Below are 67,075 nucleotides of genomic sequence, written 5' to 3'. Positions count from 1 at the left end.
ATGGATGTAGGAAACTGTAGCTTTTGTGAAAGTGAACCAGAAGATTTAGATCATCTTTTTTGTTTGAGTTTGTTTGTCCAAAGGTTTTGGCTGGACCTGAATTCAGATTATCAATCTAACAATTAATGATATAAAATAGGGTATTTTTCGCAATAATCATAATGTTTTTGGTCTTAACAACATAATTCTCTTAAAGAGGGGGTATTCTGCTTTTTTCAGTCACATAGCACCAGTCTATATCACACTACAATGATGACCAAACCTTCTGTTGGTCTGTAAATGCAGTAAATTAGAATAACTGCCTTGTATAAAATTGCTCTCTCAAAATGGCTGTAGTGAATGTCTTGAAATAGGCCTCTGTCTCTTTAAGAACCTCTGACCCTTTCCGACACGGCTGTGTGAATGGTAATGTGAATGCCATTTATACAATCTATAACATGCCCCATGTTCTTTTTATTTATTTTCTCTGAGATGTGCATTGCACTTAGTGAGGTCTTTACACGGTACCTTTTTCATTCGTATTTGAATGAATACAGAAAATAATAAAAGTTAAAAACAAATAAAAATAAAAATGAATAATCGAATGACGGCACAGACTCATGTATGTATTTGAATATTTATCCAAAACATACATGGAGGATTGTCCCGGAGTGTGCACGTGCGCACTGCCTAATGTGGGACACCTAAGCTCAGAGCCAACTCTATCAGAAAGTCATGACACTTCATAAACCAATGTTTGATAGTATTTAAAGCATTTAAACAATTGTTTGTGACTTTTTCCATGATATTTGAGGGATGTTGTTATTTACAAAAAATTGTGCAATATTTGGTAAAAAATATGCTGTATCTTTATTTATTTATTTATTTAGGGGAGTCCTGGCCCCAGATGATAAGATAAGATAAGATAAGATAAGATAAGTTAAGATAAGATAAGATAAGATAAGATAAGATAAGATAAAATAAGATAAGATAAGATAAGACTTGATTGATCTCACAATGGAGGAATTTACTTGTTACATTCAGCTCTTAGAAACACTCAGGGTGTGCAAAAAGGCAGAAAAGTGTTTAAAGTGTTAAAGAACCTATTTTTGTGGTAGGTATGTTTTTAGTGGTGGGGAAACTGGAGTACATGCAAATAACTTAAGCAGGCTGAAGCGGTAGGAACGGACGACAGCGAGACCAACATTCAAATAGCAACATTGAGACTGTATGAAGGCCTAGTTACAAATTCATGAAAGCCCTTTACAGAGGTTGCCACACCTGCCCAGGGGCACACTATAGAGACATGGCTGCCATAATAACCGCCAATCACCTCCTACCTCCTACCAATCACAATCTAGGCAGTGCCACAATCACAGTTTACTTGACCTTATAATAGCCCTTATAACAAGCAGCCACAAACCTTTTTATAACCTTTCAACTGGATAGTTCAACTACTATCCACTGCTTTTCATTGTTCCAGGAGAGGGTGCAGTTTCTCCCATGATCTGCAGTCGGACTACAACATGGAGGTGCTCAGGGAGTTTGGCCTGGACGCACTGAGCAGGACTGAGCTGTGCCTGCTCCTGCTGCAGAGCAACAACACACTGCTGCCTCCCGTGAGTATGGCAGGAACACTATTTGTCCATTCCATCTTTGATGGTCAGCTTTAGTGACCTGTATCAACACTGTTGAATCCTGCTGGCCCAGAACAAGTAGTAGTAGTATGCTGAAGAACTTCTGGTATTATTACGCCTTACAATAGTTCCATTTTTTATCCACTTAGAAAATCCACATTGTTAAGTTTTCTGTAGCTATACTTGGATCATGTAACACTTCACGTAACCATAGAGGCTAAATGCTGACACCGTCTGTGCTGTGTCTGAGTTCACACGTGAAGACGAGACAGCTACAAATGAACTCGTCTAAGCTAAGATAAGAACATATCTCAGTATGTAAAAACGGCCTATTCCTTTAATGAACATACATGGGTCTCATGCATGTAAACACGCCACACCGGATTATAGCCTTGGGCTAATTTCCATCTGCCGTCCCCCCATTCGTGGGAATCGAACCCGGAACCTTCTAGCTGTGAAGCACGAGGGCAAACCACTGCGCTACCGTACCGCATTAACATGAATGCAATAAAATAATGTTACCCTATTTTTCCACTACAAATTAACCTATTAAGGCGAGACACGGCAGGTGAAAGTATTGATTTTTCACGCAGTGGTCGAAGTGGAGATTTTTATCTATTTTCCTCCCTTTACATCTTAGTTTTCATGTCAGATATAAAAATGACAAAACTCACCCGCATGATGTTTATTTTATGATGTTTTGTCTGCGAGGTGGGGGCAACCCGGAAGTAGCTGCTGCGCCGCGTAGAAACGCCGTCTTTCAAGCGGGTTTTCATTCATAAATATTGACAGATTTTACATCCACGTGTCCTGCTAAGGGGCCCCGTGATGACGCTTTCACCCAAATATGGTGTTTTTCCTCCTACGAGACGCTGGTGCGGAAGAGTCGAAGAACGGGCCGAGCATGAGCACTCGCTACAAAACTTCAGGGCTGGTTTTCTCTGAATGAGAGAAGCCGCACTCGGGCAGAGCCTGAGCCCTTATAGAAGCTCCCACAGACTCCAAACTTTACAGTCTGAGACCTAACAATATTTTGAAGGTTTTTTCAGAGGGATTTTTTAATATCTAATTCCTAGCCTGATTTATTCAGCTTTGAAACCAAAAAAACAGGCGGAATTTGAGTTTTTACAGATTTTTTCCCTGATGATTAGTTTATTGAAAAACTAAACAAAATATCCAAAATCCCCTCTGAAAAAATCTTAGTTACTAATATGTCAATAAAATAAAACCATAACATTTAATCAGGCTCAATTCATTATTTTGATTTTGTTGCCCAAAATATAGGCAATTTTGGCCATTTTAATGCTCAAAATGCCTTATTTGAAATCATAAAATGACAGAAAAATGCAATACATTTTTTTCTCATATTTATATCTGTAATGTTCAGCAAAAGTTTCAAATTGATATCTCTACATTAATTTTTTTTCCCTATTCACCTGCAGTGTCTCGCCTTAAATCACTTAACAATGATGTAAATATGATGACCAAATACAAATACTGCACACATGAATTAAACTGAACTTGGCGCCCACATTTTGCTTTAGGTCGTGTTTGCAAGAGCAATGAAAAGTAGTTTTTTTGTTTAAAAATAGTGGGGCAAAGGCATGAGGAAGCGCATTATGGATTATCTCTGTTCTCATACTTAACCTTTCCCTTTCAACCCCTTTGTCTTCCTAAAGATCTGCTATAAGTACAACTCCCGCGGCGGCTGCCAGGACGAGTGCCCGCGCCTGCACATCTGCGAGCGCCACCTGTGCCACGACTGCAACTGCCCCAGGACGCACGACTTCTCCGCCCCACAGCCGCTCAAAGTGCTGCAGGACAAGCGCATCCCGGAGCATCTCATGAAGGCCTTAAAGTCCGTCTACGCCAACAAACGGGCGCTGCGGCAGGCCGACCGAGAGAAAGCGGCTTCGAATCCCGATAACAATGAGTCCGAGGCGGCGGCGGACGGGTGCGATTCAGACTCCAGCAGCTGCTCGAGACAAAGTGGCCGCGGGAAGAGCGGTCGTCGGGGCAGAGGAGGCCGGGGGCATAGAGGGGCCCACGGGGGCAAAACGGGCAGAACGCAGCACCGAGAAACCGAGGAAACATTACCCGATGATGATGATTCAGATTCAAGCAGCGTTAGTGCAGGCCATAGTAGAGGCATGAGAGGTGGCTACGGGCCGGAGAGGGGAGGATTCAGGGGTAATAGAAGAGGTAGGGGCAACTGGAGAGGGGGCAGAGGTAGTAGAGGGAACAGGGGTAGTGGTGCCAGTAAGGCTCAAAAAACACCCTCGGATTGTGACTTACAAGCTGCAGAAAACCTTGACGATATCGAAGCAGAAAGAAGCCAAGATCCTCCTGCCAGTAATGCGGGCGCTGCAGATTGGGGGAACAGTCAACCGCAAAGGAGGCAAAGGGGTAACGCTGAAGTCTGTACTGCATTGTTGAAAATACGTTTCAAAAATGTAGCGTAATTTGTATGTTTTTCTCCCTCTCATAGATAAAACTGAGATCTGCATGTTCTTTATCAAGGGGCACTGTATACATGAGGGTAAGTGAGAAGCGGACAAGTGTTTTTCAAGTCTTTTTTTTCACATTGTGTGTGGCTCCGAAATGACAGTTATTTATATTTCCAACCTACAAAAGAAGAAAGATAAACATTTCAATAATCAATAATTACATATCAATAAGTAACTAATTATAAGTTGTGTTTAAAAAAGAAGATACATCTTAAATTTTGACATTAAAACACCAATTGAGACCTAAAGATGACGATTTTCAGGCAGTTGAGTTCCATAAATGGGAAGCGTAGAAGACTAAGAGCTTTGCCATATTTAGTCCGTACTCTGGGAACTACCAGCAGACCAGACCCAGCTGGGAGCGTCAGCAATAAAGGAAATGTACTAGGGCTGGGTACGATACATTTTCTTTCCCGATACATGTACTTTTCCGATACTTGAGTTTCAATCAATCACTCAAAGTTTATTTATATAGCACTTTACAACACCACAAGGAAGCCCAAAGCGCTTCACTGAAAGATAAAACAATTTATCCATCCATTTTCTTCCACTTTTCCCTTTCCGGGTCGTGGGGGCAGCAATTGAAGCTGCCCAAGTCACACTGCACCAGCCCCTTATTGCTCCTCCAGCAGGTGGTGGGTCCACAGAAGGACGGCCTCACGATTCTAACCGGGCCTGTTGGTCTCTCATGAGGGGCTTCTGAACTGCTCTTCTTTGTCTGACCCGTCACCCAGGACCTGTTTGCCCTGGGAGGGTCTCCCATGGCACCAGGGTCCCAAAGTCCCCGACAACAGAGCCCCCAGGATCATTCGGGCACTCAAACCCCTCCACCACGTTAAGGTGGCGGGTTCGAGGAGGGGACAAAGGTGTTAAAAGCCAGTTTGAAGAGATGAGTCTTTAATCTGGTCTAAAAAGAGACTGATCAGTGAGAACACGCAGACTGAGGGCAGGCCGTTCCATAGTTTAGGCGCTGCAACCCTAAAGGTACAATCACCCCACTGTTTGTACCAGGACCTGGGCAAGTCCAGAACCATTTGATCGGCGGACCTGAGAAACTCTGCTGGGGCGATGTACGGTCAACATCCCAGTTAAATATAGCGAGTCCATGAAGGGTTTAAAAAAATGATGTTTTATGGAAAAAATGAACATCATTGTTCTGTTTTCGATACCGATACCTGAACAATACTATTTTACCTATACTAAAATGTTTGCCATGTAGAACAATTTCTTTTAAATTTGTATCATTTATTTTAGCTGCAAAATCCAAGTAACTTCCGCTAATACTGTCCTTGGACCCAACAGGAATCAAATCTTGGTCTCTAAAGACATTTAAAAAAAAATCGGTACCAGTAGTACCTAAACTTTTTTCCGATACCCTACTGGTATTGTACGGTACCCAGCCCTTGAAAGTACTGTATGATAGTTCTTCTGTTGCTGCGCTGGAGATGGGGCGGCTGAGTTTGGCTCGATTGGTAGTTAGTTGAGAGGCGGAGGCTGCAGGTGACTGGCCGATTGTCTGTGAGGAGTTACTGGGTTGTTTTGTCTGAATTTGTCATTGATTTTGCATTCCACAGATCGCTGTTTCAAAGCTCATGACAAGTTGCCGTACAGATGGGAGATCAAACAGAACGGCCAGTGGACTCCAATGGCTGACAATGAGAAGATCGAGAATGACTATTGCAACCCTGAAAACACTTACAGGTATCTTTGGTTTAGGGACCATACTCCATTTGAAATGCATTGGACAGTATGTACATCTCTTATAGCATGCATGTTTTGTCCGTTGCTTCAGGCTGACTTCGTAAAATAGGGATAATAATTCGACATTTCCTTTTGTCCTGCAGCACGACAAGTCCTCCAGTGCATTTTGACACTATGAAATGTAAAACAGATGAAGTGAGGCGTCTCTCTACTGTTAACTCTGTGTTAGAGCCTGACTTCATCCACACCACAGACTGGCTCTGGTATTGGGAGGACGAGTACGGCAAGTGGTACCAGTACGCAGCCATTGTAAGTAAAAACAAAGGAAAGAAGGAAAAAATTAAGGCGAGACACTGCAGGTGAATAGGGAAAAAATGTATATTAACAGATATCAATTTGAAACTTTTGCTGTCGATCACTGGCATAAATATGAGAAAAAAATACATTGCAAGTTTTCTGTTATTTTATCTTTTCATATAAGAACAAGGTGTTTTATGCCTAAAGATGCCCCAAATTTCCCATCTTTTCGGCGACGAGATCTGAATAATGGATGGAGCTACGTTCAAATTTATGGTTTCATTTTATTAATAAATGAGTTACCAAGACTTTTTCAGAGGGGATTTAGGATTTCTTGTTTAGTTTTAAAATAAGCTGTTTTTTAGTGGAAAAATTTGCAAAAAAAATAATTTTCGCCTCATTTTTTGACATTCAAAACTCAATAAATGGGGCTTAGGGATTAGATAATAAAAAAATCCCCCTGAAAAAATCTTCCAAATATTGTTCAGTCCAAGGCTGGAAAATTTGAAGTCTTTAGGTCCGACTGACGTGGACGTAGCGTCGCCACAATGACAGAAAGATGTGTTTTGAGAAAAAGGCCCTTGAAATTGCGTTCTCCCATATAAGTCTATGGGAGAACATTGAATCAGCGCAATATTTAAACACGTTATTGTGATGATTGGGCATATTTTCTGTTTCCGGGTGAAAGCTTATATGTTCAGAGACCAATTTGACCCAAAACCTGAAAACTGAAAAAATTGAGTTTTGCCTGTAGTGTCTCCCCTTAAGTTGTTCTTCCGTCCAGATACACGTTGACATCGAGAAAAAGGTTAATTTTCTGACATGACAAGCAACAGCGAATAGATTTGTTTTAAAAATCAGGATTCGGTTCATATCGTCCATTCTAAACAAGTCCAGTAGATTATTTGAAAGGTATCAAATAATCATGGTGTCAGCATGAAATTTACACGCTGATCTTAAAGAACACTGCTTGATAGCTTGATACATAAGAAGGTCACATAGGGCTGGGCAATTAATCCAAATCTAATCGAGATCGCAATCTCTACTTCGGTCAATCTCAATAATCGTCATAGGACTTTATAATCGACAGGTTTACAGACATTTCTTTGACACAAACAATATCTAGTTTTGGAGTTTGGATGAGACGATGGAAGACTTTTGTTAAATGAAACTGGAGGAAAGCCTTGTTTTTTGGTTGAGCTGAGGCTTGAATAAAAGATGTATCTAGTTTTATGAATCAGCAATGTAGGGCTGAACGATATAGACAACATTTTTTTTTTTTTTCACAAATATGTTTATTGAAATTTTCAATTTTAGCACACACATACACAAACACAAGAAAAGAAAAGATAATCCCTCCCCCCACCCTAAAACCCACCCTTCACTCAATTACAACAACATTATTTTCTACGGATCAAAGTCTTTTACAAGGCGTAGAAAGGGCCACCAAATGTCTTTAAAGTCCTCCAGTTTTCCTTTGGCCATGTATGTCAGTTTCTCCAGTGCTAAGTTACTGCTCATCAGTTTAATCCACTGTTTCACTCCAGGTCTTTCTGTGTCCTTCCATTTCAAAGCAATAACATATTTCACCTGCACCAAACAAAAATTGACAAGTTTCTTGTTTTTTGTATTGCATTTGAAACTATTTGGAAAGATTTGCAATATACAGAGTTTACCATCTAAGGGCATTCTACATTCAATTAAATCAGAAATGAGCGCACACATTTGCTTCCAAAATTTGAATTTCCTCACACTGCCACATATAATGATAAAGTGTCCCCTTGTCTTTACCACATTTGACACAATCATCAGGAATATTTAGGGTTGAAATCCAATATAGACAACATTTCATCCCTCGATATTTATGCCACATATCTCGACATCGATATGATACGATATAACTACAGCTTCTGTGAAAACCAAGCATTTTTCAGAAGATTAAAAACATAATACAAAAGAGTGCAGTTTTATTGATGAAAATCTATGTTGTTTATAGCTTGCTTTATCGATATTTATATTGTGAATGTTCATATCTCGATATCGATATGATAACGCTATATCTCTCAGCCCTAGCGAGATGTATTTAATTTATTATGAAAAAATAACATTGAATTGAAAATTGAGATTTTTTTTTCCAAAGTCGCCCAGCCCTAAGATCACGTAAAGTGAATATATTGAGTGTTTCTCAGAGAAAAGGCTGTTGAGGTTTGTTAATTGCAGCCATTCAAATTGAAAACGATCCCACAGCCTGACTAAGTATTCTTGACCAAGATACTAGAACAAGTTCTGAAAAACACCCTTTCCTATAGTAACCGCAGTGTCCTTTATGAAGCGTGCTGTTCTCATCTTTGCTTTGTATGTTGTGTTGCAGACAAGTGAGCATAGATTAGCCTCTATCACCAGTATAGACCTGGAGGAGCGGTATGTGAAAAATGACCAGGATGTGATGACGTTTTCTGCTGGTTCACATTCATATGAACTCAGCTTCCAAGGTTTACTATACATTCAATAAAATACCTTCAAAATGATATTTAGTTATAATGATAGTGATGATTATTATTATAAATTGTATTTTCTCAGATATGATACAAACAAATCTGAAATACAACACTAAGCGGCTGGTGAGGAGACGTCCTCGATTTGTCTCTGCAGCTGAGGTCCAAACCAAGAGGTACGGCTCATTCACTGAAGGCACTGCTTCAGCTGCACAATATTCCTATATTACAGCGATACTGAGGCGGACACAGTGGCTCTGTTTGTTTAGATAACACATCTAGACAATATTTTTTTGTTATTTTCTCATTTCCCGTGGCCTCTTGGATAAATGAAAGTGGAGTAAAATGAAAGTAAATGCATAGAAAAGTGTGATTAATTGAATAAACAAATAAGGAGAAAACAATTGCAAGGTCATGTGAAGGGACTGCATGAAGCTAAAATGTCAGAAATTAGTTGGCAGCAGTTGCCGTTTTAAAAGTAATTTTTTCTCCCTTAAAGGAATAGGCCACCGTTTTTACATACTGAGATATGTTCTTACCTTAGCTTTGACGAGTTCTTTAGGACCTGTCTGATCTTCCCCCGTGCCTTCAGTCACGTAAACACAGCGCAGACGGCGTTAGCATTTAGCCTCTCCCTCTCTCCTCTATAGCTCCAAAACAGGTCAAGATAGAAGCTACCAAGCTCTTCCACGCTTTCCCTCTTTAAATATGGTTATGTGAAGTGTTCCACTACAAAGTATAATTACACAAAATTAAACAATGTGGATTTTCTAAGCGGATAAAAGGGGGAACTATATTGTAAGCGTAATAATACCAGGAGTAGTTAGAAATCCGCGCAGTAATCTTCACCTTACTGCGCAATAATCTTCAATTTACTGTGCGGATGCCAAATTACTCCTGGTATTATTACGCCTTACAATATAGTTCCCCCTTTTATCCGCTTAGAAAATCCACATTGTTTAATTTTGTGTAATTATACTTTGTAGTGGAACACTTCACGTAACCATATTTAAATAGGGAAAACGTGGAAGAGCTTGGTAGCTTCTATCTTGACCAGTTTTGGAGCTATAGAGGAGAGAGGGAGAGGCTAAATGCTAACGCCGTCTGCGCTGTGTTTACGTGACTGAAGGCACGGGGGAAGATCAGACAGGTCCTAAAGAACTCGTCAAAGCTAAGGTAAGAACATATCTCAGTATGTAAAAACGGTGGCCTATTCCTTTAAGCTGCAAAATATTCCTATACCACAGCGATATTGAGTCGGACACAGTGGCTCTGTCTATATCTAGACAATATTTTTGTTGTTATTTTCTCATTTCCCATGGCCTCTTGGATAAATGAAAGTAAATGCATAGAAAAGTGTGATCGATTGATTAAATAAATAAATAAGGAGAAAACAATTGCAAGGTCATATGAAGGGACTGCATGAAGCTAAAATGTCAGAAATTAGTTGGCAGCAGTTGCCGTTTTAAAAGTAATTTTTTTCTCCTTTAATGTTCAATTGCATGAAAAATAAATCGTAAATGTGTATGTTGAAACTGCAATCGAAACGCAATAGCTGTCAGAAAAATTGCTCTTACTTTTCTTTTGGTCAAAACCGTGCAGCCCTGGCTCGGCTCATGTCACATATAAATCATTATCACTACGGTTTTCTTTTGTAGGAAACATCCAAAACGCTCCAATGCTGTACCGGACTACTGGGAGAAAACACAGATCCCTCTTGTTGGATATAAGGTATAAACGTGTGTTATAGTCAGAACTAGGATGAACAATCACCAAACAAGCTGATCGTTCCCCCAATTGTTCTGGTTCTGTATGTGTTGTGAACCAGATGAGACTCAAATACAATATTGACGCTTAGAAGGGTCTCCTGTTACAAAAATAAAAGCATATCCCCTTATTTGTGATCTATTTTGTTGTTCACTTGTTGGTTTCAAGACTGTAGCATTGCCGTCCTCCTCTGGGGAGTATAGAGAAATCCAAGATCTCTTTCGTCGGACCATGGCTGGTTTTGAAATCCTTAAAATCCAGAGGGTCCAGAACAAAGCACTCTGGGAGGCCTTTCAGCTGTGAGTATGTATTTGTAAGCTTAGTTTTTCAGTTCAGATGGGTGTGAAATAGACGGCGTTATTGTTTTATCACAGGTGCAAAACTCACATGAAAATGAAAAATGGAGGACAGCTCGTTTTGGAGAAGAAGCTTTTCCACGGGACGGACCCGAAATACGTGAATACTATTTGTGAGGCTAATTTTGACTGGAGAGTCTGTGGAGTCAACGGGACAGTTTATGGCCAAGGTGAGCAAGGTTCTGTTTGGTGTTTTCAATATGAACTAGTTAATATTTTGTGTTTTACATAGTGATGGGCAGGTGAAGCCTTGTAACACTTCGTGGCTTTCCTAGCAAAGAAAGTGTGGTATGCTTCGAAGTCTCTGAGCTGTTTCATTCAGTTTGAACACTGACCTCTTGTGGACAAACTTTATTATCGCGACTTCTCATAAACACGGCTGAAGCACCAACACAATCATGTGGACGAGAAGTTTCAAACAGACGTGTGGCAGTTTTATTATTTGCAGCCTGATATTGATGTTTGAATGATAAAATCAATCATAGGCCGATAAATAAGAGTCATTTTCTTTGTAAAGTGGGTCTGTGCTTCACGGAGCTCCAGTGGGCGGGGCCTCAGCCACCAGCTAATTTTGGCACTATTTGCCGTAGATGTCGTTCCTTACGTTTCCCTCACCTGATCAGCTCCACGCCTGCTTTTGTCCATCTATCCATCCATCTTCTTCCACTTTTCCGTTGCCGGGTCGTGGGGGCAGCAGTTGGAGCTGCCCAAATCACATGGCACCAGCCCCTTATGGCTCCTCCTGCAGGTGGTGGGTCCACAGAAGGACGGCCTCATGGTTCTAACCGGGCCTGTTGGTCTCTCATAAGGAGCTTCTGACCCGCTCTTTGTCTGACCCGTCACCTAGGACCTGTTTGCCATTAGAGACCCTACCAGGGGCACGAAGCCCCAACAACAGAGCCCCAGGATCATTCAGGTGTTCAAACCCCTCCACCACGTTAAGGTGGCGGTTCCAGGAGGGGGCCTGCTTTTGTATCTGTTCAAAAGCAGGACTTTGTAATGAATAAGAAAATACAAAATGTATTCTGGCTCACAGCCACTCTCGCCACACGAACGCAGTTAAATGGGAAATGGGGGAAATACAGCACATTTATTTATCTATGACTAATGATTAACATCATTATATGGACGAGGGAACATCCGTTGTTTAGCGCCTCGCCGCTAAAGGCAGCTCAGTGAGACGCTCTGAGCCGATGACACGCTTTGAGACACGATACGCAGCGCACAGAATGAAGCAGTTTTCGAGACAGTCACGTGACCAGGTGTTACTGAAAGAGGCTCCGACGCAGTGTTTTGAGTTTTTTATGCCATCACTAGTTTTACATCTTCTCACTTTTTTTGACTGAAAAGCCCAACTAGTTTTAATGTACTGTACAAGTTTCTTTTCTGCATTTGACTAATTCGTATTAAATGCCAGGAGCAATGGGTGACTGTAGTTGAGCTCCTGTGTACCAGATTTGAGTGTTGATCTTGGTCAGGAGTATCTAGATGAAAGCTTACTCTGCATAATTAACTTTCACACCCACATATTAGATCTAATCAAAGCATCCTATGTCTTTACTACAGGAAGTTACTTTGCACGTGACGCCAAGTACTCCCACGACTACACCGGCGACTTCGACCCGCGCTTTATGTTTGTGTCCCGGGTTTTGGTCGGAGAATTCGCCCAAGGCTCCACTGAGTACAGACGTCCTCCTTCTAAAGACGGAGGAGACGTGAACCTGTTCGACAGCTGTGTGAACGACGTCAACAACCCCTCCATCTTTGTGGTGTTTAACGCGCAGCAGATCTACCCCGAGTACCTGCTCCAGTACAGGCGGACGGGCCAAAGCAATGTCTATTCACAAAGTAGCTACGCTGCGCAAAGACCAACTACCCACCCTTTGTTTAGAAGCACCCCACAACCAACAGCCCCACCAACAAGGGCACCTGCACCTTCTTATACACCGTCACCATCAACATCATACTCAAGCAACACATCTGCAGCAGACGACAACCAAAGTTCATGTATCATTGCTTAAAATGTTGTGTTCTCAGTCTATCTAGATCAAGGGTGGGTAATTAATTTTCATAAGTGGCCACATAAGAAGCCTGAATTGAGTCGGAGGGCTGTTCCGACAATAACTCGAACTTATTCTGCAACTTTATCCTATTGTACATTACAATAAATTGTGTATTTTGAATATCTGATTCTGGTATTTAGTAGGACAATTATTTTCTGAAAATAGTTTGCCATATCAAGCCAAGGAAACGCATGTGTGTGCATCGTTATTTAGCTTATTCAACTTCTTATCCTCGTTAACTTCTATCATAGCACTGAATGCACCTCTGCTGCCTTCAGTTTCTGGGAAGTGAAGCGATAGCAGGGGTCTCCAAGTAAATTTCTCTGAGGGCCAAAACATACATGGGGAGTGTATTGCCGGGGTCCATTAAAGGGACTATACAGAGTTAAAAAATGTTAAAATGATGTATTTTCCTCCCCCTACATGTTCCAGCCATGTCCTAGGTGTAGAATGAGCCCAGACCTGTTCAACACAACTGCCTCTAAAATCCTGCACTCACTCCAAAAATTGTTACTTCGGGTCCGAAGTGCCGTCATGCACAAACTTAATATAGAAGCTGCAGTTACATGTATGACCTGAGGTAGCAGTAGTGAGTATACAATGGCCAACTTGAATCTAGCCCCTTTAACAAAAGCTCCAAAATAAAAAAAATGTATTGATTGGGAAAATACTATTGAGGAAACTTTTTTCAATAAATGAAAAATAATGAGCCTGACAGGACTGTAAGCCAATGTGTTTGTATCCTGATCTCTCGTCATGTGAGTGCCCTCTGCTGGACACGTGTGGAATTCTTTCCTTTTATTTTTTATTTAAGCAGCCCCCTAGTGGCTGGAGTGAGCATTCTGGTAATTTCTTTCAGTGTTAATTTCTTCTTCTCTTCTTCGACTAAAATGTTCAGTCTTAATTTTAGTCAAAGTGATATTTTAGTCGACAAAAATAAGACTAAATAAAAATGAAAAGGAGAGACTAAAATCATCCAAACTTCTATTAACAGTCTGAAAGAGAGATCATGTAAATCCTCTGCCAAAATCATGAATTTATGCCCTGCAAGTCGTGGGCCGGATTCAATCATCTCCGCCACAACCGTAGTTTGCCCAGGTCTGATCTAGATGGACAGTGAGCATTATTACTGAAGAACTATTGTTATCATTTTTGTTTTGCAGCGGTACATTACAATTGTTAAGGATGTGACATTTGAAAATGAATTGGTTTGAATCGGATGTAATTTTTTGGAAAGAACTGTATCGATCAGCAACCATATGTGAAAGGTTTTTACACAAAAGGTGACTTTGCAAGGCAGTCGTAGCCTCTTTTCGCCTGTCTTTTGAACGGCTCTTTTGTAATTAAACATGTCAGAGCTGGGAAAGCCATTTTATCCGTGTTGTTTGTTCCCAATCTGGTAAAAAGCTTATTGATTGTTTTGACCCGGACACCTGCAGCACAGTGGAGGCGTCAGAAGAGGCACTGGGGGGAAAAAAAGGGACAAAATATTATAGAGTTTAACAATCCCACCCATCTAACACGTTCTTATGTAATAACGTTACAATTACACAAAATTGTCCTTTTGTTTACTTGAGTTTTTGATACTCTGTGCAGACTTGGTCCTCCAGCCACTTCTTCTATGTTTTTGTTTTTTCTTCATGTGACCTTTGACCCCTGCCCCTTCCCTTAGCAAATCCGAATGTGACGTCATATCGCTAGGCAGGATTAGTAAAACTAATAATTACTAAACTAATGGAGATTTAAAAAATTAAAATACTGGTTAATGTTAGCATTAAAACACTTGGACACCACAGTGAGTTAGATGTATTTACCAGTTGTTCAACGGCTATTTTCTCCACTTTTAGCTAATGTTAGTCAATGGAAATGTATGCTAACAGCTGCAAAGATGGCGGATCTCCATGGTAACTGGAATTTCCCGAAGAAGTGAGTTATCCATTGTAATCCAATGTTTTAAGAGACCTTCTAACAAGGCCGTGGGAACCCAGGGTGCTGAGGGCGCTTGCAGCACCCCCTGGTGGATAGTTTGTGAACTGCAGGCAATATATAACCCCTTAACTCCCACCTGAACCGAGCACATTTTCTCCAGCTTTACCCCAATCCAAAAGCTTCTGGAAAAAAGGTGTGAAAATAGCAGCAAAACTGAGACGAAAACAAGGATGGAAATGTGAGGAAAGTGAGAAAACATTGACGAAAAAGTGACAAAAAATTTACAAAAATGGACAAAAATTTGACAAAAAAGTGAGAAAAAATTGGGGGGAAAAATGGACGAAAAAGTGATAAGAATTTGACAAAAACAATGTGAATAATTTGATGAAAAAGTGACGAAAAAAATTGAAAAAATGACAAAAAATTGACGAAAAATTGAGAAAAATTTGACGAAAAATTGATGTTATCACTTTTTCGTCCAATTCTTCATCAAAAATTTCATCAAATGCAAATAATTTGACGAAAAAGTGACAAAAAAGTCACGAAAATTTGACAAAAATGAGACGACTGCCCAACAAAAAAAGTGATGAACAAAAAATCTGATATGAGCAAAAAGATCAATTTAGTTTTGTTGGTCTTTCAAATGAGGCGTTACACTGGCCTACAGGATTTGGGTAAAGCTGAACTGGAGAAAATGCTCTCGGTTCAGGCGGGAGTTAAGAGGTTAATAAATAGGATTTATGCACAGAAAAAGTATTTTGGGGGTAAATTTTGTCCCTCAGCGCCCCCTAACTAAAATATCTTCCCACGGCTCTGCCTTCTAATAATATTTTGCCTTTATTTTCTTCTGTACACATATTTAAAACAAAAACATTAGACACTTCGAAAATGGATATACAAATGCCTAAAAACATCATCTTCAATGTTTTTTGAGAGAGTGAAAACATTACAGCAGCAATGAGAATGTAAAGCTTTAATGTTCAGTAAAAATATAAACTCACTAAAAAAAAAACTATAAATAAAGTCACAGTGCCCCCTAGTGTAACTACAGCAATCTCCCCTACTTTCAGAACATTTCAACTGATTTTTTTTATTGTTCTTTTTTCTTTCTTTTTTTTTCTATCCCTCACGGAAATGTCTCTTTGTTGGAAACGCACCCTTGTACTCTGACTGCACTGCCTTTTTTTTTTTTAATGACCATTAAATTCAGTTTCCGTTCGTCAGAAATGAAAGCCAGCCATGCATTCTCTTTCGCTGTGCTTCATATGAATCGAAAGTGATCGAAAGGCTTCCAGCGGAGCAGCGCTCACTGTGCCCGGGCCACGATGGAGACGGACATACTGAAGTTCCTTCTGAACAACCAGGGATCAGCCGACACCAAGGATCTCCTGTTTAACCTGTGTGACGCCTCGACCCTGTACGAACTCATCAGCAAAAATGACAAGTTCGCGTCGTGCTCGTTTAACGGGACGCCGAAGGTGGTGGCCCGGAGCCGGGTGAGGCTGTGTCGGTCCAGAGAGTGTCCGGGCACCTGCGGGGATCTGCACCTGTGCAAAAACTTCCTCCTGTCTGGAGACTGTCAGTTCACCCAGCTCAGGTAAATATATCTGTTTCTTACATTTTATTCAGTATAGTTCAGTATAGTGCAGAAAACTGAAGAAAAAGGTAGTTTAATCAGATACGCAAGGGAATTCATCCATAATAATATGAGTAAAGGGGGATATATATATAAACTACAGTGTTAATTTTGACAACATATTTTAATTTAGTTTTAGTCTTTTGACTAAAATGTAATGTAATTTTAGTCGAGATTTAGTCAAAAAAATCTTTTCAATTTTAGTCTAGTTTTAGTCGACTAAAATTGCATGTCAATTTAGTCGACTAAATTTAAGACTAATTTAGTCGACTTATATTTATAATATTCATTATAATCATATTTAATCTTGTTCCTCAGCTTCATGGAGCTGCTTCACATGAACAAAGCTCAGAGCTGATCCTTTGGCAGTGAATTTACATGATCTGAGGCTCTTGCAGACGGTCAATACAAGTTTGGATGATTTTAGTCTCTCCTTTTCATTTTTATTCAGTCTTATTTTAGTCGACTAAAATATCTGGACATTTTAGTCATTGTTTTAGTCTCATGAGAAAGTTTTTATTTAGTTTTAGTCCAATTTTAGTCGTCAAAAATATCACTTTGACTACAATTAAGACTAAATATTTTAGTCAACGAAATTAACACTGGTATGTAACATGAGTTTATGTGACATACTCCCTATTCATCCATCCATTTTCTTCCACTTGTCCGTTGCCGGGTCGTGGGGGCAGCCGCTGGAGCTGCCCAAATCACACTGCACCAGCCCCTTATGGCTCCTCCTGCAGGTGGTGGGTCCACAGAAGGACGGCCTCATGGTTCTAACCAGGCCTGTTGGTCTCTCATAAGGGGCTTCTGGTCTGCTCTTTGTCTGACCTGTCACCCAGGACCTGTTTGCCCTGGGAGACCCTAGGGGCACGAGGCCCCCGACAACAGAACTCCCAGGATCATTCGGGCGCTCAAACCCCTCCACCACATTAAGGTGGCGGTTCCTGGAGGGGACTCCCTATTCAAATAAACTTAAATAAATAAATAAAAACACCCACATGCAGGCAGTCATGCATGGGCAGGCACACACAGGCACACCCACAAAAAGAAGAGGATGTTGGATGTATTTGTGGTGAGCCCCATGCTGTATGGTGTATTCAAAAACGTGAGGTTTGTGTGGGCAGCTGTTGAGAGATGGGTGAACTCCCACAGCTACCCAGCACCTGCTTACCGACCCCCCCCCCCACCACCACCACCACCACCACCACCACACAACTTTTAATGGAATACATGTAACTACATAATGTGCAGAGGCGCATTATTAGCAACCATCTCTCCAGTGTTCATCCAGTGAGTGCATTGTTAGCTAATCATGTAAAAGGGTAATTGATGATGAGAAAGCCCTCGTGCAATTATGCTAGCACTGCTGAAAAGTGTTGTGCTGATTAGAGAAGCTATAGAAGTGGCCCCAAACTTCGGAACCGTAGTGTATATAAGTCATGTAAGCCATTTAATTTAGTTGGCACAAAGTTCACAGATCTCCGTCCATCCTTTTATTTTGAAGGATTAAAATATTTCCTTCATCGGCTTTGTTGTCTGAACTCTGAGTGGGGAGAGTGGCTTTTCAAGTAGAAGTCAAATGCAACCGAGTAGATGTGATCCCTTTCTATTTTTCTTGTTTAAAAGGTGTCAGTTTGGTCGATGCTTGAACTATCTTGTCCAAATGTTTTGTTGCAACTCTTTTACGTACCTCTCTTGGCTACTTTCTGTTTCCATCGTTTAAGTTTCCTGTTAGTTTCCTGTATTTTCTAGTGTTATATAAACTGTTGAGCTTTGCCCATTGCAGATAAGCTTTGTACAAGTGGAGAGTGTTAAGTAACCTCACCCAACCATTATCTACAACAAACTGGGATGGGCTCTTTCAATAGGAAGTGAACTCTTGCCACTTATTCAGTAATTACAGTGTTGATTGTTGCTAGTTTTCCCTCATTGGTTAATAAAAGTTTTCTTAGGGACCACAAGTTTTTATTCGGCAGGGAAACATTTTTAAAAAGGAAAAACTGCTACTTAAAGGGATATTTCAGTATTTTTTGCTGGTACCTGGAGATATTTTTTTTGTAATTCATGCAGTTCTTATGTTTGAAGAGTTTCGTGGCGCTAGGCTAGTGCAAGGCTAGCGCATTTCTATGGTATCAGCTAGCCTGCATTAAAAACAGTCTGACCCGCTCCACAGAGCACCTGAGGCAAATCACTTATAACACCAGACTGACCATATACTGTAAATGTCTGTGTCAATAGAATAATTTTACCCATTTTGCATTTAAAATAACTTATATTTGAGCAGCATCAGCTTCGTGTTTGTATAAGCTACGCAGTGGAGTGATCTGCGAGAAAATAGTCCCTTAAAAGATGCAATCATTCATGTGATGCAGGTCAGTTTTATTCCAAAAATTATTCTATCGACACAAACATTTATATGGTTAGTCTGGCGTTATAAATGATTTGCCTCAGGTGCTCTGTGGAGCGGGTCAGACTGTTTTTAATGCAGGCTAGCTGATACCATAGATGTGCACTAGCCTAGCGACTCTAGCTCTTCAAATACTATAAGGACTGCATGAATTACAAAAAACAAAATCTCCATGTACCAGCAACACTCTGGATAACTAGGAAATGAGGCCCTATGTCAAAAATCCTGAAATATCCCTTTAATATTTCAGTAGCTATATGAGTTGAAGCACATCTTGGACAGTTAGTTGCCAGTATACCACACACAGAGCAAACTAAATATTTTCCTCTTAATACTTTAATACTAAGTGTTTGTAGATTGTGTGCAGTGTGAATATTGGCTTAAAGCAGTAACTTGTAAGTGAAAAAAATTATCTCCATTGTGTAATTGTACAATATCCCTCACTCTGTCTTTTCTGTCGGCGTAATATTTACTCTCACGGACAATTAATAAGTAAAACAAACGTAACATGCTACGACACCTGCAGTGGCGCTTATGGCCTCTAGGGGCATGAGCTACTTAGTCCTGCTTTAACCCTGGAAAGCTTTTGTTTTACCGTTCGGATATGGTCTAACCGCACCTGTGCATGTTCTTGCAGGAGAGGATGCATATTTTCCCATGATCTGAATTCGGTCCACAACATGAAAGTGCTCGGGGAGTGTGGTTTGCAGACTCTGACCAGGCCTGAGCTGTGCCTATTGCTGCTACAGAGCGACTTCACGCTGCTGCCAGCTGTAAGTACTGCACAGCTATTAATCAGCATCATACATCGTAAAATTAAGAATGGACTTACAGTGGCCGACTTCTTCCTATGACCATAAGGAAATGACGGCTCTGGGAGTTCCTGGCTCCTATGGACTTTACATTGAAATGTTTCGGCCTCTCTTTAAAGGATCTGTATCCTGCTATTTTAGCCATCCCAAAGTAAAGTATAGGCATTCATATGATATATTGTACCTCTAACATTATGCAGCACTCATTTTTATGATAAATATAAGTGTTTTCTGGAAGTATTTTTCAAACCCAGAAGACACAACACTTCGATTCAGTTAACTCCGCCCCCTGTCTCCGCACATACAACTTTACCGTAATATAAATAAACAGCAATAAGTGAAGTTACTTCACGATGCAGTTATAAGGAGTTGACACCTGCAACACAGCTTCATAAATGGCTAACACACAAGCTAATATGCTAACCCGCGTTTGGATAAACTCACCGCTCTGGTCCATCGCTGTTTACATTATGGGACTCGCGTTGGTTATAAAAGTTAATCCACTTTGATTCAGGCGAAGGTTCACCAAACATCCATCAGAGACAGTCACAGAAAAACACTATTTTGGTGATAGTCGCTGAATCCCGGAAAGAAAAAACAACTTCTGACGAGTGGCCTCTTCTTTAGGAAGGTTGAATCCTTGTAGCCAAACGCGCTTGTTTTTCTCCGTGACATTATCGTTAGGTAAGAAAAAAGAACAGGTGTGTCCAGAATAAGTTACGAGTAACGAGCTCCATCTTCAGCTGCAGCGCAAACATGACTGATCTGTTCAGACGCGATGTGTTTGTTTTAGCCACAGCTGACCTGGAAGCACCTCGGGCACATCCTTTTTTTTCTTTCTTTTTTTTCCCCCTTTATTTATTTCTTACAACAGAAATAATGAAAAAGCTGTTTTACAAATTAAAATCAGGCCGTAAGCATAGAATTAAAACATTCACATTACAGACGTCGAGCACTTCCGTTCCGCTGTGACGACACAACTGAGCAGGTCAGTCGTTCACCAGCAGAGGGCGGCGCAGCTGCTCAGGGAGCAGGATTCAGGAGGATTACTGAGAATTGCGTGAATGAAGCCAAAAAACACTCTGGGGGTGTTTTTGATAAGGAAATAGCATAACAACATGGCTAAAAGCTCCAAAAAGTCGATTTTGCATGATATAGGACCTTTAAGTTTATTGAACACAGGCTTGTCATTCTGACCTCCACGTGCAAACTTTTTTTCCCGCTCTATTCTATATAGTGGAGGTGGCTCCAAAAACCCCTTCAAATTGCTAACACGGCTGAGCTTCGTTTGCCCATAATGAACACCCTCTGTCCATCGCTATTTAATTGTCTGACCAGCATTGTGTTTCCACTGTCATCTAGTGGTAAGTGACAAAATTGCAGCTCAGGTCTGCAATCTGCAGCAGAAATGGGGTTCAGCTTAACTCTCTGCCCTTTACATAACGCTTATATCTATTTTTTTTGTAGTTTTAGGGCAATTTTTTTTGTGTAGTTTTGTCCTGGAGAAATTCCTTTGTGCAGCCCATTAGTAATATCTCCTTTTTGTGGGCTGCACATTGTGTAACTGCTCAGTCTGGTGGATGAAGTGCACACAATTACTGAAAATACATTAGTTATTTTCAGTAGTACAATTAGTTTTACTGTTGTCCAAACACAAGAGATGGAAAGCGGGACCGGTGTTATTTGACTTTATTTTCCCGAATAATGACTTTACTGCAGCTTCTCTGTTTAGAAAATGTGTTCAAACAAAAAAGGTTTTTAATTTTACAAGCACCTACCTGCGTACAGTACTTTTACTTCTGTACTTTCCTTCAGAAACGTTATGGCATTCCAACTGAACCATTTTTTTCTTCTGTTTTGTAGATCTGCTTCGATTACAATAAGGGCCATGGCTTGAACGGCCAGTGCTCCGACAGCTGCCACAGACTCCACATTTGTGAGAAATATCTTACCTTTGACTGCACCTGCTTCAGGACACATGACTTTCTCGCCCCACAACCACTCAAAATCCTGAGAGAAAGACAAGTCCCGGAACCTTTGATTCCGACTTTAAGGTCTGTGTATGCAAACAAGGAGGCGCTGAGGAGAGCGGATAAGAAGGACGGTCGGTTCAATAGTGGGAACAGGGGAAATGCCAGCGGAAATTTAGCTAAAAGAACATTTTCCTGTGGAGACCTCCTGGGTGCGGTTGATACCGAAATGGATACAAATGGTTCAAGAAGATTTAACCAAAGACTAAGAGGTAAATTATATGTTTATTTTAAAGGATCTGTATCATGCTATTTAAACCATCCCAAAGTAAAGAATCAGTATTTATATGATATATTGTAACTGAAACCTCTATGAAGCACTATTTTTGGAGCACTAAGTATTTTCTGGGAGTATTTTGTAAGCCAGGAAGACACGACGCTTCGATTCAGTTAACTCCGCCCCCTCTCTCTGAGCTAATCTGCCCATCATGTAACATTGGCAGGAAAAGAAATATAAATATCACAGCAATAAGTGAAGTTACTTCACAATGCAGTTATATAAGGAGTTGACATTTGCAACACAGCTTCATAAATGGCTAACACACACGCTAACACACACGCTAACACACATGCTAACACACACGCTAACACACACGCTAACACACATGCTAACACACACGCTAACACACACGCTACACACACGCTAACACTAACAGTGCCATCTTCTGGCGAGTGTCCTCTTCTTTAGGACGGTTGAATAAAGTCCTGCACCTCTCGTAGCCAAACGCACATTTCTCCTTGACAGCATCGTTAGGTAAGAAAAAAAGAACAGGTGTCCAGAGTAGGTTAGAAAGAGCTCCTTCTTCACAGCTTTCGGTGCAAACATGACATCTGTTCAGACGCTCAAATTTCTTTCTTTCTTTCTTACAAAAGAAATGCAGTAAGGCATTACTACATTACAGACATCAGGTTCTTCCTGTTTGACACATTGACTTAAAATATGTCAGGGTGTCACAGGTCGCTTTCCAGGAGAGGGCGGAGCAGCTGCTCAGAGAGCCGGATTGGTTGCTTAGAACTGCGTGAATGAATAGGAAATAGAATAGAATTAGATTTTACATGATATCGGACGTTTAAGTGTAAAGGCTTTCCTTTTCAACAGAAAATGGTTGCCTGATTATGTTTTGGATTATGCTTTACCTAGTTTTACCTGGTTTATCGTGTGTGATGATCATTATTATTTAAATTCTTTATTTGAAATGGACAGCTAGATGTGAAATAACAAGAGGTAAACATTCATAAAGGCTGTGAGCAAGTTCCTGTTCTATCTTTGTAAAACATGATCGTCTCCCTCTTTCCAATTTATTACCCCCAATTTTTCTATTTATATGATTTACCACCTATCTCTTTGATGAGCTAATTATTAGGAAAACATGAAACCACTTTTTATCATTATTTAATTATTAAAAATAACTCTTCATCCTTAGATAAAACTGAGATCTGCATGTACTTCATCAAAGGGCACTGTAAACATGAAGGTGAGTCAAGCACACTCAAAACTGATTTAATTATTTATAAACTGTGCTCTATAATGTTATTTGGATATTAATTAACTGATATTTGTAACAGATCAATGTTTCAAAGCTCATGACAAGATGCCGTACCGATGGGAGATCAAACAGAGCAGGCAGTGGACTCCTATGGCTGACAATGAGAAGATCGAGGAAGACTATTGTGACCCGCAAAACACTTACAGGTACATGACACTGAAGATATGAGATGAGATATAAACATTTCTATAAACGCAGTAGACCCACCTCTCACGAATATTGTCACAGTGACGCAGCGGTTAGCACTGCTCGAGCTTCACAGCAGGTCCCGGGTTCGATCCCGGAGCCGGACGGGGCCTTTCTGTATGGAGTTTGTACGTTCTCTCGTTGTCTATGTAGATTCTGTCCGGGTACCACGGCTTCCCCTACCTTTAAAAACACGTACTATAGGCCTGGATGAATGAGAATGTGTTTTAGCGTTAGTAGGAAATTAAAACAAAAAAGCAAATCTGTTTACATCTGTGTTAGTGAGCACTTCTGCTTTGACAGAGATAATCCATCCCATCTCACAGATGTGGAATTCAAGATGCATGAATGTTGCACAGGTGGGCCTTAGGCTGGCCACCATAAAGACAAAGACAAAACAGCTATAGGGCCTTTAACATCTTTGTACTTTTGAAGAAGAGAATAGGATGATTCTCTTGAGTAGTTTCTCTTCAAAGTCACAGCACAGAGTCTAAAATTAGACACAACGTCATGATAAATGTGAAACTATAGATGAAATGTGAAGTGAGTCTGATCCTGCTGATCAACGTGACACAGTGAGGTGTTGGTCACGTGACTTTACTGACACGGCACGACACAGGAATTCATTAACTTCTTCTTGATATAGTATGTGCTCATGGCTCGTCTCGTTTATCTGTTGCTGGTGATGAGGCCTGTCCCTGTGCATGGGGAAAGCATACATTTAGTACTACTACTTACATTAGAATAATAATTTGAATGCATTATGTAACCGTTACAGCACCACCAGGCCTCCTGTGCATTTTGCCACCATGAAGTGTGGATCAGATGAAGTGAGGCGTCTCTCTACTGTTAACTCTGTGCTGGAGCCCGACTTTATCCACACGACCGACTGGCTTTGGTATTGGGAGGACGAGTGCAGCAAGTGGTGCCAGTATGCAGCCATTGTAAGTAACTATGTCAGTGATTTTATTACACTTTAAAATTTGTATTATATTAGTCTGATGGATCGATGTAACTGGACATTTCTGGATTCAGACAGCCAGACGTTTTGTAATCAACCAAATGAGTTTGTCATGAAACTGTCATGAAACTGTCGATCGTCTAAATCAAGAAACATCCAGCTGCACGATTCATCTGACTTTATGTGTGATGTGCTGGATGTGTGAAGTTCCCTTTTTTTTAATATATATATATATTACACTAGCTATTCAGGTTTTTAAATATTTTGGACAAATGCACTGTTTGTGTCTAGAAAACTCATCAGGTCTCCACTTTCAAATTTGTGAAATACCAAAAAATACCACCAGAGGGCGCACAGTCTCCACCTACTGGCTGAACTGTGATACTAAAATGTGCTCATGTACATAATGGAGCCAAAAGGAGCATTGAAATGGATGTAATAAAGTTGCATTGACAAACCTGGCAAGGACTGGTACAAGGGCAATGTTTAGAGCCCTTAAGACAAAAGACTGACTGATTTAGGATGACTGAAACATGCACTAATGAAATAAAATGTAACTCCAGACATGTTTTTTTTTTGAATGAGGACTGTGAGGACTTATGGGTATTACATAATAGTGTTGTGCCATATTTGATTCCAATAACTCTCCTCTTGTAGTTTGCTGTTGCATCTTTCCCCACTGTGGGACTAATTAAGGGGTTCTCTTCTTGTCTTTGGACTTAAATTCAGGAAGTAGTAATTTTTCTTGTTCCCCTTTTCAGACGAGTGAGCATCAATTGCCCAGCATCACCAGTAAACAGCTCGAGGAGATGTATCTCAAAAAGGATAACGATGTGGTGGAGTTCACTGCTGGCTCTCATAGATATTCCCTCAGCTTCCCAGGTGAACCTGCAGTGGTCATCAGTGCAGATTATTAAAGATAGATTAGAAAGCGCTTCACCCTGTCTTTTCCTTTATTCTCAGACATGATTCAAACCAACCTGAGGTACAGCACTAAGCGGCTGGTGAGGAGACGCCCCCAGTTTGTTTCTGCAGCTGAGGCCCAATCCAAGAGGTACAGCTCATTCATCGTACAGTGTAGAAAACTGTCACAATATAGCTCTATTCTACCTCCAAGGGCACTTGGAGCACTTCAAATCAAGTATCCATTCACTCACACACATCAGCATTCACTCAGTCGTGCTCAAGAGTGCACAGACAAGCGAGGAAAGGAGAATTGTTTTGCCTAAAGACACAGCAACAGTTTGGATGAGTCAGAATTAAACTTCATTCTCTCCCATATGATGGTTTTGTGTTTAATACCGCTAAGCTTACAGCAGTAAGACTTTTACATGTACAAACTGACTTGGCATAAATTTATCATTAATGTAATTTAAAAAAACCTTAAAAGTAATATTCTTAATAAAAGGTCAATCTTTTTGCTATAGCAGGAGTCCAGCTCCACCCCCTGAGCCACAGACTATGGTATTGCAAAGTTGGAAATTGTCCATGGGAAATTCTGCAAATTAATGGGAATAAAAAGGGAATTAACTTAACGGAAGAACAGATACAAGCTGTAACAGGAGAATCTGATTTAATAGTAATACATTTGAATATCTCTCGCTGGAAAAATGAGAAGTGTCCAAGTCTCAGAAGTGACTAAATCATCATGGCCATGTTTGACGATCAGGGTTCGAAGAGGACGGCGTTTTGCGTGTTTGGCACATTACATTTAGAAATAGACTTATTCCATGTCTGTTTTCTTAATGACTCGACCTGATGTAGAGTCATTAAGTGATGTTCTGTTTAATATGGCCCAGCCTAAGGCCGTCTTCCGTCCCCGTCTTCAACGTTTTGCCAGTTTGTGCAACCCTACCACAGACTGTTAATAATGTCCAGTAATTCCTGTTTACTCCTGTAGGAAACGTCCAACAAACTCCACTGCTGTACCAGACTTTTGGGACAAAATGCAGATCTCTCAAACTGGATACAAGGTATTAACTATGTAATCCCTAAGTTTTAATGTGGTTTGCACTCACAGAGACGGCTCCAGGTCCATTCCTGGTCTGTGTGTTCAGTATTACTGAAATATGGCTCAAATGCAGTAGATAAACTTCTTTAAAAACTTACTGCATTGAATATGGCTACAAAATAGTGGAGAAAATATACAAAACAATACAATCCTATGACATTGTTGTGCATTTATTGTATAAAGATATAAATCATATACTGTATGAAGTCTCGCTTTTTGATATTGATTGTTACATTTTTCTTCATAGAGAGTGAGCCTGCAGTCGTCCCCAGAGGAATATAAGGAGATCCAGCAGCTCTTCTGTCAGACCATGCCAAGTTTTGACATCATCCAAATCGAAAGGATTCAGAACAAAGCATTGTGGGAGGCCTTTCAGCTGTAAGTGTTTTATTGAACTGTTCATTTTTAATGAATGGCTTGTAAACTAAATAGTTTGTTATTGTGTCATGAGGCAAAAGATTCACATGAAGAACAACAATGGCAGAAAACCTGTATTGGAGAAGAAGCTTTTCCACGGGACTGACCCCAAATTTGTGGACACCATTTGTGCCACAAACTTTGACTGGAGAGTGTGTGGAGTCAACGGGACGGCTTATGGCCAGGGTGAGTTTGCACAAAATTCTCAATTTAAACTTTTCTGCTATTTTTTCTGTGCAAGAAGGGACCATGTTTTTGCACATTAGTGTTTACTGAGGCACCTTATTTGTACAGACCATCCAATCTTTGTTCGACTTTGAGTCCTGGTTGATCTGGTGAACGCTACCTGTGCAACAAAATTATACTTGATCTTAAAAGGATATTTCAGGATTTTTGGCATAGGGCCTCATTTCCCATCCATCCATCCATCCATCCATCCATCCATCCATCAATGAGGCCCTATATCAAAAATCCTGAAATATCCCTTTAAAAACCCTCATCTTCCACCCTCATAAATAAGAAAGCCTTTCATACAGCAGACTCTTTGATCATCTTTTTCATTCTAATTTCAGGAAGCTACTTTGCCCGGGACGCTTCATACTCCCACTGTTACACCGGCACATCCGACGTCCGCTTCATGTTCGTGTCTCGGGTTTTGGTCGGAGAATTCACCAAAGGCAGCTCCGAATTCAGGCGACCTCCTTCAAAAGACGAAGGACACGTGAACCTCTTCGACAGCTGCGTGGACAACGTGGAAAACCCCTCCATCTTTGTCGTATTCGAGAAGCACCAGATCTATCCTGAGTACTTGCTGCAATATGTGCAAAAGCAAATACGCCCAGTCACTGACCGTTATGACTCAGTTTCGAGGCTAAGAAGATTGACGATTGACGCCAATACCTCAAAAGCGTCTGATTCTGACGTAGGGATCGTTCATTCTGCCTTTGCGCCAAATCCAACTTCCGCCATTGCCAAAAAAAACCCATTGGTCAAACAAGTAATACATCCAAACCCACAAGCTCGGGCAGAAGATTGGCTTGCACAAATGCGAGCAGCATCATTTACAAAAGAAACGCTGGATGCTAGTGCCCCAAAAACAACAGCCTATTTTGATGTTGAGGATTCTGCCCCTGTGCCAAGACCGACCCTCTCCAATGTCACAGTAAAACCATTGGGCAAACAAGTAATTCATCCAAACCCACAAGCTCGGGCAGAAGATTGGCTTGCACAAATGCGAGCAGCATCATATACAAAAGAAACGCTGGATGCTTGTGCCCCAAAAACCGAAACCTATTTCACCCACACGAGTGTTGAAGATTCTGCCTCCGTGCCAAGACCGACCCGCTCCAATGTCGCAGCAAAACCATTGGTCAAACAAGTAATATATCCAAATCCACAAGCTCGGGCAGAAGATTCGGTTACACAAGAGCTAGCAGCATTATTTACAAAAGACCCGCTGGATGCTAGTGCTCCAAAAACAAAAATATATTCCCCCCATACAAGTGTTGAAGATTCTGCCTCCGTGCCAAGACCGACCCGCTCCAATGTCGCAGCAAAACCATTGGTCAAACAAGTAATACGTCCAAATCCAGAAGCACAGGCATTCCATTGGCTTGAACAAGAGCTAGCAGCGTCATTTAGGAGAAAAACGACAGATGCTAGTGCTCCGAAAACATATTCCTCCCACACGAGTGTTGAAGATTCTGCCCTCGTGCCAAGGCCGACGCTCTCCAATGTCACAGCAAAGCCATCGATCAAACCAGCACTACATCCGAAACCACGAGTACAGGCAGGAGTCTTTACAAATCTCGCACAAGCTCTGGAAACGCAAAGGAAAAGTCTGCTGGAGGCGCAAATATCTGCAAGGCCCACGCTGACACCAAAGCCTGTCGTCATTCCGTCTTGTTTTACGGCATCATCCACCTCTGCTCGCACCTCCCAAACAGTCGCATCGTCGAGCCGCTCGTCAACTCCAGCCTCTTATGCGAACATGTTGGAATGTTTAAGAAAATTATGAGCTGCTTGTTCAGTAACTGTCGTACCGAACCATAACCCACTAGTGCAGTATGGCCTGTATCAAAGCATCATCACGATACAATGATTATGAACGGCATAGATACAGACGGCATCTCTGGAATCGTCCATATATGGTCATGTTTGAAACAGAAAACCAGTTGAGGGGGAAAACAATTTTCAAAAAATCTAAACTTTCTCTAATTATTCAAAAACTACTTTAACATGTGCTGAATTAAGAATATAGTTGTCTAATAAATAAAGATACAAACACATGGAGAGGAGCAAAGTGGTTCAACAGCCCATAAATACATAAATAACAGAGAATGCTAACATAATGCTACATGTTATCATCCGGCTAATTCTAACGGTTAGCTAGCGCTAGCTACAACTGCTGTTTTTTCCACTTCTACTGAACAATCTGCTGTGAGAAAATATCCAAATGGGCCCGATTTACACTGGACTTTATTTGTATGTGATAAATAAGTTCATATTCCACCAGAAAATGGCTAAAAAGAGTGGAAAATTGAGTTTTCCTAAAGATTCTATTTTCCCCCTCGGCGAAGCCACGCCCCCTTCTATGACGAGATGCCGTCTGTATCTATTGTTATTGATTATGACTTCCATAACAATGTAGTTCAAAGACTGTTTCACTCTGATTGTCAAAAGTGTTCAGCGATTTATTACTACCAAGTCATTAAAACAACACAAACTGCCCAACGTTATCAGATAAAGATATCAGATTCTAGAATGTGAATCTATCCTTTTTTGCGTTTTCACAATAGTTGTTTAAATCATTTACTGATCTCATGTTTTACAGCTGATGTTCTCACAGATGGTTTGCACATACTGTAGGCTACTTCATTTTTTTTGGGTAACTGAACGAGTGTCCAAAGAGATACGGGTAATGTAGAATTGACACTCAATTGGCTTCTGCTGCTATGCTGTTGCTATGCCAGAATCCCCTCTGTATATTTGTTAATTATTGAGATTACACAGTGTATGGCTATTTGCCTTATGCATTTTTGTTCATGAATTGTCAATAAATGTTGGGAATTGTAGTATTGTGAGTGCATACTGATTTAACAAGTTTTTCAGCTGTAATACTTGCTTTAAAAAAAAACTGAAAGCCATTCATAATTGGACTCATGTTCCTCGAAGACATAACAGCGCGGGTGCATTTCTGGCCAGTCATGCAGTTTGCGGCGTAACACCGGGACGCGCTTCTGCAGGAGAACTTGGAGATGAAGTTGTCGTCCCGGAGGAAACGGTGGGACAAATGCCACAGTCCTCGCTGCTGCCGTTGTTGGAGTTATTACGTGCCAGGTCAGTCTGTCAGCGGCGAGTCTGGTCAAGAAAGTTACTCGCTGTAGCCATTTATCTGACGACTAGCTGAGACCCGGCCTTTGGCCGGGCCTCGCTAGTCTCCACATTTGATATTCTTAGATTGTGAGTGATTACAAAGAAATGTCCAACCCGTCACACAGTTCAGCTGTAGACCAGTGGTTCCCAACCCATTCCAAAAACTATGGCCACAAAATGTGTAAAAGAATGAAGGCAAAAAACAATTTCAAACAAACTGCAATTGGAGTGTTTGATGCACCCGCACTCCTTTCTTATAAACTACGACAATATTTTCGCTAAACTCGGGGAACAGGATTCAAGAGACAGTGGAATAATTATGGATAAATATTAGGGGTTCAGCTCTAACGGTTCGGTTCACGGTGCAGGACCCGTGGTTTGGTGCATCACGGTAGTGTACAATCAAAAAAATAACAAGTAGGTTTTGAACTGAAATAGCCTAATGATCGTAGTTAGACAGTATTTATAACCTTACAATAAAATTGGCAATGCGTTCAAAGCTGCTTTAGAATAAAATGTACCTCTGGGCTCACAATACGTGAAAGCAAAATAGAAAACAAATGGTACAGCAGCAAAGGAAAAAAAAGGAAAAAACTAAGCAGTGCAGGCCATGCGCTCGTTAAGTAGTAGTTTCATTTTCGCTTTTACGCACACGGAGGATAAATCAGTCGGAGCAGCGCGTTTGATTAGAGGCTCGTGTTTGAGCAGGTTTTGGGCACGCACGCACACACACACACACACGCACACACGCACACATCGGCCCGTTTGGATGCGCGCGCACACACGGCAGTCAGATCTCGTGCACTCGCGTTTTTGTGACAGCGGGTTGTCCTCGGACAGAAGCACTGTGGCAGGCATATCGGGGACAGGAAGAGAATTGGAGACAGGAAGAGAATCGGAGCTAGCGAACGCTGAAGAATCGGGGCTACGGTGTTTAGCGCATGCGCAAGCCTCGCTTGTTTACGGCAGCTCTTTGATAGATACTTTATTGATCTTACAGATGGAGAAAGTGTTAATGTGTAAATTATGTCGGCTATATTTATGTAAAAAACATTGAAATAAATAATTGTAATGATGATAGAAATGATAATAACGATCATGAAAGATTTGACAAAGCAACAGAACAACAAGTTGTCAATTGTGTATATTTATAGAAAATACAAATAAACAAAATAATGATGTTGATGATGATATAAATTATAATAACAATTATAAACGATCAGATTTGACTAAACAAAAACACAACAATTGACTATTAAAAAATGTACAATCTATGATAATATGTATAGGCCTATATATATACACACAAGGCAGCCAAATATAAGATTTAAATAGGTTAGGTCCTCATAAAGCTGCTTTGCTTTGTCAAATCTTTCATAATTGTTATTATCATTTCTATCATCATCATTACAATTATTTATTTCAATGTATTTTACATAAATATAGCCTACATAATTTACACATTGCCTAATTAACACTTTCTCCATCTGTGAGATAAGAGCTGCCGTAAACAAGCGAGGCTTGCGCATGCGCTAAACACCGTAGCCCCGATTCTCCAGCGTTCGCTAGCTCCGATTCTCTTCCTGTCTCCAATTCTCTTCCTGTCCCCGATATGCCTGCCACAAGCACCACCAACCACGCACACACTCAGTACTGTCGCCAGGCTTCCTGGTGTTCCCAAACGGTCTCCCATCCCAGTTCTAACCAGGCACTTCCCTGCTTAGCTTCAAAGTCGGTATGGGAAATAAACATGGCGGCGCCCAGGCGGCGGCCATTGAGATAGCGTTTTCTATAATAGATTACAAAAAATGGCAAATGCCTTTGTATCCTATGTCTCACAATTGTTAGGCAGGTCTAACAACTACAGTGTATACAGCTGCATGCAAAATAATGTATGTGCTGTGCAGATACTTGTGGAGCGATTTGAACAATTTATGATGAAAAAACGCATATACGCGGTTAAAGCAGTACTAAGTAACGTGTTTACCTTAATAAATCCTTTCCGTAGTCCCTGTGGGGGCGATACAAGTGTTTATGGGATGATTGGAGGGTCTTTCATCTCCCCCTGGTGTCTCTGGCCAGAAAACCATGTTTGCAACTTGACTGCCACCGGTGCGGAGAAAGCAATACACACTAATGGAATCACGAAGAAGAAGCTAACATGCTAACGGGCAAAGCTAACTGCGGGCTAACGTCACTTTAAACAGTATTTACAGCCAAGTTTGAGTGAAAAAAAATATTTCCATTGTATAATTGGATGCACAGTAACCCTCTCTCCCTTCACCTTTCCTGTCTACTCTCCAAGACAATTAATAAGTAAAAAAATTGTACGTTGCTACTACACCTGCAGTTGCGCTTATGGCCTCTAGGGGGAAGAGTTACTTAGTACTGGTGTGGATGCCGTTTTTTTAAAAAAACCGAGGCGGACTAAAAAAAAATTCTAGGCGAAGGGCGGATTTATAAATGCCCTGCTACATGTGGACTATCTTCTAAAGTGAACCGGTTCGACAGCTGTGTGAACGACATACTCGTGCTCTGACTGCACTGCTTCTTTTTTAGGACAATTAAATTTAGTTTCCTGATTCCTGTGTTTCATAAGTCGAAAGGCTTTCAGCCAACAGCACTCAGTCACACTAGCCGGGCCATGATGGAGACAGACATAGGCTATTAAAATTCAGTTTGAACAACCAGGGAGCAGCCGAAACGAAGGATCTTCTGTCTAAAATATACCGTCCGTGGTGATGCCTCGACTCTGTATGAACTCATCAGTGGAAATGACAAGTTCGCGTCGTGCTCGTTGAACGGGACGTCGAAGGTGGTGGCCCGGAGCCTCGTGAGGCTGTGTCGGCCCAGAGAGTGTCCGGGCACCTGCGGGGATCTGCACCTGTGCAAAAACATCTCCTGTCTGGAGTCTGTCAGTTCACCCAACTTAGGTAAATATATCTGTTACTTACATTTTACTTTGCGAGCAGTAACTACGCCTTCTAAATATATAGTGCAGGAAACTGAAGAAAAGTAGTAGTTTATCAAATACGCAATTCTTTCATAATATGAGCAAAGGGGGATATACACTCCTGTGCCATGGTTTGAGGTCAATGACCTTATTTTTTTTAAATCAAAATATATAATTAAAAAGCACTTATTTCCAATGAGGATTACATTAAATTAATCCAAAATAGTATAGACATTGTTAATGTTGTGAATGTCTAGCTGGAAACGGTTAATTTTTCATTTGCTTTTTTTTTTTTTTATAATTTCCTTTCATTTTATTTATTCTTTTTTCATGGACGGTCAACAACCATGGTGAGTTTCATGTTGGTTTTCACGCTCAGTCAGGGTTTGGGGAGGAACACGCTGAAGGCGCCGCTATGAACTCTGGTCGTTTTAGGGACCATCAGTATCTTAGATAATCGCATTTGGTTTAAAAAATGTAGGCCATATCTCATTACATTGAAAAAACACACATTTGGAAAATGGGCGTGGGGCGAGGGAGGAACCGAACAGGAGAAGGTTTTACTGGAAACACCGGTTCCTGATAGCAAACCTGAGGAACCGCCTGTGCCTCTGTAGAAAGTGGCACAGGCCACTAATCCTAACCTCTGAGGTCGATCCAGTCCCCCGACCTTACGCTCCGGCGCCTGTCAAAAACAGAATCGATGCGTATTCCTGCCGTAGATGTAGCGGACAGGTGTAAACCACCAAATTAATTTCATTTCATTCCTATTGTTATGGCAGACGTACGTAAAACAGGCAGTGGATGCAACGTACGAGGTGTAAATGAGGCATGAGAGTAGGCCTACATCTTGGGCTGTTCGTAGCCAGTATATCACGTACAAAGAAAGAAAATCAATAATTTTCCTCTTAATACTTTATACATGTTTCTAGATTGTGTGCAGTCTGTTCATATCCAGATATTTTGATGCACAATGAGAAAACGCATCTTTAGATGCTAGGTTACTAGTAAAGGCTTAACACTGGAGGGCTTTTTGATACTGCATAATCTGATATGGTCTAACTGGACCTGTGATCTGTAAAACGTCTTGCAGGAGACGATGCCTATTTTCCAGTGATCTGAATTCGGTCCACAGCATGAAAGTGCTCGTGGAGTATGGCTGACCAGGCCTGAGCTGTGCCTACGCTGCTGCCAGCTGTAAGTACTGCCCAGGTATCAATCAACAATGTGTAATTCCACTGTCATCTAGTGGTCAGTGACAAAATTGCAGCTCAGGTGTGCAATTTGCAGCAGAAAGATGGGTTCAACCAGGGGCGATTTCAACTTTAGGGGTGCTTAGCACCTGAGGGGGAGGGGCTTCGCGCTCACAAAATTTCGAACCGAACCTCTGTAATTTGATGCATTTTTTAATCTAATTATTCATTGCAACATAATTGTAAAAATACATATATTCAAAATGAGACATTTGTTCTAACAATTTATATAACATGCTAATCTGATTGTGGCATAATTGTATTTCAAGACCATATTGTCACATGTGAGGTGGAGATTAGACCCAAACGCAAAACAGCCAAAAACAAGTTGAAAGAAAATGTAATGGCAAATCCAAGAACTGACGAAATTGCAAATAAATGTACAGGCAGGCACAGGAACCCAGAACAGGACACACACTACGCACCAACAGAAACACAATGAACCGGCAAGGACAAGGGAAGACACAGGGGTCTAAACACAGAAGGAACAGGGAACAGGTGAAACACATTAGGGCGGGGCAGGTAATCAACACAAGGGAAGCAAAGCAAAACCACAAGGACAGAACAGACATGACAAAATAAAAGACTAAACACGGAACCAAACCAAAACAGGGGACAGAACACAAATCATGACACATGTGACAGTTATAACTATTTATTTTGCTTTCCTAGTGTGCAGAAGTGTCACCAGTGAGTTAGAGCTGTATGAATTTCTCCCTCTTGTGTCACCGATGAAACGGATGAAATCAACTATATTTTCATACAAATATAATATGACCCGGCCCCGGATAAAGCGGAAGAAAATGGATGGATATAATATGATCAAATCAATCATCTGGAATAATAGAAATAAAAACCTGTCATGTGGATTTTAGGCTGTGTTAGACATGTCCAGTGTCAGTGGTTCTCAGTGGAAGCCCAGCCCTGGTCCTCTGCAGCCGGTGCTCTGCCCCTTTGTCCTCTCACTGACACAGGGCTGTGACACGGGCTGCAGACTAAACTAAAGTCTGAAACCTCTTCCAGGACACCTTGCCAAATGTTTAACAGTGGATGTGATGATTCTATAGTGACTCATTCATGTGAAATACAGCGAGAAATACATCGCGAGTTGCCGCCCTCCTGCACAAACAGCCGGTGTAAGTCTGTGTATATGAGACGGATTTTAAAACAAATTTAATGGGCCAAAAGCTTGTGATGTGGAGAGCCTCTTTATAACATCTATTAAATTCCTACAATCATTATTTACTCCGTATGTGATGTTGAAGACCAGCACCGAAGTTTAAACTCCAGGGAGAGACAGAGCAGAGCGAGCAGAGTGCGACAGCGCTGTGAGGAGAGGGAGCGGAGCTCAGCTACAGCAACGAGACATCGGACCTAATCATTTAGTGCAGAGGGGTGTTTATGCTTTATTTCTTTAAATAAGCATATTTTAATAAATCAACCCAAAAATATATAATAGCAGTAGATAAAACATTTTAATGTGGATTTCATTTCTATTATTATATTTTTGGCCTGACATTTTAGGGTTGCCCTAAAATATAACTCTTGTGTATATGTATATTTGTTGTAGTAGTCATTAATATCTTCTTTTTGTAACCTGCACATTGTGTAACTATCGTCAGTCTGGTGGATGAAGTGGACATTTACTTCGGTTATATAAAGAATTGTTTTAAAAAGAATTGTTTTATAAAGAATCGTTCTGTTGTCCAAACACAGGAGATGGAATGTGGGACTGCAGCTTCTCTGTTTAGAAAATGTGTCCAAACATTTTTGTATCTGCCTGCGTACAGAAGTTTTACTTGAACTGAACCATGTGTTTTTTTCTTCTGTTTTGTAGATCTGCTTCGATTACAATAAGGGCCTTGCCTTGAACGGCCGGTGCTCCGACAGCTGCCACAGACTCCACATTTGTGAGAAATATCTTACCTTTGACTGCACCTACTTCAGGACACATGACTTTCTCGCCCCACAACCGCTAAAAATCCTGAGAGAAAGACAAGTCCCGGAACATTTGATTCTGACTTTAAGGTCTGTGTATGCAAACAAAGAGGCGCTGAGGAGAGCGGATAAGAAGGACGGTCGGTTCAATAGCGAAAATTTAGCTAAAAGAACATTTTCCTGTAGAGACCCCCTGGGTGTGGTTGATACCGAAATGGATACAAATGGCACAAGACAAAGAGGTAAATTATATGTTTTAAGTGTAAAGGCTATCCTTTTCAACTGATTAGATTAGATTTTGTTTTACTTAGTTTTCCCTGGTTTATGGGAAAAACATGAAAACACTTTTTATCATTATTTAATTATTAAAAATAACTCTTCATTCATAGATAAAACTGAGATCTGCATGTACTTCATCAAAGGGCACTGTAAACATGAAGGTGAGTCAAGCACACTCAAAACTGATTTAATGATGTCATTAAATCAGTTTTAATGACTAATTTAAAATGTGCTCTATAATGTTATTTGGATATTAATTAACTGATATTTGTAACAGATCAATGTTTCAAAGCTCATGACAAGATGCCGTACCGATGGGAGATCAAACAGAGCAGGCAGTGGACTCCTATGGCTGACAATGAGAAGATCGAGGAAGACTATTGTGACCCGCAAAACACTTACAGGTACATGACACTGAAGATATGAGATGAGATATAAACATTTCTATAAACGCAGCAGACCCACCTCTCACGAATATTGTCACAGTGACGCAGCGGTTAGCACAGCTCGAGCTTCACAGCCGGTCCCGGGTTCGATCCCGGAGCCGGACGGGGCCTTTCTGTATGGAGTTTGTATGTTCTCTCGTTGTCTATGTAGATTCTGTCCGGGTACCACGGCTTCCCATACCATTAAAAACACGTACTATATAGACCTGGATGAATGAGAATGTGTTTTTAGCGTTAGTAGGAAATTAAAACAAAAAAGCAAATCTGTTTACATCTGTGTTAGTGAGCACTTCTGCTTTGACAGAGATAATCCATCCCATCTCACAGATGTGGAATTCAAGATGCATGAATATTGCACAGGTGGGCCTTAAGCTGGCCACAATAAAGACAAAGACAAAACAGCCATAGGGCCTTTAACATCTTTGTACTTTTGAAGAAGAGAATAGGATGATTCTCTGAATCAGTTTCTCTTCAAAGTCACAGCACAGTCTAAAATTAGTCATAAAGTGCTGACGCCTGTCCCTGGGAAAACATACATTTAGTACTACTACTTACATTAGAATAATAATTTTAATGCATTATGTAACCGTTATAGCACCACCAGGCCTCCTGTGCATTTTGACACCATGAAGTGTGGATCAGATGAAGTGAGGCGTCTCTCTACTGTTAACTCTGTGCTGGAGCCCGACTTTATCCTCACGACCGACTGGCTCTGGTATTGGGAGGAAGAGTGTGGCAAGTGGTGCCAGTATGCAGCCAGTGTAAGTAACTATGTCAGTGATTTTATTACACTTTAAAGACAATTCTTATGTTCGATGGAACTGGACATTTCTGGATTCACACGGCCAAATGTTTGGTAATTAACCACTAAATCACTGTCTGACTTTAAGTGTGAGTTTACCTGGATGTCCGAAATTCCCTCTTTTAATTATAATGCACACTATTCAGGTTTTTAAACTCTATTGGTATTTTGTTAACACAAATGTAACGTCGACATTAAATTTGTGTAAACAAAATACCACCAGAGGGCGCACAGTCTCCACCTACTGGCTGAACTGTGGCACTAATGTCATAATGTGCTCATGTACATAATGGAGCCAAAAGGAGCATTGAAATGGATGTAATAAAGTTACATGGACAAACCTGACAAGGACTGGTACAAGGGCAATGTTTAGAGCAAAAGACTGACTGATTTAGGATGACTGAAACATGCATTAATGAAATAAAATGTAATTCCATTTTTTTTTAAGAGGGCTGTAAGTTGGTAAAATTAAAATATATGCATTATTCTATTGGTGCCCATATGGGTATTACATAATAGTGTTTGTACGCGCCATATTTGATTCCAATAATGCTTCTTGTAGTTTGCTGTTGCATCTTTCCCCACTGTGGGACTAATTAAGGAGTTCTCTTCTTGTCTTTGGACTTAAATTCAGGAAGTAGTAATTTTTCTTGTTCCCCTTTTCAGACGAGTGAGCATCAATTGCCCAGCATCACCAGTAAACAGCTCGAGGAGATGTATCTGAAAAAGGATAATGATGTGGTGGAGTTCACTGCTGGCTCTCATAGATATTCCCTCAGCTTCCCAGGTGAACCTGCAGTGGTCATCAGTGCAGATTATCATATTAGAAAGCGCTTCACCCTGTCTTTTCCTATATTCTCAGACATGATTCAAACCAACCTGACGTACAGCACTAAGCGGCTGGTGAGGAGACGCCCCCAGTTTGTTTCTGCAGCTGAGGCCCAATCCAAGAGGTACAGCTCATTCATCGTACAGTGTAGAAAACTGTCACAATATAGCTCTATTCTACCTCCAAGGGCACTTGGAGCACTTCAAATCAAGTATCCATTCACTCACACACATCAGCGTTCACTCAGTCGTGCTCAAGAGTGCGCAGACAAGTGAGGAAAGGAGAATTGTTTTGCCTAAAGACACAGCAACAGTTTGGATGAGTCAGAATTAAACTTCATTCTCGCCCATATGATGGTTTTGTGTTTAATACCGCTAAGCTTACAGCATCGGGCGTTCTGCTCTCCCAAAATTTCATCTGATGGGCGGGGGAGCGACTGAATTTTGCGGTGCATTATGGGTGCCAAATCGTCTTTGCAAGTTCCGGTTCTGCTGGAGCGTTTTCGCTCGCTCTGCTGGCTTCATCTTCTGCTAAGAGAGGAATACAATTCAGTTGCTGATATTTTACGATGCAGACTTTGACTGTTCCGACTCCCTACATTTGGGGCTCGTACCTGCCTCCCTCCTGCCTTCAGCGGACACTTTTAGCCACGGCTCGGAGCCTCGAAGGCTGGGCCGGATAACTAACCGTTGCCCCTGGGGTCTGTGAGCTGTCCCTGGGAGACTATTGTAAAAAGCAGCCATTTCATAAACACTGACAGCCTCTGATTATCTCTCTGCCCAATACAACTTTATCGAGTCTGTGTTTTCACCGTGAGAACATCAGCTATGTCAAAAATAAGTCCGTAGCCGAGCTGCTAACCACTCACCCGGAGCTAACTAGCTCCTTAGCAGCGCATAGATCCGGTGAAAACAAGTATTAAGCAATAATAACGTTAATACAGCCGGTAACTATATAAAGCAGCCTTTGAGATGATCACACACTGAGCCAGGCTTGATACATTTGTGGTTTATTGCAGACTTATCAACAATGAGCTGTAGGCGATTGTAACAAGCTAACGGGGCTAACCTGGAATAACCATTGTCCACTGGCACAAATAATAGTCCTTCATTCGGACATATGGGCTGGATATGAGCTTAAATACTAGGGAGATCCTTCTGCAGATCATGTGTATAGCTATAGTTGAAGATCATTCATCATCACATTCTTCCCTTTCAGCTGAACTTCATTCACATTGTCACCGTCTTTCACTCGCACACACAGACGTTTTCGTTTGCTCTGCTCGCCATCATCTTCTTCTAAATCTTCATAAACACCATCCGCTCATTCAACTAGCAACAACAATTCCTCCTTTCGTTTCCCCACACTCGAAATACCCTTTCTCTTCAACCTTTCACGCAATTCAGGCACTGTCAGTTGCTTGTAAGCCATATTCGCCATTACATTAAATCAACCGGAAGTGAAATAGGCAACGACGGATGTTTTTTTTTATCGCTCCCCCCGCCCATCGGGTGGAATTTTGTGAGAGCAGAACGCCCAAATTAACATACAGCCTTCTCGCTTCAGAAAATGTATTTAAAAAAAACCTAGAAGTAATATTCTTAATAAAATGTCAATCTTTTAGCTATAGCAGGAGCCCAGCTCCACCCCCTGAGCCACAGACTATGGTAATGCAAAGTTGAAAATTGTCCATGGGAAATTATGCAAATTAAATGGGAATAAAAAGGGAATTAACTCAACAGTAGAACAGATATAAGCTGCATCAGGAGAATCAGATTTAATAGTAATACATTTAAATATCTCACTGGAAAAATGAGAAGTGACTAAATCATCATGGCCATGTTTGACCATCAGGGTTTGAAGAGAACGCCATTTTGCATGTTTGGCACATTAAAACAGGAGCTTTTTTAAATTGACTTACTCCATGTCTGTTTTCTTAATGGCTCGACCTGATGTCGAGTCACAATGTGTAGAGTCATTAAGTGTGTTCAATATTATACTGTTTAAAGAGTCTGTGAGGCCACGAGTCAGTCTGTGAGATTACTCTTATTTAGGTCTGTTCTGTTTAATATGGCCCAGCCTGAGGCCGTCTTCCTTTCCCAACTTATTCCTCCTATTGGTCAGTGTCTGTCGTGGCCTGAGTGAGTGACAAGTGGATATTCACCTGTCTGGTCTTTGTGCGTGCCAGTGGAAGAATGTGGTAGCTTCCAACTTCACCCCCATTTGGAGCCATAGGAATACATTGGGAGAGGCCAAATGCTAGCAACAACTTTGGTTGTTTTGCATGGCTGAGGGCACGCACAAAGACAGGTACCCATCCACTTGTCTAAGCAAGAACATCTCAGTATGTAAAAATGGTGGCCTGAGATCTTGATCTGAGATCTAGATTTAGGAAAGTTGGGGATCATGTATTGTGTTGTTTGACATAACATATGGGGACTCGCACTATGAATATTTTTATTGTTCCAATACAGAATTAATGGGTAACAAATTGTTCACTAATTGTTTATTCAGCTTTAACGTTTTGACAGCACTGAATTTAATGAAAATTCCCAAAATTAACTGGCCCCTTTTCCACCCTACCACAGACTGTTAATACTGTTCTGTAACCCCTGTTTACTCGTAGGAAATGTCCAACAGACTCCACTGCTGTACCAGACTATTGGGACAAAATGCAGATCTCTCAAACTGGATACAAGGTATTAACCATGTAATCCCTAACTTTGAATGTGGTTTGCACTCACAGAGACGGCTCCAGGTCCATTCCTGGTCTGTGTGTGCAGTATTGCTGAAATATGGGTCAAATGCAGTAGATAAACTCCCTTAACCAGGCCCTTGACTGCATTGAATGGCCCTCATTTATCAACATTGCCTGGAAAAATTGTGTATGCGTAGGTGTATTTGCGATATACGCCAGAGTGCACGTGGCATTTATGAACCTGTGCTTTACGCTCAGATCTCTCCGTACGCAAAAGCAGCTGATGGTAAATGCCACGGAGAAATCCAAGCGTCATTTGAATGAAACGCCCAAAAATATTCATAATCAGGAGGCCGCACCCACGTGTTTTACACGCACGAAACACGGCAAAAAGGTTTCCTTCGTGGTTGGATAAAAAAAAATCTCCAACCAGGAAATGATAAAGAGTTGTTTTTAACACAAGAAATATAAAATATTTGCGCATGAGGAAAATTAAAGAATCTGTCAGTAACCCATAACCAGCCCAAGATCACATTTACAAAATAAAAAAGAGGGAGGAAAGAAATAGGCTAATAATGATTATCAAATAAGCTGTAGGCCTAAATAGCCAATTAAAGAAGAGTATACAATTTGACCACATTAAAAAAAATAGTGTGTGGTAAAACGAAAAGGCGTGGATGTAGCGCTGCAGTCAGAGCAAACTCTGGACAATGATCTGAACCAGCGAAAAGCAGCTGTCAGCTCCGTGGACTCAGCGCTGGAGCCGAGGGCAGAACTACCCATCTCTCAGAGCCTTCCTTTGGGAGGAAACAGGTGCGCGTAGAGCTGACAGCTGACCGGAACCTAACCAACCCGTCCGGACCGAATACAGTCCTATGACGAGACATGCTTCAATCATTCCCCTGATCGGCGAGAGGAGAGCGCGTGGTCAGCAGGACCTGCTCGCGCCGCTCAAACTTGGACCTTGTGAACCCGTCCGGACCGAAGACAGCTGTGGAGCTGTCGAAGGAGTTGTTTGACACTCGGGCTACTCGCGTCACGGAGTACGGTCCACAGACTTGACGCTCAAACCAGCCAGAACACGGAGCAGGGCCTCGCGAAGACCCAGGTGACTCCCGGTCTCCCGGTACACGGCGGGTGTGAGGCAGGGAAGCCATCCACACAAAGTTTGCGCAGCAGCGATCTTTTGTTAAAAAAGAATATATATATATATATATATATATATATATATATATATATATAAAAACACCATGGGCCAGATCTTGTGGCGGCGCACGGGGCGGCGCAGGCTCTTGGCGAATTATTTTCCGAGTGGCGGAGCTATATGTGCCATTCGCCTCCGCCACCTGTGAGGGGGCGTCACAAGAGGAGGTGACCGCACTGATGGAATCACGGCTGACATGCACTTCCTCGTTTACATTGCGCTGTCTTGCGTTCTTTCTTAAGCCTTACCCCGGGATTCCACATCATCCGCCTGTGCGCTCAGCTCCACTCCGCTCCGCCCCGACTCCGAACGGCTGCGACATCAATGCCCACTGTCTCCACTTCAGTCCGCCCCGGTCCTCTCCGCCAGGAGGAGCACGGGCACAAAGCAACGACTTTGAGAAATAAACCTCCCAATAAAATAATAAACAACTATTTATGAGCATGCGAGCTATGCGGCGTTGAAGCATGAAGCCTGTGCCCCTCATGCGCGAGGGAGAGAGAGGCAGAAAAAAAAGTTACGTGAACGAAAGCAACAGAAGCTTAACCGGGTCGTGTGATTGTTTTTGTGATAACAAACTCCCCAGAGGGAATTATCGAGGTCACTTTGTGTGAAATAGTGACATTTTCGTTAAAATAAAGTCCGCTCGGAGGGTATTTACTTTGAAAATACGGATATTGTTGTCGTTCTCTTTCCCGTTTGGTGCGGTCTGAACTGTGGAGCTTGATCCGGCCGGAGCTGACGGGGCGCAGACGGACCTGAAAATAGAGCTGATCCGTATTTTTATCGTGGCGAGGCGGAGTGGCGGAGAGGCGACTTAGGCCCCTCGGAGCGGAGTGGACGATGTGGAATGTTTCTGAACGTTCAATATAGCAGCGCATTAGCTGCGGAGGTTGGGGCGGAGCGGGGCGGAGCGGAACGGAGCGGAGCGGGGCGAGCACGGAGAATGTGGAATTTGGGGGTTATGCTCTCACAGGTCAAACTAAAAACTTTATTTACCCCATCGTGAGCTAAACGATGTTCATGTCTCGAGAGAAAAAGAGCTACAGCGTCCGCTGTGGCGCGGATCGGCCCGCGCTTAGCGTGAACGCGAAGCAAAACAAAAGCACATGTTCACCCCACACAACCACACAGCCACTCTCCTGGATGCGGAGTCGATCTGGTTGGAGGAAAATGTGTGTCTCCACCCACTTAAATGCGCTAAGTCTGGAGTGGCAAGATCACAAAGTGCGCTCCTACTGAGCGCAAAATGTCACGCTATCGTCTCCGTTTTAATGCACAAGATCGGGCCCCATGAGTGTCTCTATGGCCCGCAGTCCAGGTTCTAGTGTCTCTGGTCCGGGCTGAGCCTCTGGGCTCGGCCCGTGACGTGGATAAACATGTCGATGCAGCGCAACATTGAATTAAGTCTGCCCATAAACATTAACACTGTAGCCTTGTTTCATGTGAGGAGAAAATATACAAAACAATACAATCCTATGACATTGTTGTGCATTTATTGTATAACGATATGAATCATATACTGTACGAAGTCTCGCTTTTTGATGATTGTTACATTTTTCTTCATAGAGAGTGAGCCTGCAGTCGTCCTCAGAAGAATATAACGAGATCCAACAGCTCTTCTGTCAGACCATGCAAAGTTTTAACATCATCCAAATAGAAAGGATTCAGAACAAACAATTGTGGGAGGCCTTTCAGCTGTAAGTGTTTTATTAAATTGTTCATTTTTAATGAATGGCTTTGTAAACTAAATAGTTTGTTATTGTGTCATGAGGCAAAAGATTCACATGAAGAACAACAATGGCAGAAAACCTGTATTGGAGAAGAAGCTTTTCCACGGGACTGACCCCAAATTTGTGGATGCCATTTGTGCCACGAACTTTGACTGGAGAGTGTGTGGAGTCAACGGGACGCTTTATGGCCAGGGTGAGTTTGCGCAAAATTCTCAATTTAAACTTTTCTGCTATTTTTTCTGTGCAAGAAGGGACTAGTGGGGACTAGAATAGTGGTGGTGAGTGAGGGAAAAGGGGTAATGCTTACCAGTTTAGTGGTACGAGGCTGGAGGTTCCGATACCTTCTTGTAGGTGGCCAGAGGCAGAGGTTTAGGTACAGGTTGTCACCAGGTTAGGTACGGGACTGCAATAAAACTAGTGATGTTTAATGAATGACGAAAACCAAAATAACAAAATACAGTGAAGACAAAACTCAAACAAACTGGGGCTGACGTTGACAAAGGAAACATGGCACAGGTGAAACACATCAGGGCGGAGCAGGTAATTAACACAAAGGAAGTAAAGCAAAATCAGACCACACGTCAAAATAAAACACAGGACAAGACCAAAACACAAAACATACAAAAACAGGGGAACAAAAGACGAATCATGACACAGGCGTTGAGAGAGGTCGCCAGTGATGGCTCTGCGAGTGCTGTAAATGTCCTTGAGTGAGGGCAGAAGGGACAGTGATGATCTTTCTGCTTTCACTGTGCACATAGTAGGTCATGAACAGACTAGTCGACTAGTTGACCTCATTTTAGAGAGTCGACTAGTCGTGTGTTAATCTCTTTCTTCCTGCCTCCCTCTCTCTACCTACTTTTAACATTAATGTCAAGGCGGAACCCCTTTTCCGTGTTTCGGACAATAAACAGCGGTTAGCGTCATGGATCTATTATGGTTAGCATTCACTTTTTTTATGCTCTACATAGAGTTTCACCCGCGTAGTCACTTGAGCTCAGCTGAAATCGAGACAGTCTCCACCGTCAGCAGCGCAAACCACGGCCCATCGCGCACACGCAAACTTTTCTGTCTCACGGACTCATTGACGTGGATCCATCCATCCATTTTCTTCCACTTGTCCGTTGCCGGGTCAGGGGGCAGCTGTTGGAGCTGCCCAAATCATATTGCACCAGCCCCTTATGGCTCCTCCTGCAGGTGGTGGGTCCACAGAAGGACGGCCTCATGGTTCTAACGGGGCCTGTTGGTCTCTCATAAGGGGCTTCTGAACCGCTCTTTACCCGTCACCTAGGACCTGTTTGCCCTGGGAGACCCTCCCAGGGGCACGAAGCTCCCGACAACAGAGCTCCCAGGATCATTCGGGCGCTCAAACCCCTCTACCACGTCGGTGGCGGTTCTTGGAGGGGTCATTGACGTGGAATCAACTACAATCTAACACTCTGGGACCGAAAGTTTGTTTACTTCAGACCTTGGATTTACAAGGAAGACGAGAGGCCAGAGGAGGCCAGGAGGAGTGAGGGGAGAGGACGCGGATCTGCTTGTTTCTGGAGGCGCCGGTAAACACTGAGCGTTACCTAAAAATAGGTTAAAACCTAGTAAATGGTAATAAGCCACTATATTGTATATCAACTCAGAAAATACGCTGTAAACCCTGCTTACATGTGAGCCTACATTATTACATGACGGATTTGGACGTGAACATGTTATACTTTTGTTAATTAGGCGTTATACCTCCGTTGTTAATATGATGACGTCATCACTCGACAAGTTGACTCTACGTCGACTTTCTTGACTATAAAGTCAGCAGTCGTTCATGCCCTATCACATAGTGAGACATCCTGTAATACATTTGTATTTGTATACATTTGTGACAGTAGCTCTCTTGTGAGAAACTTGAACGTTGGCAGTCTTATACCTGCTGCAGCCAGTGCATTATATCTGTGTCCTTATTTTATTTGTGTGATTTTGTGTCTGAAGAATAAATGAATAACTCACTCATCTGTAAGTGAGTGATTGATTACAAAAGCTGTAGACCAATGCAGTGTTTTTTAATTTGTGATGCTTGTATCAATGGGCCCCTCCTGGAACCGTCACTTTAATGTGGTGGAGGAGTTTGAGTGCCCGAATGATCCTGGGAGCTATGTTTTCGGGGGCTTCATGCCCCTGGTAGGGTCTCCCGTTGCAAACAGGTCCTGGGTCGGACAAAGAGCAGTTCAGAAGCCCCTTATGAGAGACCAACAGGCCCGGTTAGAACCACGAGGCTGTCCTTCCGTGGACCCCACCACCTGCAGGTGGAGCCATAGGGGCTGGTGCAATGTAATATGGGCAGCTCCAACAGCTGCCCCCACAACCCGGCGGAAGTGGAAGAGGATGGATGGATGTACAGATGTATCAATGGGTAACTTCTTCTGGCTCTCTGGCTTCTTAGAGATCCAGTCTTTGTTCGACTTGGAGACCAAGCTTTTGTTCATGTTTTCTCCTGTTTTGATCATGGGTTAGTCCTATTATACATTTTGCATAGCCCGAGTTTAGATCCGATTTTGTCCTTTTTACTGACCTTGTTGATCTGGTGAACTGAAAGCGGAATATTTTTATCTGATAGTACTTGTAAGATTCAAGATTTCTGCATCACCTAAAACTGTCATGTCAGTCAAATATCTTCCTAGTTGATTTAAAAAAATAAAATAAAAAAAAAGGTTTTGTATCTAATAAGTAAACCCTTTGCAACAAAATTGTACTAAAACTTAAAAACTCTTCAAGCCTCATAAAGAAAAAAGCCTTTCATATAGCAGACTCTTTGATCATCTTTTTCTTTCTAATTTCAGGAAGCTACTTTGCCCGGAACGCTTCATACTCCCACTGTTACACCGGCACATCCGACGTCCGCTTCATGTTCGTGTCTCGGGTTTTGGTCGGAGATTTCACCAAAGGCAGCTCCAAATTCAGGCGACCTCCTTCAAAAGACGAAGGACACGTGAACCTCTTCGACAGCTGCGTGGACAACGTGGAAAACCCCTCCATCTTTGTCGTATTCGAGAAGCACCAGATCTATCCTGAGTACTTGCTGCAATATGTGCAAAAGCAAATACGCCCAGTCACTGACCGTAGTGACTCAGTTACCAGGCAAGGAAGATTGACGATTGACGCCGTTACCTCAAAAGCATCTGATTCTAACATAGGGATTGTTAATTCTGCCCTTGCGCAAAATCCAACTTCCGCCACTGCCAAAAAAAAAACATTGATCAAACAAGTAATTCATCCAAACCCACAAGCTCGGGCAGAAGATTCGGTTACACAAGCGCGAACAGCATTATTTACAGACAAATCTCTGGATGCTAGTGCTCCAAAAAACAAAACTTATTCCCCCCACACGAGTGTTGAAGATTCTGCCCCCATGCCTAGACCAACCCTCTCCAATGTCACAGCAAAACCATTGGTGAAACAAGTAATATATCCAAATCCACAAGCACGGGCAGAGGATTCGGCTACACAAGAGCTAGCAGCAGTATCTACAAAAAAAACGCTGGATGCTAGTGCTCCAAAAACAACAACTTATTCCCCCCACATGAATGTTAAAGATTCTGCCGCCGTGCCAAGACCGACCCTCAATGTCACAGAAAAACCATTGGTCAAACAAGCAATTCATCCAAATCCACAAGCACCAAAAACAGAAATGTACTCCCCCCACACAGGTGTTGAAGATTCTGCCCCAACGCCAAGACCGACCCTCTCCAATGTCACAGCAAAACCATTGGTCAAACAAGTAATACGTCCAAATCCACAAGCACAGGCAGAAGATTCGGTTACACAAGAGCTAGTAGCATTTTTTACAAAAAAAATGCTGGATGCTAGTGCTCCAAAAACAACAACTTTTTCCCCCCACACGAATGTTGAAGATTCTGCCCCCACGCCAAGACCGACCCTCTCCAATGTCACAGCAAAACCATTGGTCAAACAAGTAATATGTCCAAATCCACAAGCACAGGCAGAAGATTCGGCTACACAAGAGCTAGTAGCATTTTTTACAAAAAAAATGCTGGATGCTAGTGCTCCAAAAACAACAACTTATTCCCCCCACACGAGTGTTGAAGATTCTGCCCCCATGCCTAGACCAACCCTCTCCAATGTCACAGCAAAACCATTGGTCAAACAAGTAATTCATCCAAATCCACAAGCACAGGCAGAAGATTCGGTCACACAAGAGCTAGCAGCATTATCTACAAAAAAAACGCTGGATGCTATTGCTCCAAAAACAGAAATGTACTCCCCCCACACGAGTGTTGAAGATTCTACTGCCGTGCCAAGACCGACCCTCTCCAACGTCACAGCAAAACCATTGGTCAAACAAGTAATACGTCCAAATCCACAAGCACAGGCAGAAGATTCGGTTACACAAGAGCTAGCAGCATTATTTACAAAAAAAACGCTGGATGCTAGTGCTCCAAAAACAGAAATGTACTCCCCCCACACGAGTGTTGAAGATTCTGCCCCCATGCCAAGACCGACCCTCTCCAACGTCACAGCAAAACCATTGGTCAAACAAGTAATTCATCCAAATCCACAAGCACAGGCAGAAGATTCGGTTACACAAGAGCTAGCAGCATTATTTACTGACAAAACTCTGGATGTTAGTGCTCCAAAAACAACAATTTATTTCCCCCACCCAAGTGTTGAAGATTCTGCCGCCGTGCCTAGACCGACCCTCAATGTCACAGCAAAACCATTGGTCAAACAAGTAATAAGCCCAAATCCACAAGCACGGGCAGAAGATTCAGTTACACAAGGGCTAGCAGCATTATCTACAAAAAAAAAACGCTGGACGCTAAAACCAAAACTTATTCCCCCCACACGAGTGTTGAAGCAAGCACAGCAAAACCATTGCTCAAACAAGTAATACGTCCAAATCCAGAAGCACAGGCATTTAATTGGCTTGACCAAGAGCTAGCAGCGTCATTTAGGAGAAAAACGACAGATGCTAGTGCTCCGAAAACGTATTTCCTCCACACGGGTTTTGAAGTTTCTGCCGCCGTGCCAAGACCAACCCTCAATGTCACAGCAAAGCCATTCATCAAACCGGCACTATATTCAAAACCACAAGTACAGGCAGGAGGCTTTACAAATCTCGCACAAGCTCTGGAAACGTAAAGGAAAAGTCTGCTGGAGGCGCAAATATCTGCGAATGCCCCAAGGCCCACACTGACACCAAAAACAACAGAAATTGAATAAAACTGAAGTTTTAATCATCGGCCCTGAGGCCCAGAGAGAGAAACTTTTACCAAAACTACAGTCACTTTCTTTTAATCCTTCCTCACAGGTGAAAATCCTGGGCGTTATTTTTTACTCTGAGCTGACTTTTATTCCACACATGAAGAATATCACAAAGATAGTTCTTACCATCTAAAGAACATAGCCAGAGTCCGCCCCATTCTCTCTTGGGCCAACACGGAGACCCTAATGCATGCTTTTATCACCAGTCGTATTGACTACTGTAATGCCCTGCTTTCTGGTCTTCCCAAAAAGAGTATCTCAGGTCTACAACTTTTACAAAACTCAGCAGCTCGTGTCCTGACGAAGACCAGGAGGCGGGACCACATTACACCGGTTTTAGAATCGCTGCATTGGCTCCCCATGTGTTTCAGGATCAACTTTAAAGTTCTTTTAATGGTTTTTAAATGTCTTAATGGTCTTGGTCCTTCCTATCTTTCAGAACTGCTTTTACCTTATGAACCTTCACGGCCCCTTTGCTCCTCCGGCAGGGGTCTCCTAGTTATTCCTAAAGTCAGACTCGTGACGAGGCGTCTTTCCAATATTGCGGCCCTCGCCTCTGCAGCCCTGAGCTCCTCCGGCAGGTCGTTCCAGAGAACATTCATGTTTTTAAGAGCAGGCTTAAGACCCACCTTTTTAGCTCAGCTTTTAACGGACATCTATTTATTTAGTCCTAATTATCTATTATAGAAAACGCTATCTCAATGGCCGCCGCCTGGGCGCCGCCATGTTTATTTCCCATACCGACTTTGAAGCTAAGCAGGGACGGGCCTGGTTAGGACTGGGATGGGAGACCGTTTGGGAACACCAGGAAGCCTGGCGACAGTAGTTTGTGCGTGGTTGGTGCTGGGGGCTACATCCGCTGCCGGCGCCCACGTTGCGGTCCCGCCGCCCGCGGGCATTGACCACGCGTCCATATGGACCGCGGTGCTGCTGTCCGAGGACAACCCGCCGTCACAACAACGCGAGTGCACGAGATCTGACTGCCGTGCGTGTGCGCTAGTGATGCGCGGGTTGCGGGTTCCACCGCGGGCCCCGCGGTCTGCCCGCGGTTCGGGTCGGGTCGGGTCGTGAAATTCTCCTTCGATCGCGGGGCGGGTTGGGGCGGGTCAAAAAATGCCGGTCGCGGGCACTCTATGCCTCCGTACGCGCATTCATTGAATTCATTCACAACTTATTCCGTCGTCTTTACAGCAGGTTTTTGGCATAAATATACGTCGGATTTTCATAAAACAAGCAGCGTTTTGCAGCTTGTGATCCAGAGAACGCTTTTGTGGAGCTCATGTTTTCTATTTTCCACCGTATGTGCGACTGTGTGTGACTTCGCGTTAGGCCGACCCTCTTGCCCAGCGCTCTTCGGAGGGGGAGAGAGAGAGAGAGCGCGCGCGCGCGCGAGGGGCTGACACGCCGGTGCTGTTCATACGGATCATAGTTGTAACGCGTAATTTTTAATGGTTGCGGGTGCGGGTGCGGGTGCGGGTGCGGGGCGGGGCGGGCTGTAAAAATAGAACAACGTTGCGGGTCGGGCCGGGTCGGGTTAGAACCTGTTCCAAATGCGGGACCCGCGGGTTGAAAAAAACCCTGACCCGCGCATCACTAGTGTGCGCGCATCCAAACAGGGCGATGTGTGTGTGTGTGTGTGTGTGTGTGTGTGTGTGTGTGTGTGTGTGCGCGCGTGCGCGCGCGTGCGTCGGTGCGTGTATGTGTGCGCGCGTGCATCAAAACAGGGCGGTGTGTGCGTGCGCGTGCGTGTGTATGTGTGTGTGTGTGTGTGTGTGTGTGTGTGTGTGTGTGTGTGCGCGCGCGCACATCCAAACAGGGCGATGTGTGTCATCGTCACTCACCCTAAACTGCAGCTGTAGACGCTCCGCACAGGTACAGTTACATCCTCCAACACACATCTGCGTGTCTTTGTTTAAGTCTCTCCTGCAGTGACCGAGGCTGTGGTTCATTATAATTCATTATTATAGCGTAAGATCCAATCCTGGCCGTATTCCTTCTTCAAAGCTTTGTCTCCGAAAAAAAGTACACGCAAAACTTTGCCCAAAACCTGCTCAAACACGAGCCTCTAATCAAACGCGCTGCTCCGACTGACTTATCCTCCGTGTGAGTAAAAGCGAAAATGAAACTACCACTTAACGAGCGCATGGCCTGCACTTCGTAGTTTTTTCCTTTTTTTTTACGTTGCTGCTGTACCATTTGTTTTCTATTTTGCTTTCTCGTATTGTGAGCCCAGAGGTACATTTTATTCTAAAGCAGCTTTGAACGCATTGCCAATTTCATTGTAAGGTTATAAATACTGTCTAATAACGATCATTAGGCTATTTCAGTTCAAAACCTACTTATTATTTTTTTGATTGCACACTACCGTGATGCACCAAACCACGGGTCCTGCACCGGGAACCACACCGTTAGAGCTGAACCCCTAATATTTATCCATAATTATCACACTGTCTCTTGACTTCTATTCCCCGAGTTTAGCGAACATATTGTCGTTGTAGTTTATAAGAAAGGAGTGCGGGTGCATCAAACACTCAAATTGCAGTTTGTTTGCTATCATTTTTAGCATTCAATATTTTAAACATTTGTAGTGGCCATAGTTTTTGGAATGGGTTGGGAACCACTGGTCTACAGCTGACATGTGTGACCGGTTGGACATTGCTTTGTAATAACTCATAATCTCTGACTATCAAATGTGGAGACTAGCGAGGCCCGGCCGAAGGCCGGGTCTCAGCTAGTATATTATATATATTTCTAGCTTCATTAATTGCTTTTACTACTATATTTTAAACTCTTAAGAGTGTTTTTAGATGGTTTCTTATATTTTTAGGCTCTCCCAGTGTCTCCTCTGAAGGGGCCTTCTATATTCGGGGGGATGGGAGGTTGTGCAGGCGTATTGTTTTAAAAGTTGTAATCTGCAAAGCACTTTGTGATACCTTTCGGTTTGAAAAGTGCATTATAAATAAAGTTTGATTTGATAAATTGCACCAAAGCCTGTCATCATTCCATCTTATACGGCATCATCCACCTCTGCTCGCACCTCCCAATCAATCGTATCGTCGAGTCGCTTATCAACTCCAGCCTCCAAAGCGTATGTGTTGGAATGTTTAAGAAAATTATGAGCTACTTGTTCAGCAACTCTCGTACCGAACCATAACCCACTAGTGCAGTATGACCTGTATCAAGGCATCATCACGATACAATGATTATGGATTGCATTGTTATTGATTATGACTTCCCTAACAATGTAGTTCAAAGACTGTTTCACTCTCAGATTGACATCTCTTGGGATTGTTTTTTTTTTAATAGTTTGTTCATGAATTGTCAATAAATGTTTAGAATTGTAGTATTGTGAGTGCATATGGATTTTACAAATCTTTCAGTCGTAATAGTTGCTTCGAAATGAATCAAAAGCCATTCATTATTGGACTTGCAATAAACTAAGGCTGTGATAACTATAGCCTTAAATGTTCTTTAACTTTTAGGAAAATTTAGCAAATATATTTTGACACACAACATGTTGTAGTGTATAGTGGTATGCATACGTATCCCCCCTCCCTAAACTTTTCAACATTTTACCACATGAACCCTAAACATGAATATATTTAATTGAAATTTTATGTGAAAGACACACTAAGTGACACAATCGTGAAGTGAAATTAAATGTATACATGATTCAGATTTTTTTTTATAAATAAAAAGTGTGATGTGCAAAAGTATAGGCCCCCCTTTTCCTTTTAGTGCAACCAATTGCCTTCAGAAGTTGCCTGATGATTTCTGAATGATCACATGTTGACCTAATGACTAAATAGAGTCTACCTGTGTGTAATCTAATGTCAGTTCAAATACAGCTGCTCTGTGATGGTCTCAGAGGTCTGTTAAGAGACTGTTGGGGAGCAGAAGCATCATGAAGTCCAAGAACACACCAGGCAGGTCTTGGATAAAGCTATTAAGAAGTATAAAGCTGGGTTAGGTTATAAAAAGATTTCCAAAGGTTTGAACATCTCTCACAGTACAGTTAAATACACCATCCAGGAATGCAAAGAGTATGACATCGCTGCAAACCTACCAAGACCAGGCCGTCCTCCTAAACTTACTGACCGAACAAGGACAGCACAGACCAGAGCTGTTACCAAGAAGCCTATGATGACCCTGGATGCCAGACTCTTTCCATTCCTGGATGGTGTTAACTGTACTTTGAGATATGTTCAAACCTTTGGAAATCTTTTATCCCGGACCTGTCTGGTGTGTTCTTGGACTTCATGATGCTTTTGCTCCCCAACAGACCTCTGAGACCATCACAGATCAGCTGTATTTGAACTGACATTAGGTTGCACACAGGTAGACTCTATTTAGTCATTGGGTCAACATGTGATCATTCAGAACTCATCAACTTCTGGTTGCATTGAAAGGAAAGGAGGCCTACTTTTGTACATCACACTTTTCAGTTTTTTATTCATAAAAAAAAATCCAAATCATGCATAAATTTCATTTCCCTTCACGATTGTGTGTAACTTAGTGTGCCTTTCACATAAAATTTCAAGTGTGAGTGGTTCCCTGCTGTAAATCGCTTTCAGTGTCGGTGAAAAGAGCTATATAAGTCGAGGCCATTTACCATGTTTTAACCCATCCACACAAACATCAATGTTTTTGTATTAGCCCAATGTCAAAATGAAATAGGGCTGAAACTAAAGAAACAGTTGATAGTTTGGAGATAGATGAATCGTTTTATGGTTTAAACAGAGTCAAAAAGTGAAACAATGACATGAAAATGTGTTTTTGATGAAAAACTACTTTATTTTTCAAGTTGGGGTGTAAAATGTTTTGTACATTGTGAAGTTCATACAGATTTTTCTGTGTCTCAGGGCAATTATCCCATCAGAAATCAGGTATTAGTACTAAGAGCCTCGACAAACACTCACCTTAGCCTTATGTGGGAAGAAGTTTCAAAGAAATAACATGCGCCTTTCACAAGCGATTAGTCATAAAAATGATCTGCAGAATAATCGATAAGTAATCGTTAGTTGGGTGGTAGACTCGGAGTGGAGGTCTGCATTTTGACCATTGCTGTGTGTTATGGTTTGTGTTTTGTTCCCCTCCTCTTTGTGTTTTTTTTCTTTCCTTCTGTGCAGAGCTGGTGGTTGACGGGGGTGTGGCTGGCACATGCAGCAATGAGGCACACCTGGACTTGATTAGGAACCAGCCTACAAACACTCTGCTCAGTCCTCTCCACACTGCCAGATAATTCCGTCTCAGTTGGTAGAAGCCTTACCTGCTTTTTGTCCTGACGTATTTTGTGATTCTTACATGTCTCCGTCTTTGCCCAGGTTGGTTCTCGCTCTGGGTTACCTCTGCTCCGTCCTGGTTCTACTTGCTGCCTGCCTGCCCCCGTCGCCTCAGCCTCTTCAGTTTTTTTGTTTTGTTTTTTGGAAATAAATTGGTAAACCTTACCTGCCTCAGTCTCCGCTTTGGGGTTCCTCCTCTGCAATCCTTAACAGAATTATCTGGCCATCATGGACCCCGCAGAGATTGAAAGATTTAAGCAGGCTCTCGCCCTACAAGCATCCCGTGTGGGCCAGCATGAGAGGACCATAAAAGAACTTGTGGACTCACTCCGCCAACTTAACTCAAATTTTTCTGAGTTAAGTGCTCGTTTTGACCAACTCGCTAGTCACCTGGCAGCCAATCCTCCACCAGTTCAAGTTCCACCTGCTCCTGTTGCGGCTTCTGCTCCTCCAGACCATCAACATGCCCTACCTCGAGAGCCCTTCATTCCCACTCCCGCCAGATATTCAGGTGAAATAGGGTTATGTGGACAGTTTCTACACCAGTGTATGCTAGTCTTCAACCAACAGCCGCTAACTTACTCCACTGATAAAGCTAAGGTAGCCTTTATTATGAGTTTACTCTCTGGTAAGGCTTCTGCCTGGGCCGTAGCTTTAGTGAATAGTAGTTCCCCAGTTTGTAATGCTATGGATACATTTACCAATGAGATTAGAAGAGTGTTTGACCACCCGTTACAAACAAAGGAGGCCAGTAGCCGGCTGCTTTCCCTACGCCAGGGTAGTGGTTCTGTTTCCTCCTACTCTATAGATTTCCGCATTCTAGCTGCAGAGACCGGGTGGGATGAGAAAGCTTTGCAGGGGGTGTTTTTCAGTGGTTTAAGTGAGGAACTCAAGGACCAGCTGGCAGCTCGTGATGAGACTTCTACATTGGAAGAATTAATTTTCTTAGCCATACGTTTAGACAATCGTCTATCTGAAAGACGTAGGGAGAGAGCAGTTAGGAAGAGCATTCCCCCTCCCACTCTCTACTCTCATCAACCTCGTCAGCCTGCACCTGCCACTCACCTGCCGACTGAATCATCACCAGCTGCTCCAACTCCTGTTCCAAGTTCTGAGGAACCCATGCAGTTGGGAAGGATGAGACTCAGCCAACAGGAACGCCAGCGTCGCCTTCGCCTTGGGCTCTGCATGTACTGCGGTAAAGCTGGACACACTGTTGATCACTGCCCTGCTCTGCCAAAAGACCAGGCTCATCAGCCAGCGGAGGGGCGCTGGTGAGCCACACACCGACTGATCCCTCCTGCGGACGTATCCAGCTTAAAGGTACTGTGTCCTACGCAAAGAAATCCTTTCCCCTTGTTGCCCTAGTGGATTCAGGAGCAGATGACAACTTTATTGACTCCATGTTTGTTTCCCAATGTAACATTTCTTCTGATGCCCTTCCTGAGCCCAAGAATGTTTATGCTCTTGATGGGAAACTTCTTGCCAGCGTTACGCATCGTACCACCCCAGTTTCATTACTCCTATCTGGCAATCATCACGAGACAATTTCTTTGTACATTGTTAACTCTCCTTCCACTCCTCTAGTTTTAGGCCTCCCCTGGCTTAAACTACATAATCCACACATTGACTGGTCACAGCTATCCATAATTAATTGGAGCCTATTTTGTCACAGCCACTGTCTACATTCGGCAGTTCCCTCGCTTGACAGATGCACACCTACTAATCCCAAGCCCATAGATTTGTCTCTTGTGCCAGCTGAGTACCATGACCTACAGGAGGTGTTCTCTAAGGACAATGCCTCATCATTGCCTCCTCACAGACCTTATGATTGTAGCATTGAATTGATCCCTGGCGCACCATTACCAACCAGCAAGCTCTACAATCTTTCCAATCCTGAGAGGGGGGCTATGGAGACTTATATCACCGATTCCCTAGCTGCTGGGCTCATTCGCCCCTCCTCATCCCCTGTAGGGGCCGGTTTCTTTTTTGTTGATAAAAAGGACCGTACACTTCGCCCTTGCATTGATTACAGGGGACTCAATGATATTACTGTCAAAAACAAGTATCCCCTTCCACTGATTGATTCAGCGTTTTGCTCACTCCAAGAGGCCACCATTTTTACCAAACTTGACCTTCGGAGTGCCTATCATCTAGTCCGTATAAAGGAGGGAGATGAATGGAAGACGGCGTTCAACACCCCACTCGGACACTTTGAGTACCTGGTAATGCCATTTGGTTTAACAAATGCTCCAGCTGTGTTCCAGGCCCTTATTAATGATGTGTTGCGGGATATGTTGAATAGATTTGTGTTTGTATACATTGACGACATTTTGATTTTTTCTCGCTCTCTTCAAGAACATGTACAACATGTCAGACTTGTTCTACAACGCCTTCTCGAAAACAGACTTTATGTAAAAGCAGAGAAGTGTGAATTTCATGAGAGTTCTGTTGGCTTCCTTGGTTTTGTCATTGAAAAGGGGCAGATCAGGACGGACCCAGCCAAGGTACAGGCGGTTGCTGATTGGCCAACCCCTTCCAATAGGAAGCAACTCCAAAGATTTTTAGGATTTGCAAACTTCTATAGACGCTTTATTCGTGACTATAGTAAAGTTGCGGCACCTCTTACCAAACTTACTTCTGTTAAAGTGCCTTTTGACTGGCCTGCTGAAGCAGAGGCAGCTTTTGTGAAATTAAAGGACCTTTTTTGTTCTGCTCCAGTATTGTCTCACCCAGATCCTTCTGCCCAGTTCATCATCGAAGTGGATGCCTCTGACTCTGGTGTTGGAGCCGTCCTTTCTCAGCGCAATGCCACTGACCAGAAGTTGCATCCATGCGCCTTCTTCTCCCGTCGTCTAACTCCTGCGGAGAGGAACTATGATGTTGGCAACAGGGAGCTGCTGGCAGTCATCGTCGCACTAAAGGAGTGGAGGCACTGGTTGGAGGGCTCGGCACAGCCATTCATGGTATGGACAGATCATAAGAATTTATCCTATCTACGTTCTGCTCGCAGGCTAAATTCCCGCCAGGCTCGCTGGGCACTATTCCTTGGCCGGTTCAACTTCACACTCACTTACCGTCCGGGGTCCAGGAACCTCAAGCCGGATGCCTTGTCCCGCCAGTTTGCGCCTCCTAATGAAGAACCTCCTACTGAAAATATCTTGCCTCCCACCTGTGTGGTAGGGGCAGTCTGTTGGGAGGTGGAGAAATCTGTCCAGGAGGCCCTTGTCAATCATCCCTCACCTCCAGGATGTCCTCCAGGCTGCTTGTTTGTGCCGCCATCAGCCAGATCTGTGGTTTTGCAGTGGGGCCATTCCTCCAGAGTCTCCTGTCATCCTGGATTTCATCGAACCCTTACCTTAATCCAGCAGCGCTTCTGGTGGCCCACAATGTCCGCTGACATCAAGGGATTTGTTTCTGCTTGCTCGGTCTGTGCCCGCAGTAAAGCATCCCACCGTGCTCCTGCTGGTCTGCTTCGTCCACTCCCGATTCCACACCGTCCCTGGTCTCACATCGCTGTGGACTTTGTAACTGGCCTTCCCCCATCTGAAGGTAACTCTGTAATTTTGACCATTGTGGATCGATTTTCGAAGTGTGTACATTTTGTCCCATTACCAAAGTTGCCCTCTGCCTTCGAGACTGCTAATTTGCTGGTTCAACATGTCTTCAAACTCCATGGCATACCACAGGATATTGTGTCAGACCGAGGCCCACAGTTCACTTCTCAAGTTTGGAAGGCCTTCTGTCGTGCAGTGGGGGCTACAGCCAGTTTATCGTCTGGATACCATCCACAAACTAATGGCCAGACGGAGCGGGCGAACCAAGACCTGGAAGCGGCCCTCCGATGTGTCACTGCTCACCATCCGGTTTCCTGGTCCCTGCATCTCCCTTGGATTGAATACTCTCACAACTCCCTAGTTTCCTCTGCTACTGGTATGTCTCCTTTCATGGCTGCTATTGGTTTTCAACCTCCCCTCTTTCCCAGCCAGGAGACTCGAGTTGCGGTTCCATCCATCCAGCAGCATCTTCAACGTGCTCGTAAGATCTGGCATGAAGTCAGAGCAGCTCTTTCCCGCACTGCTGCTAGGAACCAGCAGCTTGCAGACCGCCGCCGCTCTCCTGCTCCGGAGTATGAGCCTGGTCAGAAGGTCTGGCTTTCCGCACGTGACCTTCCCCTACAAACTGAATCCAAAAAACTCTCTCCCAGGTACATTGGCCCTTACGTCATAGAACGGGTTATCAATCCTGCTGTGGTGAGGCTTAAATTGCCTCCTTCTCTAAATGTCCACCCTGCCTTCCATGTCTCCCTGCTGAAGCCTTTTTTGACGAGTCCTCTTAGCCCTCCGGCCGAGCCCCCTCCGCCCCCCCGGGTGGTCGACGGTCACCCTGCGTTTACTGTGCGGCGGCTGCTGGATGTTCGGAGGCGGGGCCGCGGCTTCCAGTATCTGGTGGACTGGGAGGGTTACGGCCCTGAGGACCGCTCATGGGTTTCCCGGTCCCTCGTCTTGGATCCGTCGCTCTTTCGTGACTTTTATGCCCTGCATCCCTCTAAGCCTGGTAGACCGCCAGGTGGCGTCCCTTGAGGGGGGGGCCCTGTTATGGTTTGTGTTTTGTTCCCCTCCTCTTTGTGTTTTTTTTCTTTCCTTCTGTGCAGAGCTGGTGGTTGACGGGGGTGTGGCTGGCACATGCAGCAATGAGGCACACCTGGACTTGATTAGGAACCAGCCTACAAACACTCTGCTCAGTCCTCTCCACACTGCCAGATAATTCCGTCTCAGTTGGTAGAAGCCTTACCTGCTTTTTGTCCTGACGTATTTTGTGATTCTTACATGTCTCCGTCTTTGCCCAGGTTGGTTCTCGCTCTGGGTTACCTCTGCTCCGTCCTGGTTCTACTTGCTGCCTGCCTGCCCCCGTCGCCTCAGCCTCTTCAGTTTTTTTGTTTTGTTTTTTGGAAATAAATTGGTAAACCTTACCTGCCTCAGTCTCCGCTTTGGGGTTCCTCCTCTGCAATCCTTAACAGCTGTGGTTGCCGTCATGGAACTTTCAGATGCCCTCTACCTTAATCTTAGACTGTGAACTCTTTGGAATGTTGTGGCATCATGTGAACGTAACCTATTGATGTAAACACCCCATATACATCATTAGGGGGTTCTTTCCTTTTTTAAATTCTTTTTTTCTTTCTCTCTTTGTCTTTCTTCTCTGTCTGCTTCTCTCTCTCTCTCTCTTTTTATTCAAAGAAAAAAGTAATGGTTAGTTACAGCCCTACTCACGGAGAAAAAATAGAAGTTAAGAAAAGCAAGACAATGTAATGTCCAAGCAAATGTCGTGTCCAGGCAAACATCATGTCCAAACAGAGGTAATGTGCAAATAAGCACACTGCAAAAAGTGAATATCAGGCATTGGCTTAAATCAGGGGTGTCCAAAGTGTGGCCCGTGGGCCAAATGTGGCCCTCAGACCAATTTTTGGTGGCCCTCGGGCTGCTTGCTGAATCGCTTCACATCATCAGAGATTGTCCTTTTTATTTAATATGTAATAATTCTACACAATTCTAACCTAACAACTAGCATTTTATTGTGAGACAGAGCTGGCAGGTTTTAAGCAGAAATAAAGGCATGAGGCACAATTTAAACCTCTGCTAGTCGAAGGTTTCGTGGAACTAACTACCGACCCATGGCCCTTTACCCCGTGTACGCTCCAATATGTGGCCCCCCATGAAAAAAGTTTGGACACCCCTGGCTTAAATGACTTGAATTGAGGAAATGTATCTGGTTTTGAGCGGTTTTCACTCATTTAGACACTTTTCCTGATCGTACCAAGTTTGCTTTGCTTGTTTGAGGACATTTCAGACCAGTTCTAAGGTCAATCTCGCTTGAAATAAGAAAGTAAAATTGCCAATGAGATAAGACCAATCTTGAGAAGAAAATGAAATGAAAGAAAATGACCTGAAATAAGAACGAAATGTATTGAAACGAGTCAGAAACATCTCAGAGCAAGTGAAATAATCTAGGACAAATGCCCAAGAACTTCTTAACTAGTCAAAACAGCTACAATTTGGATTATTGTGCTCAAATTGAGATGTTTATACTGATACTAGTTCATTACTTTTTGCAGTGCAGTCAGTAGCAGATGGAAAAACTCAAAGACCCAGTAGGAGAAGAGAGGAGAGAACCACAGATGGAGAGATCCACTCCCATGGAATGAGGGAGCTGGACCCAGGGCTGATGGGAGTCTCTCTGCGGACTACGAAACTATAAAACTAAAACTGGCACAAATGACTGAAAGGACTTCAAGCCACAATATTATATGGCCGTTTTGTTGGCCCCTTTACTAGTGATGAGGTTCAACAATAAATTGCTCTTAGAGATACACAGCCCCTGCCCTCCACCTGGAATTACAACATCAAATTCTATATTGCCGTCAATGCAGCCTTTTGACTTTACCCCAGAACTAGTTATCCAACCTATATGCTAGATGCCGTCACCTTCATGTTACAGTTGCTCTGAACTGCATTTACCCCGGCCTCTTTTTACCCTCAGCTCCTTATATGCTTGTTATTATGTAGCCAGTGCACCCAGCTGTGCCCTGCAGGATGACACAGCCCCCACAATGACGGTAAATATCCTCTGACATTAACCTGCACCGGCGTCTGCTTCCTGTTTGACGCAGGCACTGCATTGTGTAACCACGGCTGTCACTTAATCCGAGGCGGGAAGTGTACATACAATTATGCTGCTACTAGATATTGACCTCCACAAACGTGTTGAGAAACGCACGGGATTCATTTATGAAGTTGGGGATAGATCAATATTTTCTCATGTTAATGAAGCGAATGAATGCGCACTGTGGATTTAATTGTGATTTTAAAAGGAAAATCGAATCATAGTGTTTCCATTGTCATATTTAGCTTAACCCCTGAACTCCCACCTGAACCGAGCACATTTTCTCCAGCTTTACCCCAATCCAAAAGCTTCTGGAAAAAAGGTGTGAAAATAGCAACAAAACTGAGACGAAAACAAGGATGAAAATGTGAAAAAAATGAGAAAAAATTGACAAAAATGTGACAAAAAATTGACGAAAAATTTAGAAAAAATTGATGAAAAAGTGACAAAAAATTGACAAAAAAGTGATAAGAATTTGACCAAAAAAATGCTAATAATTTGACGAAAAAGTGACAAAAAAAATCTGATGACGTGAGGAAAAAGATCAATTTAGTTTTGTAGGTCTTAGCTTTCAAATGAGGTGTTACACTGGCCTACAGGATTTGGGGTAAAGCTGAACTGGAGAAAATGCTCTCGGTTCAGGCGGGAGTTAAGAGGTTAAACAAGAAGTGAACCATGGTGCACTTTCTTGAAAATCCTTTTTATTTGCGCAGTTAATGGAAATAAACAAAAATGTGGCATTTGAAAAAGGCATAACAGATGAATCTAACAGAGCCACAAAAAAAAAACAGGGTGTCTACAGGCAGCAGCAGGTCAAATTTAAAGCTTCTTAATGCCAAAATACTAACGTAAGGTAGGTAACCATAGAGCTTGAAGCTTGCGCTGTCTTTGTGGGCGCATGGCTGCAGAGGGAGTCACTGGGTTTAGCCCGAAACCGTGAGCTCCCATGAGAGCAGAGAGAGCCTTTTTAGAGGCCTTATTTGAGCGTGCATGGTTAGCGCGGTCGCCACCCCGTTAAGAAGGTTGTTAAGGCTGGATCTTATCAGTTCAGGAAGACAAAGATTGACGCGTGCCCTGGACAGGAACCCATCGGGCCAGGGCTTCTTTTATTCCAGAGGCTGTTGCTAAGACAAATGCTCTTATGTCGCTCAGCAAGGAAGCTGCAGCACCTGATTTTATGCTAACTGTCTCTCAGCTGTTCAGAGCCGGACTGATGATGGCTGTGACTGTATGATCCTTGTTTCAAATACAATTGTTGTTTACTGTATTATGTACGGACACCTGCTGCACCATAATTTCCTTCGAGACATTAATAAAGTTGAAACTTGAAAAGGCAGTGAATGTGGCAAAAAAGTGAAATCTGAGGCAAAAAATATGCAGAATTTTTTATTGCAGTGTCACAAACGGAAGATGTTCTTGAATCCAGTTTTACCAAATGCTCATGTGCTTTTTGAGTGTTCTTTTATCTCTGATTAAGTTAGACTGAGCAGCAAATGTTTTCCCACAGGTTGAACAGTTGAATTATTTTTGACCTGTGTGCATTCTAGTATGTTGCTTTAAGGGGAGACACTACAGGCAAACCTCAATTTTTTCAGTTTTCAGGTTTTGGGCCAAATTGGTCTCTGAACATACAAGCTTTCACCCGGAAACAGAAAATATGCCTAATCTTCACAATAACATGTTTAAATATTGCGCCGATTCAATGTTCCCCCATAGACTTATATGGGAGAATGCAATTTCAAGGGCCTTTTTCTCAAAACACATTTTTCTGTCATTGTGGCGACACTATGTCCACGTCAGTCGGACCTAAAGACTTCAAATTTTCCAGCCTTGGACTGAACGATATTTGGAAGATTTCTCAGAGGGATTTTTTATAATTTAATCCCTAAGCCCCATTTATTGAGTTGTGAATGTCAAAAAACAAGGTGAAAATTAAATTTTTTACAAATTTTTCCACTAAAAAACAGCTTATTTTAAAGCTAAACACGAAATCCAAAATCCCCTCTGAGAAAGTCTTGGTAACTCATTCATCAATAAAATGAAACCATAAATTTGAATGTAGCTCTATCCATTATTCAAATTTCGTTGCTGAAAAGATGGGAAATTTGGGGCATTTTTAGGCATAAAACACCTTGTTCTTTTATGAAAAGATAAAATGACAGAAAACTTGCAATGTATTTTTCTCTCTGATTTATGCCAGTGATCTACAGCAAAAGTTTCAAATTGATATCTGTAAATATACATTTTTTCCCTATTCACCTGCAGTGTCTCGCCTTAAGTGAGACTTTGTGTAAAGGCTTTGTTGCAGGTTGAACAGCTGTAAGGTTTCTCCCCTGTGTGTGTTCTTCTATGTGTGATTAAGTTAGACTGAGCAGCAAATGTTTTCCCACGGGTTGAACAGTTGAATTATTTTTGACCTGTGTGCATTCTAGTATGTTGCTTTAAGTGAGATCTTTGTGTAAAGGCTTTGTTGCAGGTTGAACAGCTATAAGGTTTCTCCCCTGTGTGTGTTCTTCTATGTTTTATGAGGGAAGACAGCTGTGCAAAGGCTTTGTCGCAGGTTGAACAATTGTACGGCCTCTCCCCTGTGTGAACTCTAATGTGTCTTTGCAAAATCCAGTTTTCCCCAAAGCTCTTCTCACAAACTGAACACTGGTGCTTCTTCCCAGCTCTGTCGGGTCCGGACTTGTCTTCATTGCGGACAGTGGACTCAGGTGCAGACTTGTTGGGGGACAGTTTGGTGCTTCTGTCTCTTCTCTGAACTCGGCTGTAATTGTGGTCCGTGGTCTCTGCAGACTTGTTGGGGGACAGTTTGGTGCGTCTTTCTCTGCTCTTGACTTCGTTGTTGTGGTCTCCATCTGCATCTGTCTCCATCTGTGCAACTGACCAGCTGAAAGGAGGTTCCCAGCTGTCATCAGTGTCAGACGAGTGGTCAGTGTGTCTCTCAGTCTCTGAATGGAAATGTGGCTCTGAGCTGATGTCCTCTCCCTGTGTTTCCTCTCGATGCTCAGTTTGCCTTTGCTGAAGCTCTGAGGACTCTTCAGTCTTCGCTCTAACAGCACCGGACTCTGGGACAGGCCTGGAAAATCATTTAAAGAAAGTAAGTAATAACATTTGTCTGTGAAATAGCAGTGTTGGAGCTTACACTGGCAGCTGCTCTTCCTCCTGAGTGACGCTCTGCTCCTCTGGCTCCTCTTTAATCCAAGGAGTCTCTGTAAAGTCTTGGTTCAGACCCTGGTTCAGCAGGACTCTTCTGCTCAGAGCCTGGTCCAGGAGCCGCTGTTTTCTCTGGTTCTTCTCTCCAAAGCGACACAGTTCCTCATCATACTCCGTGCTGGCTCTTTCAAGCGCAGATACCTCATTAGCCGCCCCCGTCAGACGCTCATTCAACAAAGCTCTCAGCATCGGGACTTTAGACATTTTCACAAACTCAAACAGGTGGCGATTGTTTCAGGCCTGAACAGAGACGAGAAACAGAAAACAATGAGATTTAATGATAATTAACAATACATTTGGAGTCGTGGTTGTTATGGTGCGTTCCACTTGATCTCGGAAGTTGGAATTTCCGTGCTCCGACTCGTAAATTTCAACTGGAACGCGCACCAACTCCGTAATTCCGACTCGGAAACTCGGGACAGAATCAGCTAACCTGAGAAGGAGCAGTTGAAGACGGCTTCGCCAGACGTGAGATGTAAAGCTTAAATAAACCGCGTTATGTTTCCCAAATAAATTTGTTAGGTGTCAACGCGAAATGGATAAGCATTAACTCTGTTGCCAGCGTCTTATTAAAAGGACTATACAGAGTTTAAAAAAATAATACTATGTATTTTCCTCCCCGTACATGTTCCAGCCATGTCCTAATGTGTAGAATGAGCCCAGGCCTGTTCACCACAACTGCCTCTAAAATCCTGCACTGTCACTCAAAAAGTTGTTCATTCGGGTCTGAAGTGCCGTCACACACGAGCTTAATATAGAACCTGCAGTTACGCGTAAGACCTGAGGTGGCAGTAGTGAGTATAAAAAAGACCAATTTGCATCTAGTTGCTATAATGGTGAAAAAAAAAAACATGAAGCTAAATTATCACTGTATTTACAACAGCTGTAATAAATATTACAATGAAGCTTCTCTGTAAACTGAGTATGATGCTCGAACATGAGCAACAAACGGACGCGTCTACCTCCGATGTTTCCGATCTGGACAACTGGAACACTACAACTCGGAGATAACGTTTTAAGATACAGACGACATCTCGTCATAGAAGGGGAAGGGGGGAATAGAATCTTTTGGGAAACACAATTTTTCACTCTTTTTAGACATTTTCTGGAGGAATATGAACTAATTTATCACAGACGAATAAAGGCAAATGTAAATCGGGCCCATATGGATATTTTCTCACAGCAGATTGTTCAGTAGAAGTGAAAAAACGGCAGTTGTAGCTAGCGCTAGCTAACCGTTAGCATTAGCCCGATGCTAACATGTAGCATTATGTTAGCATTCTCTAGATTCCAGAGAATGCTAACATACATACAGAATGCTGTATCTGGTTGGATTTTCCGGCTTTCACATGTGTCTTTCACAGTGGAACGCACCGTAGATACAGACGGCATCTCTGGAATCGACCATATATGGTCATGTTTGAAAACAGTTAAAGGGGAAAAATTTTTGAAAAAATGTAAACTTTCTTTAGTTACTCAAAAACTACTTTAACAAATGCTGAATTATGAATACAGTTTTCTACTAAATAAAGATACAAAGACATGGGGCGGAGCAAAGTGGTTCAACCGCCCATAAATACATAAATAACGGAGAATGCTAACATAATGCTACATGTTAGCCACGGGCATAATGCTAACGGTTAGCTAGCGCTAGCTACAACTGCCGTTTTTTCACTTCTACAGAACAATCTGCTGTGAGAAAATATCCATATGGGCCCGATTTACACGACTTTATTCTTGTGTGATAAACAAGTTCATATTCCACCAGAAAATGTCTAAAAAGAAAAATTGTGTTTCCCAAAAGATTCTATTTTCCCCCTCGGCGAAGCCACGCCCCTTCTATGACGAGATGCCGTCTGTATCTATTACTCTCCAGTCAAGGGCACTGACTTCTGTGACTTAGTGACTGAGACTTAAATTTTGACCAAAACACACAACATTTACTGTCAGCAGAAAGCATCAGATAGAGTTAATTAGCAACAATAATATAAAACAGACTGTGCATCAGTGTGAACTTCAGTGTTTCAGTTTGTAAAACCTTAATTTCTTCAGTTACTAACATGCAAGACAGTGCAATCACGCAAAATCCCAAACACGACGCTAAAACTTCATCTAAACATCATGATAAAAGGCAACTATAATGAATTTAACCTTTATAATGTTTGAGATAATCCTATATAATATATGGGATCAATTAAACACGAGGCTTACCTGCAAAATCTGAAATGAAATCATGTCCAACATTGTTCACTCCCAACAGTAAGAGAGAAGCGTTGCTGTGGTGGCAAACTTTAAAATCAAACAATCACAAATAAACTTTGTAGATTCCACCGGAGTTCTGTGTAGAAATAGAACTTGATCCTAAACTTTAAAGCTGTTCTCAGCCATCATAGAGAAC

General features: G+C 42.6%; 3 protein-coding genes across 3 annotated transcripts in view; all 3 read left to right on the top strand.

Annotated features, from left to right (window-relative positions):
* Positions 1-12,789, top strand: part of LOC306959940 (protein mono-ADP-ribosyltransferase PARP12-like) — a 13,399-nt gene extending 610 nt beyond the window's left edge. Inside the window, exons 2-11 of the mRNA XM_079552195.1 lie at positions 1,463-1,598; positions 3,296-4,022; positions 4,105-4,155; positions 5,698-5,824; positions 5,968-6,133; positions 8,493-8,613; positions 8,702-8,812; positions 10,475-10,682; positions 10,758-10,909; positions 12,306-12,789. Of these exons, the coding sequence (XP_079408321.1) occupies positions 1,463-1,598; positions 3,296-4,022; positions 4,105-4,155; positions 5,698-5,824; positions 5,968-6,133; positions 8,493-8,613; positions 8,702-8,812; positions 10,475-10,682; positions 10,758-10,909; positions 12,306-12,760 (2,254 nt within the window). The 3' untranslated portion in view covers positions 12,761-12,789. The remainder of the gene's footprint in view (positions 1-1,462; positions 1,599-3,295; positions 4,023-4,104; positions 4,156-5,697; positions 5,825-5,967; positions 6,134-8,492; positions 8,614-8,701; positions 8,813-10,474; positions 10,683-10,757; positions 10,910-12,305) is intronic.
* A 3,267-nt stretch (positions 12,790-16,056) lies between these two features.
* On the top strand, positions 16,057-41,330 carry LOC306959938 (protein mono-ADP-ribosyltransferase PARP12-like; the record flags this gene model as incomplete). The annotated part of the gene is made up of 19 exons (XM_079552193.1): positions 16,057-16,328; positions 19,415-19,550; positions 21,453-21,831; positions 23,044-23,094; positions 23,186-23,312; positions 24,131-24,296; positions 25,075-25,195; positions 25,277-25,367; positions 26,214-26,286; positions 26,572-26,702; positions 26,776-26,927; positions 27,314-27,650; positions 32,886-33,049; positions 36,650-36,700; positions 36,817-36,943; positions 37,581-37,746; positions 38,454-38,574; positions 38,650-38,740; positions 41,243-41,330. 19 exons carry the CDS (start codon positions 16,057-16,059, stop codon positions 41,328-41,330), a joined length of 2,844 nt encoding a protein of 947 aa, XP_079408319.1.
* Positions 36,423-47,950, top strand: LOC306959937 (protein mono-ADP-ribosyltransferase PARP12; the record flags this gene model as incomplete). Its single annotated transcript, XM_079552192.1, has 11 exons — positions 36,423-36,502; positions 36,650-36,700; positions 36,817-36,943; positions 37,581-37,746; positions 38,454-38,574; positions 38,650-38,740; positions 41,243-41,315; positions 44,088-44,218; positions 44,293-44,444; positions 47,077-47,374; positions 47,944-47,950. The coding sequence occupies exons 1-11, from the start codon at positions 36,475-36,477 to the stop codon at positions 47,948-47,950; spliced, it is 1,245 nt and encodes a 414-aa protein (XP_079408318.1). The 5' UTR covers positions 36,423-36,474.
* Between the last annotated feature and the right edge of the window lie 19,125 nt (positions 47,951-67,075).

Source organism: Gobius niger (assembly GCF_951799975.1).
Source record: "Gobius niger genome assembly, chromosome: 2".
Lineage (NCBI taxonomy): Eukaryota > Metazoa > Chordata > Actinopteri > Gobiiformes > Gobiidae > Gobius > Gobius niger.
This window is presented reverse-complemented; position numbering and strand designations above follow the sequence as displayed.